This window comes from Phocoena phocoena, chromosome 8 (genome assembly GCF_963924675.1).
Source record: "Phocoena phocoena chromosome 8, mPhoPho1.1, whole genome shotgun sequence".
Lineage (NCBI taxonomy): Eukaryota > Metazoa > Chordata > Mammalia > Artiodactyla > Phocoenidae > Phocoena > Phocoena phocoena.
The window spans coordinates 19,330,256-19,402,344 of NC_089226.1; the positions used below are offsets into that span (position 1 = coordinate 19,330,256).

General features: G+C 45.4%; 1 protein-coding gene across 1 annotated transcript; it reads right to left on the reverse strand.

The window, feature by feature from the left end:
• Nucleotides 1-8,163: 8,163 nt before the first annotated feature.
• Nucleotides 8,164-54,847, reverse strand: TTC12 (tetratricopeptide repeat domain 12). Its single transcript, XM_065881896.1, has 21 exons — nt 54,790-54,847; nt 48,591-48,754; nt 48,022-48,043; nt 47,297-47,374; nt 46,346-46,467; nt 41,753-41,812; nt 37,399-37,470; nt 32,380-32,440; nt 31,762-31,950; nt 30,475-30,544; nt 29,643-29,731; nt 27,358-27,526; nt 23,063-23,155; nt 21,918-21,978; nt 20,992-21,129; nt 20,436-20,534; nt 19,895-19,963; nt 11,756-11,857; nt 10,326-10,425; nt 9,243-9,468; nt 8,164-8,239 (listed from the first exon to the last, which is right to left on the reverse strand). The coding sequence occupies exons 1-21, from the start codon at nt 54,845-54,847 to the stop codon at nt 8,164-8,166; spliced, it is 2,118 nt and encodes a 705-aa protein (XP_065737968.1).
• Nucleotides 54,848-72,089: the final 17,242 nt, after the last annotated feature.

Consider the following 72,089-nt stretch of genomic DNA (forward strand, 5'->3'; position numbering starts at 1 on the left):
TCTCTTTCCTTAGCTTCAAATGGGAAATAATAATACCTACCTGACAGGGGTATTGTACACATGAAATGAGAGCAGCGACATGAAAGCCCTTTAAAGAAGTTAAAAGTACTTCCCTGTGTGAGGCTATTATTTTCCTGCCACAGGAAACAGGCTGCAGGGCTGAAGCCTCTGCTTGAGACACCAGGACTGCTGGGTGGGACTTTTTTTTTTTTTTTTTTTGCGGTACGCGGGCCTCTCACTGTTGTGGCCTCTCCCATTGCGGAGCACAGGCTCCGCGGCCATGGCTCACGGGCCCAGCCGCTCCGCGGCACGTGGGATCTTCCCGGACCGGGGCACGAACCCGTGTCCGCTGCATCGGCAGGCGGACTCTCAACCACTGCGCCACCAGGGAAGCCCTGGGTGGAACTTTTGAATAAGGCTCTTTGGCTTACATTTGCCCAGAGCGTAACAGGGAAGAACATATCTGACTCCATATTGGATCTGTTCCTTTCAGTTTAACCTTTGTATTCTATTGCTTTTGAGACAAGTTAACCACTAAAGGGATGTTGCCAATAACTTAAAGTATACATAATCTCTGGGAACCCTGTCTCCCATGCCCAAGCATTGAGCTATAATACCTTTGTTTAGTTCACAGGAAACATCCTGACCAGGCCCACCCAGGAATGGCTGCAGGAAAGAAGAAATTAACACACCCCCACCAGAGTCTGACTGGAGCCAGGAAGCAATGGCAACAACTTATTGCCTTTAAAAATTTACTTCCTCACCTCCTCCTCTTTGTTCCATAAAAGAAACTAACATCCAAAGCTGGGAAAAATGGTTCTTTGGGACACTAGTCCACCGTCTTCTCAATCTGCTGGCTTTCTGAATAAAGTCCTTATTCCTTGCCCCAGCACCTCGTCTCTGAATTTATTGGCCTGTCACGTGGAGAGGAGTATGAGCTTGGACTTGGTGACAAGAGGAAACACAAAGGGGGCCCATCTCATTCCATGTCCTGTGGATATTACGACAAAGAAATGTGCAGTGGTCACATACTCCTCTGAGGAGTCGGGGACCCAGTGGCTTTGGATCCAGACAAGATAATGTCATGACTGAGAGGGAAGCCACTGTCACTGCTGGTGACTCACCCACATGCTCTTGAGGACAGAGCCAAGCACTTACTCAAGGATGTGCCCTCCAGATGACATAGCCTTTGAATAAGGTTATTAAACTCCTTCTGTTTATGCCTAACTCTCTTTTTCTTGTTCACAAGACTTCTCATGGGAGAAATCTTCCAGGTCCTCCAACTAGAATTTACATTCTAGTTGTAGAGAAAAAATAAAGACACAGAAAAGAATTTCACATCAAAGTATTTAAAAGTGCAGAACACTGAGACAGGAATTCAGAAGAAGGACAAAAAAGCGTGGGCTGGAAAAGGGCTTGGCGCAAATGTATGAGTGCCTGGAAGGACCCAGGGTGTTACCAGAATAAACTTGGGTCCACTCACCTGAGTGCGAATCTACTGACAATTGGATTGTAGTGAAGGAAAGTACAGACTTTATTGCAGGGCGCCAAGCAAGGAGAATGGGCAGCTCATGCTCAAAAACCCAAACTCCCCGATGGATTTCAGAGAAGGGGTTTTAAAGGAAGTGTGAGGGAGGGGGCTGCAGGGTGAGCGATCAGCTTGTGCACAATTCCCGGATTGTTTGGCGTCAAGGTGAAGTTTCAAGCATCACCGACCTTCTGGTTTCAACCAGTCTGGGGTCTATGTGCCTGCAGTCAGCAGTTTCCATCTGGTGGGGTCTGCTTCCTGTAAAAACAACTTAGGAACGTGTGTCAGGCCTTTGTCTGTATCTTTCAGGGAACTGGGAGTTCAGTGGTTCTGCTGTGTGGTGGATTTATAGTCTAAATTGTTACCAGTTTTCCAGCCCAACAGCTGCCCTTTGTTTCTACATCTTCACATTTCCTAATCATTAACTCTTGAGCCAGCCTTTTGGGACTCAAGGGAGGCCTGGGAGACTAAATCAAAAGCCTTTAACTTCAAAGGACAGGGACACAGGGGTTTGTTCGATCCCCCCTTTTCTTTGATACTCCTCAATCTTGAGGGGAACAGATTCAGGAAAAGAAAGGGAGTAAAGTTTTGGATAGAAAGGTTAATCATAAACTCAGCAGAGGAACTCAGACTTAGGGGGACTCAGTTTCAGGGACCGATCTTCCACAAGTTGCTTCACCCCTCCATGCCTTAGTTTCCTCCCTGTAAAGAGAGAATAATTATAGTGCCCACCTCATTAGCCAGGATCTGAAACCTAGTAAGCATTTAATGAAAGGTACCTGCCATTTTTATTACGTCAGGGCTTTGAGGATGTGTAAGCTTTAAGGAAAGGGAAGAAGGTCTTTTGAGTTGGGGGAACAGCAGAAGCAGAATCAAGAGGACGGGAACGAGCAGAATATATGCAGACAGAACACTTGGGGAGCTGGCCTAAGAGAAAAGAGGGCATGACGGGGCACTACCACTCAGCAAATCTTCCTCAGGCTTCCTGGAGGTGTTGGAGCACCATGATGAACCACAAAGACGTGGGAGCCAGGGTCAGTCCTGTAACCCAGCAGGACCCTGTGGGACCTTCCTGGGAAAGACCCCCCACCCATGTCCTCTGCCTGCCTCTTGTCTGTAGAAAAACTTTAGCCTCCTAGGCCTTCCCTGATTTCCAAAGAATAAATTTAATCAGAAAAGTGAGAAAATGCAGAAAAGAAAACAGTCAAGCAAGACAAAATAATAATAATTTAGCCATTAAACAAAGTTGAGGACCTTTAGTTCCTCCTCTGAGGCCATATTCTGAGCCATATCCTTTGAGCTGTTTTACAGAGGCTGAAATCCCTTCCAGGTGGAAGACGTTAACTGCATGCTGACCACAAGCAGGTAGACCCCAGACTGGTTGGAACCAGAAGGTTGATGATGTTGACTCCGATTACCTCACCACCAACCACTCAGAAGAATGTCCACGAGTTGATCATGAACCTCACAACCCTGCCCTCCCTCACCCTGTCTTTAAAAACCTTTGCCTGAAAACCACTGGGGAGTTTGGGTCTTTTGGGCATGAGCTGCCTGGACTCCTTGCTTGGCACCTGCAATAAACGCTGCACTTTCCTTCACCACAACCCAGTGTCAGCAGATTGGCTCTACTGTGCGCAGGCGAGTGGACCCAAGCTTGGTTTGGTAACAGTACCAGAATATGACCCTAAAACTAAGCCAACCCCAAGACTCAGTGAGATCACCCTGGATGGGTCATGTGCTAAGGCCGTGTGTAATTCTGGTAATATTTAAGGGGTAATGATAGATATGCTTATTTTAAATTATACCTAAAACTTATGAATCATGGCTCTTACTCATATCCAGTGTAAGGAATATATATAAATCTTACAGTAGTTTAAGTGAAATAATGTGAACGCTTTATCAGCAAAATTTCAGAAAATTGACAAAGCATTCTTCTTACCCCTTTATTCATATACACACAGGCACAGATAGGGGGCATCCACAGAGGCAGCTGACTCCAACATAATGACAACAAGAGTAGCTACCATTTCCCGAGGGCTTACTGTGTGCCCAGTGTGATGCTGAGAACTTCACAGAAATCATCTCATTTAATCCTTGCCATGAACCCATGAAATAGCTGTCATACCTCCCCCACTTTTTACAGACAAGGCAATTGAAGGTATGAAATTGTAAGAGGTGAAGCTGGGCTTTGAACCCAGGCATCAGGATGCGGGGCACTTGCACTCCAGCCGCTGCATTTACTGCTTCCCAGCGGCCCCCTTGGGTCCCTGCCCTTCTCTGCACCTTGGTTCAGAGGCCTCTCATACATGGAGGACGGCTCACCTGGCCTTTTGGAATCTTGATTTCCTTATTTGTAAAATGGGGCTGGGTGACACATTTTTGAGCAGTGAATTGTATTTAGCAATTGAAATCAGATGGCTTCCAATAAAGCTGATAGTGGAGTAGATGGTCCCTGAATTATTTTCAGCTTGGACATTCTAGGAGCCTTTGTCCTCATCACTCATTCCAACATTTCTCACTCTCTTGCCGTGCCTTTGATCTAGCCTAAATCCCCAATGCGTGTGAACTCATCCATTTTACATGGAAGTTCATCTCTCGGATGCAGACACGTGAAGTCTGCCTGTGTGTGCGTGCGTCTGGGTGGACTTGTGGCTTGGGGGGACGTGAGGGATCTAAATGAGCAGACAGAGCTGCTGAAGATTAAAAGTGCAGATGTGAAGCTGGAGACCAGCAGACATGTGACGGGGAGGGATGTTCAGGCTGAGTGCGATCAGGCACAGCTGGCGGACAGCCACACTCATGAGGGGATGGGAGTCCCTCTCCGGAGCTGGGCCGACCTGAGGCTGGGGTGGCTGTCAGGGCGCATCGGCAGTCACTGCTCCCACGCCCAGCTGGCGCCCAAGGCCCTCTCCCCGCCCCCGGCCAGAGCTGAGACCAGAGAGCTGCCAGAGAAGTGGCATCCTGGCCTCAGGGCTAAATCAGACCAAGGGGCAGACTGGCTCCAGGGGGGACCCATTCTTCATTTCCCCTACTTGAAATGGAGATCAAATTTGAGGTCTTGTTAAAATAGAATGTCATCCAGCAGGCTTCAGATCACAGAAACCCAGCTCTTCACTGGCACATGGTAGCAGCAACAAGAGGGGGAGCTGTCCCCTGTGGGTCCTTCTGTGACCCACACCTCCTTTCCAGGGCACTCAGGGCTTAGGCTTGAGGGAAAAAGAACTATCAATATCCTGATGAGTGGGTACTGCAGGCACAGTCCTTGGAATCAATAGGTTTTCTTGATTCTAAACTGAGGTCAAATAGCAAGTGACAGGGAGCATCTGTTTGGGGAGGGGACTTTGGGGCACTGATCCCAGCACCTATGGCCCTTCCTGCATAGGGCTCCCAGCCCCCTGTACACTGGGTCCTGCTGGCATAAATGCAGCTCGGCCCCAGGTCTTCGAAGGCCCCAGTCACACTGCTGCTGGCAAGGAGCACCGTTGAGCTGCGGTGATCTCTACTCAGAACCCCACCCTGCCCAGGCCTGGGGCTTTCAGACCTCCCTGCCTCCGAGGTAGTATAAGAAGGGAGGTCGGCAGCCGAGTCTGGAGGGATCCTCACGTTTGCCGTCAGGCATAGGAGAGGGAGAAGAGCAAACATAAGTGCCATACAGCTGCTTGCCTGCCTTGAGATGAGTACCTAGGAGGATGAGCAGATAGGTGAGGGTGGAAGGCGGCAGATAACGTGATCACGGTAATTTCAGGCTTCAAAATAATAGTCACTCTTAAGGAAACGCCTTTGCTCTTCCAGTCACCTGTGCGAGGCACTGCATATATGTTATATCCAAACCCAAGAACTCTGTAAGTAGGGACCGTTCCTCCCATTTGACAGAGAGGAAACTGAGGTTTGGAGAAACTAGGTAATTTTCCTTCAAACCACGTTGAGTAAGTGGAGGTATGTTTTTAATGTAGAAGGTGTTAAAAATCCAGGCTGGGGTCAAATTCTGGCTCCCTAACCTACCTGCTAGGTGATCCTGGGTAAGAAGTACTTACTGTCTTCACATTTTAGTTTCTTTACCCACGAAGTGGAGCTCATGCCCACCCCACTGGGTCTTCGTGAGGCTTATATGGGCTGGATCTTCAGGCACTTGTTACAGTGCCTGGTGCAGAACAGGCTGGCCAGTCGCCGCCCAGGAGGACCAAGAGCCTCTTGCCTTGGGAAAGGGAGTGACTTGTAAATGTTTTCCTCACCTCCAAATACTCTCTCCGCTTACTGGGCCCTCTGAAGAGCCCGCATTTTCAAGGCATTTAGAAAATGAGAACTTTTGCTGAAAAAAGTCATGGAGGAGTAAACGTCACCTGGCCTCAGGGTACTTCAGGTGGTACTCTCTTCTTTCGGTTCTCCAAGCCAGGAGGGTCTTGTCCTAACAGATCCTCAGGAAAGTGCCTACGATAGCATGTCCTACCGTTTCCTATCATTTCCTCCCAGTATCTCACCTCAACCCTGTCTTGCTGCCCTGTAGAAGAGCCGGTGTCACCTAATCTAGGACAGGTGTTCACCATCCGTGACCTGACACCTCTGCTGTGGCTTCAGGATGGTTATTAAGTTCCATGTCGGTCACATCTCTTTAGGATGGACAATCCCACCGCCCGTGGAACCGACAGACCGCCTTCTCGGAGTAAGCCACCATCCTGAGGGCGGCTAGGAGGTGCAGGGGCTCCAGTCATGAGGAGAGGAGCCCCTTCTTCAACACGTAGGTAGTTTCTTCCAGGCTGCCTGGGAGCCCTGTATGGTAGCATGTGTTAGAGGTGACGAGGCTAGGGCGGGTTGGCTCCGCAGCGAGACGGAGACACCAGTGTGTAAACATCTCTCTCCACCTGCGAGAGGAGGGCGCTCCTCAGGTGCAGCCAGACCCTCCTCCAAAGCAGAGGGATGGCTGCTCTTGGCAGGCTCTCCGAGGCAAAGATAATAATATAATTTGGCTTTCCCCACTCTTTGGGGAAGAGATTACATGTATAATAGCCATTTTCATGAGCCGCGGGGGAGGAGTGCAGCCAAAGAGAGGGAGAAGGAGGGGTCTGAACTTCAAATCGGGGGAGACAAGCCTGCTGGTTACGTACACAGGCAGGCTTTTCCATTTTTAAAGCTCCACTGAATCTCTCCAAAACCAGCAAATTTTGCAGCCTCTAATTTTCTTCTCTGTGCTCTATTTAGCACCAAGCCATCTCCCTCTGAAATTCAGTAGCCTCTTGAAGTGTGTTTGTTCGCATGATGGGACTGAGTGGGCAAGTCCCAGCCTCTCTAATGTGGCCTGTTACTTGCCTGCCACCCAGGGACCGTAGGGCACCAACACAGAGTACTCCAGTGAGCCTGATCCCAGAGTGAGACTCTCAGGGCTACTGATTTCCTTCCAGTCCCATAAAGTGACAATTCTCTCTCTTGGTTTCCAAGGGCTATCACACTTGCGAAGACCCATTTGTTTGGGTGTGTTGAAAAAAATCTCTCAGGAAGAGGATTTCCTTTCTTACGTGGTCCAAAAACATCCAGTTCTGATTCCTTAAAGGACGTGTGCTTACCTTTTCCCAGCCGCCTTAAATTTAACTCAGATGACATCAAAGTCAACCCCCTCAATCTCAAGATGGAGCCTAGAAATCTCTTATATTTGTGTAGCATTTTGCAGTTCCTCGTGGCTTTACCTCCAAAACTTCATTCAGTCTTCACAGTAATGTTGGAGATAGGTTGGACAGGTATTACTCTAGCTTTTCCAAAAGCAGCAACCAAAGCTCAGAGAGGTTGAGTGTCTTGCCCAAAGTCCACAGCTGCCAGGTAGCAGGGTAAGTAGGACCACAGGCCTTGGGAACTTTGGTCTGGGACACTTGGCATTCACTCTACCGTGCAGGTCCCGCCTCCTACCCTAAAACAGTCAAGTGATGGTACTGAGAAGTGGAAGAGTGGTGGCACTTATTGGACTTTTTGCTTAGGGACTTGGGGTCCAAAGGAGACCCTGTCAGTTTCAGAGTGGACTGAGGGCAACTGTAAGGGAGCAGTGCCTTTCGGGGGTGGGGTGGAAGAGCAAGGTGGGCTAGAGGAATAGATTATGTCTGTATTTGTGAGAGTTCAGGACAGAAACAGATCCCCCCCCTGCTCTGGCACTGGAAGCAGAAGACAATTTAAGGGAAGCGGGGGTCACAACATCCTTGCATGGGGCGGAGGAAGGCAGCGGGTGGTGCTTCCAGGACTGACTCCCCTGGACCTTACAGAACTCCCTGCTGGGGAGCCACACCCACCACTCAACCCACTGAATTCAAGACCGTGCGCCACAGCCAGGCCTGAGGAGGCTCACCATGCAGACGCCGCTGCAGCTGTGTCTTGGCACTTCAGAGCTGGAAAACAGAGGCCAAAACACCGCTCCTGAAAAACCTGACGCTTCTAGCGTGTTGCCAGCAGAAAACAGCAAGGGGGGCAGGTGCGGTGTTAGGCGGAACCTAGTTCCTATCTAGAACCGCTGCTTCCCAGAGAGTCTGGGGAAGTCTCGTGACCAGCGAAACCAACAGGCGAGCACCCTGAAGATCAGTATTCAGGTCTGGAGTGGATATTCAGAAAGTCTTTATTGGCACAGGAGCAAGCCAGAGCTCACACGGATGCCGCGTCTCTCAAGAATTGTCCATGTACTTCATGGTAGAGTTGAGAATCTCCATCCCGTGAAGCTCTCTCAGTACAGCAGCAAACCTGTCATAATCAGAACACAAACTCCAGGACATAAATGCCAGGGTGCAGACACCAGGCCCCCAGAGGCATCCCCCCCTCAGGCAGAAGCTGGCTGGGAAATCAGGACAGGGCAGCAGCTGTTGCCCTGGGGAGCCCTAAAGATCAAAGTGGGGAGACCCTCAGGAGGCCCACAAAACACGGCAACACTCGCCACGTGAGTGGCAGATGTGACAGGGACCTGCGGGACCTGCTCTTGGGAGCTCCCCAGCAGGTTGCCACAGCGAGCCCATCCTAGCTGATGTGCTTTGCTTTCTGTAGAAGAAAGATTTTATCCATTCCTTCCATTTGAACAGTCAGACAGAACTCGAAAAGACCGCAGACGTCATCCAGGCCCACCCTCTCGTTCTCCAGAGGAGGGGTGGGAGGGGGAGCCTGTGCGAGAAGGAAGCAGGCAGGCCAGAGGCCCTCCCCACCATGGAAGGCGCCCCCTCCTGTGCCAGGGCACCACGCTCAGCCACAGGTGGGCACCTTCCAGGAACTGAGGACCAGGCGTTCCAGCGCCTCATTTCGGGGCAGAGCGGGGCGGAAGCCTGGGCTGAGAGAGGCACGATACCCAGATCAAGCGCAGGCTCCTGTCTAAGCTTGTTGGGTGGTCTTAATCATGCCGCTCCCCAACCTCGTCTGTTTTCTCCAGCGCAAGAATTTACCCTACAGGACATTCTCCCATACGCTTAGGTCCCAAGCAAAAAAAAAAAAAAAAAAAAAGAAGTCGGGGAGGTCTGTTTCTGGAGAGCAGAGGAGAGAGAAGGGGAGATGGTGTGCGAGGGAGGAGGGGTGGAGAGAGGAGTGGCTGGAGGAGACTGCGGGAATGGAGCAGACAGAAGACGACGGCCGTCGGTGCCCGGAAAGATCCCTGTCCCATAACCGGGTTCCCCCTCCGGCTGCAGCCTGAGCTCTCCCCGGTGCCCTGGGGGTGGGGGGCATCCTCCACAGAAGCAGCTGGGCTCCCTGCCGCGCCGTGCACCTGGGCTCGGCCGTGCACAGCTTCCCCAGGGCGATGCCCGCGTTCAGCTGCATGGCCGTCTTCTGAGCATCGCCGCCCGCGAGCTTCAGCAAGACCGGCACGATGTCCGTGGTCAGCAGGGACGAGGCCACGTGTGGCACCTCCATGCAGTTCCCCAGGCAGAGGGTGGCGTTGCCCACCAGAATCTCATCCTCCGAGCCCAGCAGCTGCATCAGGACACCGAGCTCTACGGGGTGGAGGAGAACAAGCAGGAGGCTGGCAGTGGAACATGGGGGGCACAGGGAGGTGGCAGTGGATGGACATGTCACTTACTCGGCAAATCCCTATTGAGTGCTCTGAAGCTCTCTGGCTCCTGGCTGTGTCTCTGAGGGACCTCAGGAGCCCGGCGCAGAGCCTGGCAGGACTCAGTTGTCCCGGGAATGCAGGCTATGCATCAGGCAGGTCTGTTCTCTCTACGTCCCCAATCTGAAGCTCTCAGCTCCACCCGACAGCCCCCACCTGAGTGGGAGGCCGTGGGCTGGCACCCTGTACCTGCGGGGCCAGGAACAGGTTCTACAGGAAAGGTTCCTGCCCCCCACTCAGTGGGGACCCCCGTTCACGCCTGTGCGGCCCAGAGGAGGTGGGAAGGAGAGCGTTAGCAGGACCCCTGCCCCGCATGACAGGGCAGTGACTAGACTAGAGACAGGCTCAGCCTCTCCTATTCTGCTTGGTCACTAAGGTGTTTCCCCTGGGAAGGAAGAGGACCCGTGTTAGGTCAGTCTAAGCAGAATGCTTTACAAACAATCCCAGTTTACTTGGAGTGGGGCGGTAGCTCCCAGCTTTGATTCTGTTATCTTTGAGCTGTTTCCCAGCTGAGACTTCCAGCAAGGATGTGGCACCTGTGCGCGGCCGAATGCTAATTAGGAGCTTTCAGAGCTGGAGGTGAGGTGACGTCATCTTCATACACACTGCCTGAGTCCGGGGAGGGCGTGACGCATCCTCCTCAGTCTTTCCTCCCTCCTCACCGGCAGCTCCCTTTGCAGCTTCACGGCTTGATTAACCTCTGGGTTAATGTGGGCTCCACTTAAAGAAACTATCACTTACTTTTATCCAGTCTTATCAGCTCTTCTCGTGCTTCGTGATAACTATTAGTGCAGATGGCGAGGATCTTTACCGCATAACGTGACGCAGTCTGGCCTCCTGCCTAGATTTCAGAGTGAAATTAGGAAAAGAAAATCAATGCCGTGGTTGCTCTCGGCCAGAAACCACAGTGAGCAGCTGTGACTGTGCTCGTGGCTTCCTAGACTTCTGAGCCAGAGCTCTGCTGACAATAGCGTGTGCTTCCTGGCGAGTGGGCCTGGTCCCTGGTGGGATGCAGTGTCACTCACATCCTCCCTAACGTGGCCCTCACCCCCGCTATGAATGTAGGCCTGTCATGTACACCTGAGTAATTACCTGTGGAAGGCTTAGGAGTGAGTGGCTGAGAACAGAATGGTGCTGTCGACTGGCAGATGTACCAAAAAGGGAGGAAAAGGCCCTCCCATGTCAGTTCACCATTTGAGAATGAGGGTTGACTTGAGAAGGCTGTCAGGCTGACAGGCCTGCATGGAGAACATTACGAACCTAGATCATTTTAAGAGGTGACAACTGTCGAATCATAACCCTTAAAATCACCCTATGTGGGGTCTTTAAAATGCATGTGTGTGTGAAGGCATGCATAATGCACATGTGTGTGCATGCAACCAGCAGGCTCCGGTGGGTGTGCAAGAGTTATACAGAGTGAATGACGGTCATCATCCACGTGGCTGCCTAAACTCACACCCACCACCCTGTCCCTCAATATCGCCCCTGCCCCAGAAGCAGCCCCCCGACAGAGCACGCTTCCTGGTGCCACTCAGCCTGGGTTTTATGAGTAAGTCTCCCGTGGGGTCACCACAGTAACGTGGGGTAGTGAACCTCACTGGGCACATGCATCGCTGGCGGGACCCAGAGATGCGACCTAGTAACTCACCTCCCCCTTCAGGAGAATCTAGTTAACTCTCGTACTAACTCACATAGATTCACTGCACTCGTATTGCGGGGAAAATCTGAACATCCTTTTAAAAGCCACACGGTTACTCTGCAGGCTACATATCTCATAAATGGAGTTATCTCCAACCTTCCCCAGGTAACTGGATAAAGCGTCATGAGCAGGAAACCATGAACAAAACCAGGACCTGAGAAACCTTGTTGAAGCCACTCAGACCATCTTTTTCGAGGACAGAGGCCATACATTTTTAAAGTTAGGTTTAAGTGGTAAGCAGTTTTTATGGATGCATCTAATGAACAATTATTTGTTCAACAATCTTACACTGCTGGTCAGAGCAGAGTCTGGGTGGACAGGCAGAAGGGAATCTCCATTCGAGAAGGTTAGAAGCTAGCAGGGGGGAAATAGAAGAACCTTAACTGAACAAAGCCCTCCTTAGTTCTGTTCCCCAAATAAAATATGACACTCCCGGAAATTCAGGAGGTTGTAACCAATGAAGTTATTTTACCTTCAGGAATTTAACCATTTTCTTCACCACTCCCGCTCTGAGGGCCTCCTCAACAATTTTCGGAGAGGAAACAAGGGTGCGGCTAAGAACGCCAGCAGCTCTCTGAGTGAAGCAGAAAGAAAGGCTGATTAAACTTTCCTAAGTGGGGAGGGGCAAGAAAGGGGTAGGGGGTTAAGGCCACAAACTACCTTGTATACAATAAATTAGCTACAAGGATATACTGTACAGCATAGGGAATATAGCCAATATTTTCTCGTAACTATACATGGAGCATAACCTTTAAAATTTGTGAATCACTGTGTTGTACACCTGAAATATATAATATTGTACACGCACTATACCTCAATAGGAATTTTTCTCTTAAAATGCTGATGACCTTTTAAAGTCAACGAGTAGTTTGGTGAGGCAAAAACAATCATTAGTATTAGATGCAAAATAATACCTTGACTTTAAAAATACAATGGCCAAGGAATTGATAGCAAGTCAAGTACTGTCCTTTATAATAAAGCTGCTGGGTAGGCAATTCTAAGGGCCGCCAACATTGCCCCCGGGTGCACAGAGGCCCAGCTTATTCCAGCTTCACACAGGACCAGCGTTCAACCCTTGGCAAGAAAGTCCTGGCCTGTATCACCCGTGGGGCTCTGATACCTGTTCAGGGTCCTTATTAGATGGTGGACTTCCTGGATGGATCCTCTGGGACTTTTAGCTTTTCCTTTATCTTTTCTAAATCTTTGTCTTTTTATTCTATTTTCTGGGAGACTTCACTGATTTTATTTTCCAGTTCTAATTTTTTAAAAAATAGTTCTGTTACTATTTTATGGCCATAACACTATCTTTTTTTTTTTTGCGGTACGCGGGCCTCTCACTGTTGTGGCCTCCACCGTTGCGGAGCACAGGCTCCAGACGCGCAGGCTCAGCGGCCATGGCTCACGGGCCCAGCCGCTCTGCGGCATATGGGATCTTCCCGGACCGGGGAACGAACCCGCGTCCGCTGCATCGGCAGGTGGACTCTCAACCACTGCGCCACCAGGGAAGCCCCCATAACACTATCTTGAATCTTTCTGAAGACATGAGTGATAGTTATTAATTTTTTCTTCTGTTTTCTACTTCATCTCTATTTTTTGAGAGTCAAATGTTCTGCTTACCTTGCTTCGTCTATTTATTTGTATGGCTTTCCTGATATGCCTGGTGAGATCTACCCTTAACTCTCCAGTCACATTTATGAAAAAAGCAGTATGTTTGGGTACACTATGTTTATGGGAAGTTTATCCACTGACAGGTGGAGAGGTGGCACTCTCAAATACTAGAAAGCAAAACTTTTTCCTCTGGTCTTTCAATTCCTTTAGGAAAAAATGGCTCATTTTATGCCTGAGGAATAGATGCCTGGCTGCCAGATGCAGTCCCCCACCTCTTACTTCTGTCCTCTGCTGTAGCTGGCGGTTTGAATTCTCTATCTTCTCCATGGAGCTGCAAGACAGACCTGCTACCCCCCAGCTGGGCTCCCCTCGTCTGTCCTCTACACGAAGGCTTCTTTAGCCCTGCCGCATTAATTACCAGTCTGGCAGCTGTTCTCCATCTTCCAGAAACTAGCTAAAATAACTTACCCTTTGGTGACCTCTTGCCTGTTCACTTCGTCAGTGTGGGTTTCTGCCTTTTTTCCCCCTAATGTCTTTAGTCTCAATTTAATGAAGTCTCCAGAGCAAGAATGGACAAACCTGTGTATTATCATATCACCTATCTTGTTTCCCTAATCTGCTTCCTACAGGGGCTAGGATGTGACTACAGTTGACAGTACAGCTCTCTTTTCAGGCCCAAGGCAGTAGAAAGAGCACGGTATTAAAGGACCGGGTTCCCTGCTAAGGCTACTGCCCTACTCAACAAGCTGGTGAGCACCCACCTAGCTGTGGCCAAGCAGAGTCCTGGGGACATCTACCCCAGAGTCCTTGAAGGGCCAGTGTGGAACTAGTGCAGGCCCAGCTTTAGACCCACCAGCCAGAAAATCCCAAGTACCCAAGAACAGTGGTGCTTATCACTTTTGGGGTCGTGTATCATTTTTGAGGATCTGATGAAAGCTGTGGTGCTCTCCAGTCCCATGAAAATGCACATACACTCAGAGTTTTCTATACAATTGCTGGGGCTTCCAGGGAACCTGAAGACCTACCACAACTTCCTGGAGCCCAGGTTAAACAGCTTTGCCCTGTAAGTCTGGATTGACTTCAGAGAAGCTGTGGGCTTGCTGGCCACAAACAAGATATGCTGGATCTACTTGGAAGGTTTGTACAACCCTGGAACCAGTCCCCCGACAATGATCCTTTTTTTTTTTTTTTAAATTTTTTTAATACAGCAGGTTCTCATTAGTTATCTATTTTATACATATTAGTGTACATACGTCAATCCCAATTTCCCAGTTCAGCCCACCACCATCCCCCCTTCACGTCCCCCCCTTGGTGTCCATATGTTTGTTCTCTACATCTGTGTCTCAATTTCTGCCTTGCAAACCGGTTCACCTGTACCATTTTTCTAGATTCCACATATATGCATTAATATACGATATTTGTTTTTCTCTTTCTGACTTACTTCACTCTGTATGACAGTCTCTAGATCCACCCACGTCTCTACAAATGACCCAATTTCGTCCCGTTTTACGGCTGAGTAATATTCCACTGTATATATGTACAACATCTCCTTTATCCATTCGTCTGTCGATGGGCATTTAGGTTGCTTCCATGACCTGACTATTGTAAATAGTGCTGCAATGAACATTGGGGTGCACGTGTCTTTTTGAATTATGGTTTTCTCAGGGTATATGCCCAGTAGTGGGATTGCTGGGTCATATGGTAATTCTATTTTTAGTTTTTTAAGGAACCTCCATACTGTTCTCCATAGTGGCTGTATCAATTTACACACCCACCAACAGTGCAAGAGGGTTCCCTTTTCTCCATACCCTCTCCAGCATTTGTTGTTTGTAGATTTTCTGATGATGCCCATTCTAACCAGTGTGAGGTGATGCCTCGTAGTTTTGATTTGCATTTCCCTAATAATTAGTGATGTTGAGCAGCTTTTCATGTGCTTCTTGGCCATCTGTATGTCTTCTTTGGAGAAATGTCCATTTAGGTCTTCTGCCCATTTGTTGATTGGGTTGTTTGTTTAATATTGAGCTGCATGAGCTGTTGACTTTTTTTTTGAGATTAATCCTTTGTCTGTTGATTTGTTTGCAAATATTTTCTCCCATTCTGAGGGCTGTCTTTTCGTTTTGTTTATAGTTTCCTTTGATGTGCAAAAGCTTTTATTAGGTCCTATTAGGTCCCATTTGTTTATTTTTGTTTTTATTTCCATGACTCTAGGAGGTGGTTCAAAAAAGATCTTGCTGTGATTTAGGTCAAAGAGTGTTCTTCCTGTGTTTTCCTCTAAGAGTTTTATAGTGTCCGGTCTTACATTTACATCTTTAATCCATTTTAAGTTTATTTTTGTGTAGGGTGTTAGGGAGTCTTCTAATTTCCTTCTTTTATATGTTGCTGTCCAGTTCTGCCAACACCACTTATTGAAGAGACTGTCTTTTTTCCACTGTATATTCTTGCCTCCTTTGTCATAAATTAGGTGACCATAGGTACATGGGTTTATCTCTGGACTTCCTATCCTGTTCCATTGATCTATATTTCTGTTTCTGTGCCGGTACCATATTGTCTTGACTACTGTAGCTCTGTAGTATAATCTGAAGTCACGGAGTCTGATTCCTCCAGCTCCGTTTTTTTCCCTCAAGACTGCTTTGGCTACTCGGGGTCTTTTGTGTCTCCATACAAATTTTAAGATTTTTTGTTCTAGTTCTGTAAAAAAATGCCACTGGTAATTTGATAGGGATTGCATTGAATATGCAGATTGCTTTGGGTAGTATAGTCATTTTCAAAATATTTATTCTTCCAATCCAAGAATATGGTATATCTCTCCATCTGTTTGTGTCATCTTTGATTTATTTCATCAGTGTCTTATAGTGTTCTGAGTACAGGTCTTTTACCTCCTTAGGAAGGTTTATTGCTAGGTATTTTATTCTTTTTGTTGCAATTGTGAATGGGATTGTTTCCTTAATTTCTCTTTCAGATTTTTCATCATTAGTGTATAGGAATGCAAGAGATTTCTGTGCATTAATTTTGCATCCTGCAACTTTACCAAATTCATTGATTAGCTCTAGTAGTTTCCTGGTGGCATCTTTAGGATTCTTTATGTATAGTATCATGTCACCTGCAAACAGTGACAGTTTTTCTTCTTGTTTTCCAATTTGTATTCCTTTTATTTCTTTTTCTTCTCTGATTGCCGTGGCTAGGACTTCCAAAACTATGTTGAATAATAGTGGTGAGGGTGGACATCCTTGCCTTGTTCCTGATCTTAGAGGAAATGCTTTCACTTTTTCATCATTGAGAATGATGTTTGCTGTGGGTTTGTCTTATATGGCTTTTATTGTTTTGAGGTAGGTTCCCTCTATGCCCACTTTCTGGAGAGTTTTTATCATAAATGGGTGTTGAATTTTGTCAAAAGCTTTTTCTGAGATGATCATATGGTTTTTATTCTTCAGTTTGTTAATATGGTGTATCACATTGATTGATTTGCGTATATTGAAGAATCCTTGCATCCCTGGGATAAATCCCTCTTGATCATGGTGTTACGATCCTTTAAATGTGTTGTTAGATTCCGTTTGCCAGCATTTTGTTGAGGATTTTTGCATCTATATTCATCAGTGATACTGGTCTGTAATTTTCTTTTTACGTAGTATCTCTGTCTGGTTTTAGTATCAGGGTGATGGTGGCCTCGTAGAATGAGTTTGGGAGTGTTCCTCCCTCTACTATATTTTGGAAGAGTTTGAGAAGGATGGGTGTTAGCTCTTCTCTAAATGTTTGATAGAATTCACCTGTGAAGCCATCTGGTCCTGGACTTCTGTTTGTTGGAAGATTTTAAATCACAGTTTCAATTTCATTACTTGTGATTGGTCTGTTCATATTTACTATTTCTTCCTGGTTCAGTCTTGGAAGGTTATACCTTTCTAATAATTTGCCCATTTCTTCCAGGTTGTCCATTTTATTGGCATACAGTGGCTTGTAGTAGTCTCTTAGGATGCTTTGTATTTCTGCGGTGTCTGCTGTAATTTCTCCTGTTTTCATTTCTAATTTTATTGATTTGAGTCCTCTCCCTCTTTTTCTTGATGAGTCTGGCTAAAGGTTTATCAATTTTGTTTATCTTCTCAAAGAACCAGGTTTTAGTTTTATTGATCTTTGCTATTGTTTTCTTTGTTTCTATTTCATTTATTTCTGCTCTGATCTCTATGATTTCTTTCCTTCTACTAACTTTGAGTTTTGTTTGTTCTTCTTTCTCTAGTTCCTTTAGGTGTAAGGTTAGATTGTTTATTTGATACGTTTCTTGAGGTAGCATTGCATTGCTAAAAACTTCCCTCTTAGAACTGCTTTTGCTGCATCCCATAGGTTTTGGATTGTTGTGTTTTCATTGTAATTGGTCTCTAGATATTTTTTTATTTCCACTTTGATTTCTTCAGTGGTCTCTTGGTATGTAGTAACATATTTTTCAGCATCCATGTTTTTGTGTTTTTTATGTTTCTTTCGCTGTAACTGATTTCTAATCTCATAGCATTGTGGTTGGAAAAGATGCTTGATGTGATTTCAATTTTCTTAAATTTACCAAGGCTTGATTTGTGACCCAAGATGTGATCTATCTTGGAGAATGTTCTGTGTGCACTTGAGAAGAAAGTGTAATCTCCTGTTTTTGGATGGAATGTCCTATAAATATTAATTAAACATATCTGTTCTATTGTGTCATTTAAAACTGTGTTTCCTTATTAATTTTCTGTCTGGATGATCTGTCCATTGGTGTAAGTAGGGTGTTAATGTCCCCCACTGTTACTGTGTTACTGTCGATTTCCTCTTTTATAGCTGTTAGCAGTTGCTTTATGTATTGAGGTGCTCCTAAGTTGGGTGCATATATATTTATAATTGTTATATCTTCTTCTCGGATTGATCCCTTGATCATTATGTAGTGTCCTTCCTTGTCTCTTGTAACATTCTTTATTTGAAAGTCTATTTTATCTGATATGAGTATTGCTACTGCAGCTTTCTTTTGATTTCCATCTGCATGGAATATATTTTTCCATCCCCTCACTTTCAGTCTGTATGTGTCCCTAGGTCTGAAGTGGGTCTCTTGTAGACAGCATATATATGGCTCTTGTTTTTGTATCCATTCAGCGAGCTGTGTCTCATGGCTGGAGCATTTAATCCATTCACATTTAAGGTAATTATCTATATGTATGTTCCTATTACCATTTTCTTAATTGTTATGTGGTTTTTTTTGTAGGTCCTTTTTTTCTCTTGTGTTTCCCACTTAGAGAAGTTCCTTTAGCATTTGTTGTAGAGCTGGTTTGGCAGTGCTGAATTCTCGTAGCTTTTGCTTGTCTGTGAAGCTTTTGATTTCTCCATGAAATCTGAATGAGATCCTTGCCGGGTAATCTTGGTTCTACGTTCTTCCTTTTCATCACTTTAAGTATATCATGCCACTCCCTTCTGGCTGTAGAGTTTCTGCTGAGAAATCAGCTGTTAATCTTATGGGAGTTCCCTTGTATGTTATTTGTCATTTTTCCCTTGTTGCTTTCAATAGTTTCTCTTTGCCTTTAATTTTTGTCAATTTGATTACTATGTGTCTCGATGTGTTTCTCCTTGGGTTTATCTTGTATGGGACTCTCTGCGCTTCCTGGACTTGGGTGGCTATTTCCTTTCCCATGTTAGGGAAGTTTTCAACTATAATCTCTTCAAATATTTTCTCGGGTCCCTTCTCTCTCTCTTCTCCTTCTGGGACCCCTATAATGCGAATGTTGGTGCATTGAATGTTGTCCCAGAGGTCTCTTAGGCTGTCTTCATTTCTTTTCATTCTTTTTCCTTTATTTTGTTCCATGGCAGTGAATTCCACCATTCTGTCTTCCAGCTCACATATTCGTTCTTCTGCCTCAGTTATTCTGCTATTGATTCCTTCTAGTGTAGTTTTCATTTCAGTTATTGTATTGTTCATCTCTGTTTGTTCTTTAATTCTTCTGGTGTTTGTTCCTTAATTCTTCTAGGTCTTTGTTTAACATTTCTTGCATCTTCTTGATCTTTGCCTCCATTCTTTTTGCAAGGTCCTGGATCATCCTCACTATCATCATTCTGAATTCGTTTTCTGGAAGGTTGCCTATCTCCACTACATTTTGTTGTTTTTCTGGGGTTTCATTTCGCTCCTTCATCTGGTACATAGTCCTCTGACTTTTCATTTTGTTTATCTTTCTGTGAATGTGGTTTTCATTCCACAGGCTGCAGAACTGTAGTTCTTCTTGCTTCTGCTGTCTGCCCTCTGGTGGATGAGGCTGTCTAAGAGGCTTGTGCCGAGGCTGTGATCCTTGAAGGGCTGGTTTCCCAGACCTGCCCTGGATGTGACACCAATTGTTTCTCTAGGTTTAGGGCCCTGACTTAATAGGCATAAAAGTTGGGGTGATTCCTAATGCAAGTGAAGAACACATCCCAGGATAATGGCAAACAGCCTCTTGAATCATATCAACATTCTCCTCCTGATACACTGTGCTAACCATAGGCCTTCTTAATTTTCTTAGCCAAATGTCAGAAACAGAAGAAAGCCATTCCAGCATATATCTCCAAGGGGGCTAAAACCATTATGCATAAACAACCTCCAGAATCACTGGCTTCAAAATATGTGTCTGGCTTTTTTGACTATGGAAGAAAGATTCCAAATAAAATCATTTGGCCTGTCCAATTTGCACAGAGATGGCTTGATATAGGACAAATCAGACAGATTACCTTGGATAAGCTGTTAAGGGCCACAGTTTACAGAAAACAGATTCTTAACTGGGGTTCCTGGACTCTAGGGCCTCCACAGATGGGCACTGGTGGGGGGTGTCACCAAATCCCCTGAAACCATAGGCAAATTCAGTATTTATGTGCTATGGGCATTGTTTTGAGGAGTATATAATCTGCCTCATATCTCAGAGAATCAGTAGAATCTGAAATGTGTGGTGACTTCAAAATAAAACAAAACAAAACAAAACAAAAGGAGAACAACAAAGGAAGCTGTTTCTGGATTTCCCTGGGAGAAGCTTACTGTGAGGATTCCTCCATCCTGGCTGTTCAGTAAAGACAGGCACTTGCGGCTCACCTCCGTGGCCCAAACCTACAACAACAAGGAGCGGGAGAAGGAGTTTGCCTATCCTGGTCGTGGTCCTCTGCCTCTTCCTTCTGAGCGCTCAAGGAGAACTGACCACTCTCCACTCCCTCCCTCTCGCCACCACCACGTCTGTCCACATTTCCTTCACATCTTCTTCTATCACTCTCATTTCTTCCCACGTCCAACTCCCCTAACTACAGGGTGACACCTTGAGAGCAGGGACCACATCGTATTTGACTTTGTAAACGCAGAACCTAGCACCGTGCTCAGCGCCCTGGATGCTCAACTGGTTTTCAGAATCAATACCTGACAGAGCGACTCATCCATCCCTCGGCCGCTCAGGGACAGAGCGTCCGCCCAGCATTCCCCATTCCCATTGCCAGTGTAGAAGCACTGCTGTGCTTCTATCCTCTTTGCAGAAATGAGAACAGTTCTTTGCAACAGAACGGGTTAAGGTAGGGAGAAAAGAATGCGGTACCTCAGAGACAAAGGGGGACTGAAGACACAAGTTCATCATGAGTCCCAGGAGGGTATACATGACCTCTCTGAACAAGTCCACATCCTCCTCACACTTGGCCTTTGGAAATAAAACAAGGTGATCAATGATCTTCCTGCAGCTTGTCATGGTCATCTGTTCCCCTTGGCGATGGTCTCAGGATCACTCACACTCCCTAAAATTGTCAGTGTCATGAACCTAAGTGATGTGGGAAGGTCTGAGCCCAGTTTACAGCACAGAGTGTGTGGCGCCTCATGTCATATGTTGTATGCCCTGGGTTCAGACTGCAGATGGAGCTGTTGAAATGGGTGCTCAAGCCAGCTCCACAGAAAACCCTTCGAACATCTCCGGAGTGGAAGAGACTTGATCTGGAGGACTCTGTAAGGCCAGCTGCCCATCAAACCTACTGTTACAGAAGGGGTAAGCCACTGGCCCCAGCACCCTCAAACAGAATTTCTGGAAAAGCCAGATAATGAAGAAGAAGCCAATGCCCTCAAAGCAGGTAAAAGACCAACTTTGACTAGAAAAGCTGAAATACCATGAGGCCCAAGCAGGCATCCCTGAATTCTTCAGAGGCAGACATCTGTCTTCGGGTGGCAGCCTCAGCGCTGAGGTTTCCCATAATGGCAATACACTGGCAGAGAGCTGAGGTGTTGGTGACCTTGGGATCTCTCCTCTAAAAGGGGATGAAGAGAAAGCGAATCTGCAGAGAGCAGACAAATGATGCCAGAATAATCTCTAGGGGCATCCCTCACTCACCAAAATGTCTGGGAACCAGATAGCGTTATGCCACATGGGGACATCGGTGGGGTCATGCTGGCAGAAAGGAAGGAGGCACACAGAGCGGGAGACCCCAAATCACCTTGGCCTGGAATAGGGAGGCCTGAGGCTTAATCCCAGTCGCTCCATCAACTAGCTGGGGGCACTGGGACAAGTCCTGTCCCTTCTCAGACTTTCCATTTCCACATCTGTGAAAAACTGGCGTGTCAGTATGCCCTCTAAGGTCCCCTGACACTTCTATGGCTCACTGGGGACAGGTCTAGTCACAGCACGGTCTCCTGGAGGACTCCCAGCCTGGCAATTTTCTCCCTCATCAGCTCCAACCACCACACCTGCCCTCCTGACCGAGATGACTGCCATTCAGGGGACAGGGTTGCACGTGGTACTTATGACGGGACTTGGCTCAGAAGAAGACTGATGGAGACCAACAAACTCTCCACCTTCGTCTACTGCAGCCCCCAGGCAGGCTTTCCTCCCCTGTAACCAGCTCTGCCCGTATGCCATCTCCAGCTGCCCCCACTGCAGCTGTTTCAACAACCAAGACTTGTATAAATTCCAGCTGTGAATAAATGATTAATCAACCTGAGAGGCAACAGGAGTTCTGGGGTGTAAACTGTGTTGAAACAGCCCCACTCATGCTCCCAAAAGGGTCTGTCACAGGTGATAAAATGAGGGCTTACTCACCAGCACACCCGTCAGTGCCAGGAGAACATCTGGAAGGCTGGCCTGGAACCAGACTTGGAATCTGTCGAGAGAACATCAGCCATGATTTATTTCTACCCCGTGCAAACTAAAACATAAATACAGCATCTTGGGTGATGGAGCAGACCGTCCAACCCTGGGCCCGTGTGATTTGCCCCTGCATGGATGATTCATTCGGAACCAAAAAAGGTCGTCACTGGGCAGGTAATGTGGCTTTACTTTTTCTCAGCCTGGAGACTTGCCTTTGACGTTAAACAACAGATCTCAGAGGGTGGCTCTCTCATGCAGAAGCTGCTGGAATCCCTAGGTTTCTGCCGAACTGACTTAGCGCCACCCCTGCCCTCCCCTTGCTTTGAGTCTACACGCTGTGCGCCGTGCAAACAGGAGACACGGTGTAAGCATGTTTACGTGTCACAGCCGTGAGGAGGGCCCCGAGGCACACACACCTCCACCAGCTAGAGAGGCGAGTACACCCTCCCAGCCCATGCTGATGGCCGGCTGCCAGCACAAACAGCTCTCTCTCGTTGTATGACGGTTCTTAAGTAAGACGCCCTAAAGTTGATGAGGAAATTAAAAACAAAACAAGATGCAGTTTTTAAAAAACTGAAAAGTTATGAAAATCTAAGACCTTTACTGTCTTCCCCAGCAGCAGCTAAACAAAGAAAAAAATTAAAAAAGCACGGGGGATGGTTACCCATACTGCCACTGGCGGCCCGGGAGGGCTCTACTTTGTTACTGTGTTTCTCCTCCCTCCCCCTCCCTCTCTCCCTCTTTCCCTCTCTCCCTCTCTTTCTCTCTCATTTAATCAGCACATGTCTGCCAGGCAGTTCCTATTAGGCACTGATTAGGGGAAGAAGCCTCACCGCATAGCAGACTTGCTTGCTGGGGGAGTTACCCTTCTAAGTATGTTACAGCTTCCAAGCTCATTGACGGCCGGGTCGCCCCCTGCACCTAGAGGGACTGGAACAGGAGTGGCTGACCACGGCCCCTGAAGACATCAGCCGTCCTACGCAGTGAATCTTGTGATGCTCAGTTGGTCTAGCCTCCCGTGTGCCTCACGTTTTAGAAGATCAGACAGTTCAACAAAGGTTGAAGAAGAAATGTCAATTTCTGGAAACAAAAATTACCTTTCTTCCAGAGCCAAGTCTGTGAGCAGTCCCATGGCTGAGTTGGCCTTCTTATCTGAGAAATCAAGAAACAACACGAGGGCTTCCAACAACCTGCAAAAATCCATAACACCCTCAGGGTGGGCTGACCTCCAGCTGACAGCATCCCCAACAAGGAGGCTTCGCATGGAGGCCAGGAAGGAGTCAGCACCTGACTGAAATAAGCTGAAAGGGCCTTACCATGCCCACCAGGAAGCCCAGCCCCTGCGCATCCCAATGAGGCAGACACTCCCCCGTGGGAATGGCTCTACCACTTAACGTGAGGGCCCAGGGGAATTAACAGTTTTAACCAAAGTTCACTGATTATCAGATGCTGACTTGGAAAGAATCTCTGGTGCCTCTGCCCTGGGACTCTGGCTTGGCCAAGTTGAATCACACAAATGACATCTAAATGGCACCCTTACTAATCTGCTGATGACTAAGTGGGAAGGCCCCCTAATGAAGTGGGGGATGGAATCAAGATTTAACAAGATTTTGACAGGTTGCTGAATCTATCAGATGAAATTTCAGAGAGTTAAACTCAAAGTCTTTCACTTAGAGCTGGAAATTCTGTTTAAGTAACAGAATTGGGAGACCTGGTTTATACCCGACTCATGTGAAAAAAACGTACAAATTTTTAGCCAGTGGCAAACCTGGTATATGAGCAAACAGTCCGGTGCAGCTGCCGAAAAGCTAATGCAGTCTCAGGCTGCCTTAACAGACTGACCGGCGCCAGGACAATGAGAGAAGAAGGCATTTGTCCATCCAGCAAACCCACACCAAGCACCCACAGCGTGCTGAGTGTCGTGCTCAGCGCTGGGACACGGTACTGAGCTCCTGTCTCGTACAGGGACGGGTGTCAGATGATAGGTCAGAAACAGACACATGTCAAGTGGGCACAGAGTCCCCCTGGCAAGAGCTGTGGGAGGATGGAGATGAGGATGACATTTCCGCATCATTGAAAGTGCAGCATTGGCTACTTGCCCCTTTGTCCATTCAGTCAACAACACTTACTGGCATTATGTGCTAGGTGATGTGGTAGGTTCTGGAGCCACAGGGATGAAACAAGACAAGGCCCCAGCTCCAAGGAGCTTGTAGGCCAGCGTCAGGCACGTGGGGACGGGAGCAGAGCATCTGAGGCAGAGCACACAGCCGTCTCAAAGACGATGAGGCATACATCGCAGAGGCACACTTGGGGACTGCTAGCGGTTCCTCACAGCTAGTGCTTAGGGAGCGGGGAGGACAGAGAGCTGCGAGGCTGGGGAGCTGGGCAGAGCCAGCCTGGGTCACGGGGGGCCTTCTGGAATGTGTGTACTTTCTCCTGTTAGCCTGTGTCCCGAGTGTGGGCAGTGGACGACTTGCTTGGTGGGGGTGTATGGGGAGGGCTGAAGGCTCTTGAACCCCTCTCAGTCTCTGGACTGAGCTGAGACGGGGCACAGTAAGACGGACAGTTGAGAAGAAAGAGGCCTCACAATGACCTAGAAGTAATGATGGGAGACGGTGCAGGAGAGCCAGAGGAAATGAATCCAGGAGATGCGGAGGAGACAGGACTGACAAGTACCATTTTCTCAGGGATGTGGGCAGGAGCCAACCAGGGAGCTCTCAGGATTCTGGCCTAGGCAACAGGGTGGATGGAAATGCTATCTATGAAGACAGAAAATTCAGCTAGAGGCTCTGGTTTGAAGAACCGCTTTTGAAACACTAAGTTTATGATACTTGTGACATTGTGATGAAGGTGCCCAGTTGCAGAAGGACGTTTCCTTGTAACATTTGAGAGAGACTTAGACATGATAATTAGGTCCATGGACAAGAAGAGGGCCAAGGGTAGGATCTTGCGGTCCCTGACGTGGAAACATGACAGCATAAAGGAGGCTTGCAAAGGGAGCCGAGAAGGAAGAGCAGGGAGTGGGAGTAGGGCCAGGAAGAATGATATCATTAGGACCAGATGCCATCAGGCTATAACAGGAGATAAAGACAGAAAAGAGCCCATCAAACTGGGCTCTTAGATTCAGGAGTACGGCCTCCAGTCACCCACATTTATGGTACTGGGTTTATTTAGCAGCTTGTTCTGGGAGGGGTCTGGAAGTCGAACCACCTGAGGAACGGTTGAGGAAACCAGGATGCTTGACCTGGAAAACATCAATGTCTTCAGACACGTCAAACACTGGGATGCGGGAGGGTTGCGTTCTATCCTGCCTGCCTCTACCACAGAAGCTGGAACCATCTTCCCCCCCAGGGTGGCATGTGACACAATTCTGACCAAAGAGAAACAAAAGCAGTAGCTCCTCTTGATAAAAGGGACAGACCCAGTTGGTGCTAACCTGTCTTAAAGAGGGATGTGATGCTTGGAGTTGCAGCAGCCTTGTGTGACCATGAGGGAAAGGTCAAGAGAAGGACAGAGACCGTGACCCTGCCATCATTAAACCACCAAACCAGCTGTTACCATCTTTAGTCTTTTTGTTACATGAGAAAAACAAGACCAGTTCTCTTGGCCAAGTAATCTGTCAAATGCAGCAGAAAAAATTTTACCTAGCATACGGGTATCATGTCTCTGAAGCTTCACCATAAGTCTGTGATACGGATGAGATACCAGGCACTTCAAGGCTTAGCAGCTTTCCTGGGTCACACAAGTAGAAAGAGACAAGCAGAGGACGTGGGCTCCTGACTGCTTGAATCTAAAACCCCAGAGCTTTTCACAAAGGGATACTGGCCCTCACTCGGCTCCTGTCCATGCACATTTGTCCCTTCACTTTCTCATTTGGGGAGGAATGTGAGGGTCATGGAACCTGTGTGCAGCCCTGTCCTGTTTCAGACTATCTCATTTCATTTCAGAGAACATGTTCCATCTCTTTCCGGTTTAACTGGAGATGGACATTAACGAGAAGGGTGGGCACACAGGTAACAAACTGAGGTTTCTTTGACTGTCTAAGGAAAGTAGGCAGGACTACACAAGATGATCACAAATGCCAAGACACTGGAGAAGTTCAAATGAAACTCAAGCGATTCAAAGATAGCTGGGGAGAAAGCTTATGATAACTATAGCTACATTTACTCAAAGAGACCAAAACCAAATGAAAAAACATATGATGAAGGTATTGAGGAAATGATTGAAGAGTCATTTGAAATGTGAAATGTGCTTTTGAGGATTTAACTCTGCTAACGATTCGTTTGCCTGTGTAGGTTGAGCTTCGGGGGCTGCCAAGGCCTTTCCTGTGAGCCATGGGGCTGCTGAGCTGGGCTGAGAAGGGGAGAGTCACAGCCAAGGCTTATCCTGTCCTCAGCGCACATGGACTTCCTCACTGACACGGGACCAGCCCCAGAGGTCTCGCTGTGGTCCAAGAAGGTCTGACACAGCTTCATATTTGATTGCTTTCCTTTTGGGGAACAGAGAGTAGGAGAGAGGCTCCAAGGCCTGGGAGACAGCTGGCTGAGATGCCCCGGGTCACTAGCTGCACTTTCTCCTGCCCCACCTGGGAAATGGGGTAATGACACTTATCTTGCCTCCCTCCCCATGACATGGTAGTGAACAGAATCGGAAGCCAACTTCTGTTTTTAGGTTACATAGGCAGCATTTATAAAGCAAAGGTAAATCATTGCTACTATTTCTTTTCGGTTGAACCACATGCAGCCTATTGTGACATAAAAAGTGGCAATTTCACACATTCGAACGAATAATCTTTCGAAGGAAAAGCACTGGGCAGACTCACTGTGCTTCAGCCATTTTTAAAAAAAGTTTACTTAGGAAAGAGGAGCATTCCATTCCTATCACCTTAAGCCTTGGAAAGACCTACATGTAACAGTATTTGAAATGTGTTTTATTTACTTATACCCTACCTTGCTCCAGAAAGGGTTTAAGGATATGCAAAATCGGATAGTATTACCTAAAACAGGAATAAGTGAAGAAGAGTAAGGACAGGAACAGGGTAGAGCCAGGACTGAGGCTAAAAGGGCAGAAACAAATAGCCTATTTTACAGTTGGGTTCCCAATTGCTGGTTTTGGAAGTGCTGCCATATTTACAAGGTCTGCAATGTCTGTGAGATGGAAACAGGCTCAGGAGAAGTGACACTGTCCATGGTACCAAGTTCAGACAGGAGTGTCCTGAAGGTCCTCATGAGGGAGTGTTCTTCTCAAAGCCGCTTTCTGTTTCTGAACCTTAATCTGGTAGGCTGGCACCTCTCACATCAGAGATGTGAGACAGGAGCCAGGCAGGTGTTAATGTGGCAGGTAAGGCCTGAGATGCTGCCGGGAAGCTCCCACCCACAGCGCAGAGCCTTACCCGGTCAGGTCAAGGTGGCCCATGATCAGGCTCCGTCCATTCTCCGTCTGGGCGAGCTGCAGCAGCAGGGCCAGGGTCTGCTGCCGGATGTTCGGGACCCTGGAGGCCAAGAGGGAGGGCAGCAGCTGGCCCGTGTCGGGGCGCAGCACAAGTAGGCGCTGGTTCTCCTCTGCAAAACACAGGGCACGTCCGTCTAGCGCAGACCGTGACAGCAGTCACACCAGTCCTGTCTCCCCACATCTCAACGGGAAACCCAGCTCTTCCCCATGCATTTGAGAGGCAGGATAATGAAGGGTAAGAGCACGGATTCTAGGACCAGACTGCGGGGTCTGAATGACCAAGAAATGACCTTAGCCGGGTCATCAACCCCTGTGCTCCTTATCAGTGGGACGAGGAAGGCGACCAACATAACAGAGTTGTCGTGAGGATCAAGTGAGTTAATACGTGATGGTGCGGAGAACAGGGGCTGGCACACATACATCAGCTATTATCACTATTCTGGCCGGAGGCCTCTCGGCGTACGGTGTTCAGAAATGTGAGGAAAGGAAAAGAAATCAGCTAAATGGTGGAAGAGCTTTAGACCATCGATTTTCATATAATGGCCAGAGCAACTATTTGAGTTTTTTCTAGAAAACTAGAACGATCACATGAGAACATTAATTAATAAAGAATGCTCCCCTTCCTAGACCATGAGCTATTTCCAGGGTGGTGGCATCAGATTTGCCCGCACCCTGCTTTTGCCGGGTGCATTTTCTAACGAGGTACGTGAATTTGAGAGCAGGCGGAGGTACAGGCTGGGGTATGAGGCTAAGCTATGAAAGAGCAGAGTTTGTTTAGTTTACATAAAAATGAAAAGTAGCTCAGTGCAAACAATTCAAATAACACAACGTGTATACAGCTGAAAATGAAAGTCCTCTTCTCTCGTCCGTATCCCCTCCAGGTAAGCCCTTTCCGTAAGGTGGCTGGTATTCACCCTTCTTATGAACAATGTTAAAATATGATATATCCTACCCTGAAACTGGCTTTTCTCTCTCAGTCAGCACTATATCACAGACATATTTCCACGTCTTTACTTTTAAGCATTCCTTTGTCCTTTTTTAAAAACTGCTCTGTATTTATTGAATTGGATATACCAAGATTTCATTGATCTGAGATACAGCATGTACGTCACAGGCTGTGTCCGACAGTATTTTTCCAGATACTAAAGAAAGATGTGACCCCAAGGTTCACAGAAACCAAAGTGGGCTGCAGGGTGAGGAAGTTGGGCTGCACGGAGGGAAGCATGTCCAGTTCCTACTGAGGAAATGCCCGGTCACCAAGCCTGCCTCCCTAACCCTTGGGCAGGGCGATTTGCAAAAACACTGCTCGGAGCCGGTGCAGTGTTCTACAAGTAGCAGGGCACCCTGATTAGGATAATTAGTCTGAACGTAATTCCCTGCAGGGAAGAGTCCCCCTGATTCTCTAGAACTTAAGAATTCTAGAATTTAACATGATTCCTCCACCCTACTAAATCAGGAAAAAAATCATATTACCTCACATTCAGCATTTAATCGTTTACAAGCTGCATTTACAAGCTCTCTCGACAGCTCCCCACAGAAGCCTGTGCATGGCATACACAGCTATCACTCTTCCCATTTTCACTGTTTCGTGTCCAAAGTCAAACATTTTCCCCTCATTAAAAAAAAAATACAATTGTTTTAAAAAATGAGGGAAATACCTAAAATTTTTATTGAGGTCACTAAAGTGATAAGACTGTACAAAAACTCAGTGAACCCCGGAAGAGGCTAATATGCAAAAAAGGAAGAGTTACAGTAAATAACTCCCCATAGCATGTTACTGTCCCAATATTATGCATTAATCAATCAGTGTCACAAGAGGCCAGCAGGGATGGTTGTAAATCTCATGACGCCGAAACTGGTACTGTGGTCAGCAAAAAGGGAGCACTATTCTTCAGCAGACAGAAAAGGAAAAACTCTGCCTTCCTCGCCGCCAGTGCACGAGCTGAAATCACTAGTCTGCGAAGAGCCGGGGCAAGTGCCCAGGTGATGAGACCACGCGTGATGCTGACCGTGACCTTGCCCACTGCGGAGGCGGCTGCGAGGTTGCCGGAGACACGACTGCAGCGCAGGTCTCGCTTCTGATCCATATGCTTTTCCAGGGGAGTGTCTAGACCGCCATCTCCAGGGCCTGTCCTAGAGGAACAATCCTGCCCGCCCACACCCCCACCCCATAGCCCTCCCATTACCAGCGCATTAACGATGATCGATGGTTATTCCCTGGCTTACCATTCTCACTGCACACCGCTTGCCAGAGCCTGAGAACAGACATGCATACTGTCTCTTCCACTGCATCTTTTCCTGCTGTGGAAAAGCACCTACGATGGACAAGGTAGAGCAATATTAAAACTGCAAATCAGTCTTGATCTTCCTTTCAATTGGTTTTATTTCACCTCCAGACTCCTCAAATATGGGTTTAAGAAAGTCACTTCTTAATTCAGAGCCGCAGGTCACCAGGACCAAAAGGGACTGCTAGGACCTCAACTGAGAGCTCCAGGACAAGGATGCAGCCGAGGAAGCTGGGTCTGCACAGAGGGAGGGTGGTGAGCCGGGGGCCAGGGCGTTGGCTGCAGCAGGACCAACGAACTGTGGTGGGCCAGCAGACCACTTAGGGTTCGTGAGCCTCATCACACACACAAACGTGTGCCGGTGACTCCAACCCACACCAGTGTCCTAAGCCATGGGAACTGCACCAGAACAACTGAAATACAAAATAAATTTAGCAAAACTACCTCCTGCCATAGGGGTCTTTCTTCAGATACAACGATAGATGAGATCAGCCAGGAACCAGCTGATCTCATTTCCTGTTATGATCAGCAAAGTCCCAAAGAGGACAAGAACAAAGAGCAATCTTGCAAAAACTGGTGGGAAACCAGCAAGAGTGGCCATTTCTCTGACTCTGAAGTGCGTGGAGGAACCCTGGGAAGTTTTCCTAACCCAGTATTGACTGAAGGTAGTACCATCCAGTGATCACGCTGCCTGTGTGATGAGTGTCTGATTTCATGAGAACTGGTTGTCTTTCCTTGCTTTGATGCCAGGATGTCTTTACAAACATCCCTACCTTCTTATGACCTCATTCTCACTGATGATACTGAATCCATTGTGTGTTCTGAATAAAGTTCGTTCCGTGCCTGAAACAAGTTCAGAGAAAACCGTGTCGTCAGACTCCTGAACTGTCTGGCTGATGTCTAACTGTCACAGAGCCAGATGATAATAGAAACCCAATAGGGAATGTCTAGATCACCAAATCCACAGTTTGGGCAGAAACAAATACCTCCAATTCTGAAACCTAAGGCTGTCATCAGCCACTTGGTGCCACCGTGAGAGGGACGCCCTGTTCAGAGGAGAGCTGAGCCCGGGGGGCCCCAAGAGTGATCTGACAACTCATCATTCTGTAATCTCTAGAGAGTCTCCAGGAGCCGCTTAACCTCCTAGAAGAACTGGCATATCCATCTGTTCTTAATAAATGTTTATTTCAAAGCTGTTTCCAGGCTCTAGAGAGGAACCTATAATCTCCAAGAAACTACTGCAGGGATGTTTGAGCACCCTCCACAGTACACTAGAGGAAATCAGACTCCATCCGTTTGTACAAGCATCATTCTGTCACTGAGTAACAACACTGGTTTCAGCCCTGGGATCAGTAATTACAGAAACTACTAAAACAGAGCACTGTGGCTCTCGTTAGCAGAGGACAGCTGATGTTTGCTCTGAAACTATTTCCACATCCTAAGCCGCCATTAAGTGTAACTGGGATGAACATTACAGTTTATCCTACAAAACTCTGTCTTCCATTCCTCTACGGTTGGGGGGAAATCTGTGGGGCTGGTGCAGGGTGTTGGGGGTGTATACGGGGTCTGTGTGGGGTATGCAAAGGGTGTGTGGGTATGTGCAGCACGTGGGGAACACCCGTGAGGGGTGAATGTGTGTGGTGTGCTTGTATGTGATATAAGCATATGTGGTATATTTGTTCCACACGCGTGGGGTGTGTGTGTGTGTGTGTGTGATGTATGTGATGTAAGTATACATGATAGTGAGCACATGCTGTGTGTGTGTGTGTGTGTGTGTGTTGTGAGTATATATGGAGTGCATGCCGTCTGTGTGTCTTGTGTCATATTGTGTAGTGTTTACAGCCTGTGTGTCATGTGTCAGCATGCTCTGAGGAGGGGATGGAGCTGGGATGGGTTACGTTTCTTAAGCACCCTCTCTAGCACCTACATTATAGTAGACCTTCAATCAATATTGGTGGAAGGAAGGGAGGAACGGATTCTTTGCCTCATGAGGACAGACCTCTAAACTCTGTCCCCTTATACTGACAATATTCATGAGATCACACACATCGCTGGCTTACAATCCTTCATCATGTCAGTCAGGATTTCAATCCCCCCTGCATAGAACAAGGGGATCTGATCAGGCTTGGAAAGAATCTCCAGAAGATTCTTGGTCGTCACGGCTGTATTCGTGCCTGAATCCAGTGCTTCCTGGGCTTCCTTCTCTTGAAGGTCTGCTTTCTCCCGAAGATCTACCTGATTCAGGTAGTCTAGCAAAACAAGAAGGAAAACACAACAAAACCCTAACAATCAACATGTCCACACATGGAGCAACCTGTTTTTAAGGAAGGGGGGCTGAAAGGCAGAAAGCATTAAAATAATTCAGACTCATCTTCAGCAAGGAGAATTTTAGGAGGCGTGTACAGTTTCTACCAGGAATCTTAAAACATCTTGGGAATTATTCAAGGACAACACTGTTCCTTGTCTAGAAGGCTTGGAGGGAGGATGGTGGAGAAAAGGAGGAAGGCCAAGAACAGAGGAAGAGGAGCAAGGCTGGGCTGTTATGAGAGGATGTGATTGTGAAGGGCTGGGCGTGGCTGTGCATGCGGCCAAGTGCAGAGAAGGCATGGAGGACACCCCAGGACCGGGGCACAGAGGGGAGGTGCAATTTGAACAAGGACATCGGCAGGAAGTCTCACCTTTCACCTGTGTCTGCAGCTGGGGGTTTATTTCTAAGATCTTCTGATAACACTCTCTAGACTGGAAGAAAGAAACAAGGTCTTGAAGAGTGGTTAGGGGCGAACGGTGATTATAAGAAAGGCACAGGGTATCATCATCTCCTCCCAGCCTCCCCCGCTACCTGCGTCGGAGGCGGGTGTGGGGAACGCAGCATGCGTTTGACATTTTGTTTAGGCTTCTTTGGTTCTGTGGGGCAACAGGTACTATTTCAAATTTTATTTTAAAAAATAGTGTTGTCAGATACAGCCTGTGATGGAAAATATCCAGTCCTAAATTCTCGTGGCTCATGTCTGGCTGGGATAAGAATAATCATAAGGTAAATGCAAAATTCAGATATGATATTTGCACTGAGAAAGAACAGGAGGCTACCTGTCAGATGTGCTCACGGGGAATAAGGAAATAAATGAAGCTAGAAACACTGTTGACAGAGACTTGGGAACAGGAAGCGAGAACTGCCTATTTAAACGTACAGGCTGCAAAGAGCTGGTAAGGGGTCTGTTCACTGGCCGTGGAAGAGTCAACTAGAACACTTGAGCGTGAGAGGCTCGCTGAGGACACTGTCAGATAGAAAGTTTCTGGAAAAGAAAGATTCTTGTTAATGGGGCATGATGATGGGTTTAGGGCAGTACAGTCCTCAGGGCTATCAGTGCGACCAGTCACTGAAAGAAAAGGCTCAGATAAAAAACCCCAAAAAACAAAAAACGAAAAACAAAGAAACATTCTGAGATGTCTTAAAAGCTCAAGGCTCATCTAGAAGATTAGGATTAAGAAATGAACTGAAGAAAAAGCATCACATTAAGACAGAGAATAGTGTTGCAGGATGTCAAACATGGTGACTGTAACAGACTGAATGTTTGCATCCCCCCAAAATTCAGAGGTTGAAAGCTAACCCCCAATGTGATGTATCTGGAGGTGGGGCCTTTGGGAGGTGACCAAGTCATGAGGGTAGAGCCCTCATGAGTTGATTAGTGCCCTATTAAAGAGACCCCAGAGAGCTCCCTCACCCCTGCTGGCTGTCTATGAACTAGGAAGCAGGTCCTCACCAGACACTGAATTTGCTGGCATCCTGATCTTGGATTTCCTAGCCTCCAGAACTGGGAGAAATAAACCTTTGTTGTATAAACCACCCGATCTATGGTATTATGTTATAGCAGCCCAAAAGGTCTAAGAGAGTAACCCTGTATCCAACTTCTTTTTAACCCTAGCTCTAATCTGTCAGCAATTCTTGTTGGCTTCACTGTCAGTATATAAGCAGAACTCCAGGACTTCTCACCACCTTCATCATCACCAACGTGGTCCAAGCCATCATCATCTCTCACTTGGATAATTTGTTGCAATAGCCTTCTGACTGGTTCTCTCTTCTTACATGTCAAGATATATTCTCAATACAGCAGAGTGATCCTTTAAAACACGAGTCAGATCATTTCTCTCCTTTACTCAAAACCCTCTGATGGCTCCCAGCTCACTCAAAATAAAAGCCAAGGTCCTTCCAAAAACCTGTAGGGCCCTAGGGGATCAGTCCCCCACGTATCCCCCCCAACCTGCTCACCTCATCTCCTCTCACTCCCCTCCTTGCTCACTCCATTCTAGCTAGCCCTCTATCTGGACCACTCTTCCACTGTATAATATATCCACATGGCTTGCTCACTTCACTCCTTCCCTTCCTCCAGAGAAGCCCTCCCTGACCACTCTCTGTAAAACCAATCTCACCTTCACCACTTCCTGATTTAGTTTTCTCAGTAACACTTACTGCTACCTAACATACTACACATCTACTTATTTGGCTTCTATCTTGGGACAAGTCGCCCCTACCACAAGAACGTGAGTTCCCTTAAGTCAAGGATTTTGTCTTGTTTGCTACTGTATTCCTGTTGCCTAGGACAGTGCTTGGAACATAGAAGCATGCATTAAATATGTGCTGGGTGAATTAATTAACTGAATGAATGAATAAGTAAATGGAACTTGGTGGAGGGGGGAGATTAAGATTTTCCTTTTTACTTCTCTGTTATTTCACCTTATTACAATAAGTCTGTATTACTTTTAGAATTAAAATCCAACAAAGAATAATTTTTTAAAATGTACAATGGGGGCAATTTCTTTTTAAAAATAATATATCTTGTAAATGGAAAGATATCTCACGTTCATGGACTGGAAGCCTTACTATTGTTAAGATGGCAATAATCCCCAGGTTGATCTACAGGTTCAATGCAATCTCCATCAAAATTCCATCTGGCTGAGTAATATTCCATTGTATAAATGTACCACATCTTCTTTATCCATTCATCTGTCAATGGACATTTAGGTTGCTTCCATGTGTTGGCTATGGTAAATAGTGCTGCAATGAACAATGGGGTGCATGTATCTTTTTGAATTAGAGTTTTCTCTGGATATATACCTAGGGGAGGGATTGCTGGAGCATATGGTAGCTCCATTTTTAGTTTTTTTAAGGAGCCTCCATACTGTTGTCCAATTTACATCCAACAGTGTAGGACGGTTCCTTTTTTCTCCACACCCTCTCCAGCATTTATTATTTATATTACTCAGCCATAAAAAAGAATGAAATAATTCCATTTGCAGCAACATGGATGGACCTAGAGATTATCATACTAAGTGAAGTAAGCCAGACAGAGAAAGACAAATATCATATGATATTGCTTATACGTAAAATCTAAAAAAAATGATACAAATGAACTTATATGCAAAACAGAAATAGATCCAAAGACACAGAAAACAAACTTATGGTTACCAAAGGGGAAAGGGGGAAGAAGGGATACATTAGGAGTTTGGGATTAACATATACTCACTACTATATATAAAATGGATAACCAACAAGGACCTACTGTATAGCACAGGGAACTATTCAATATTTTGTAACAACCTATAAGGGAAAAGAATCTGAAAAAATAGGTATATATATATATATATATATATATATATATATATATGTATAACTGAATCACTTAGCTGTACACCTGAAACTAACACAACATTGTAAATCGACTATACCTCAATTAAAAAAAAATTCCACCTGGCTTCTTTGCAGAAATTGACAAAGCAGATCCTGAAATCTGTATGGTAATTCCAGTAACCCAGAATAGCTAAAACAATCTTGAAAAAGCAGAACAAAGTTAGAAGACTCACACTTCCCAATTTCAAAATTTACTACAAGCTGTAAGAATCAAGACAATGTGGCATAGGTATAAGAGTAGACATAAACAAATGGAATAAAATTGAGAGTCCAGAAATAAACCTATGCATTTATGATCAATTGATCTTTGACAAGGGTGCCAAAATCATTCAATTGGAGACAAGACAGTCTTCTCAACAAATGGTGCCGGGACAACTGGATCTCCACATGCAAAAGAATGAAGCTGGATCCCTTCCTCACACTATATACAAAAATTAACTCAAAGTGGATCAGAGATCTAAATGAAAGAGCTAAAGCCATAAAACTCTTGAATCTTGGATTAGGCAATGGTTTCTTAGATTTGATATCAAAAGCATAAGCGACCAAAGAAAAAAACAGGTAATTTAGACTCCATCAAAATTAAAAACTTTTGTGCTATGATGTGAAAAGACAACACAGAGAATGGCAGAGAATGGGAGAAAATATTTTCAAATCATTTATTTGATAAGGGACTTGTATCCAGAATTTATATTGAATATTATATTACACTATATAATATTTATATTACTTTATATTGAATATTTATATAAATATTCAATTTATATTATATTGAATATATTTATACTCAATATAAAAAGACAAATAACCTAATAAACAAATGGACAAAGGATCTGAAGAGACATTTCTCCTAAGAAGATACACAAATGGCCAATTAGCACATGAAAAGATGCTCAACATTATTAGCCATCAGAGAAATGCAAGTCAAAATTATGAAATACCACTTCATACTCATCAGGATGGGTATAATAGAAAAGAAAAATAAATAACCAGTATTGTTCACGATGTGGAGAAACTGGAACCATACACTACTGGCAGGAATGTCAAATGGAGCAGCCACTTTGGAAAACAAGATGGAAGTTCTTCCAAAGGTTAAACATAGAGTTATCACGACTCAGGAGTTCCACTCCTAGGTGTATAGCCAAGTGGACTGTAAACATGTGTCCACACAAAAACTTGTACATGGATGTTCATAATAAGCAAAAGTGGAAACAACCTGAATGTTCATCAACTGACAAATGGATAAATCACATGTGGTATATCCATACAATAGAATGTTGTTCAGCAATAGAAAAAAAAGAAGTACCGCACATACTACAACATGGATGAAACTTGCAAACACTGTGCTAAGTGAATGAAGCCGGTCACTAAAGACCACATATTGTATAATTCTATTTATATGAATGGTCTAGAATAGGCGAATGTATAGAGACAGAAGTAGATCAGTAGTTGTCTAGGGTTGAGGGCGGGGTGGAGGGGAGGGCAGTGACTGCTAATGGGTGTAGGTGTTTTTGACGAAGTGACAAAAATGTTCTAAAGTTGATTGTGGTGACGGTTGTGCAACCCTGTGAATACACTAAAAACCACTGAATTGTATACTTTCCATAGGGGAATTGTTTGATACGTGAACTATATCTCAATAAAGCTGCTATTAACAATATCCAATATCTTAGTGTGTATATCTCTCTGCATGGTCACTTTCAGGAGAGGAGATTACAAGTGAGTTTTGTTTTTTCATCTTTTTGCTTATGTCTTTTCTCTCCAGAGATGCTCATCCCGGGACTGGACGGACACTGGTAGAAGATACTGCAGAAGAGATTCCTACAGCAGGTGGGGCTATTATCAGATGACACCTAACATGCTTCCCAGCTCTAAGATCTTAAGATTTACCCTGGAAAATACTAAGAAGTGGATTAATATCTCATCAACTTGGAGGAATGTGGTTCTTCTCTGAGACAATCTGAAGCACTGCTCCGAGATCAAACATGCCACTTAAGGTTCCTCTAGCACTTACCACACTGTAGTTCTTTAGGGCCAGGTGGGCTTTTCCCATGTGGAAATACGCTTTTGTGCATTTTTCATCACACTGCATAACAGAGAATCACTGATCAGATGTTCCGGAAGATTTGACGTTATCAGCCCCTCCCCCAACTGCCCAGCTAATAGGGATAGGGCAGTGCTTTGATTCTCAGGACAGCCACCAGAGTTGACAATTCAGACTTTTCTGTGCGTCTGTAACCAAACTAATTGATGCCTGCAAGGAGCCTGGATGCACAAGTAAGCTCTCTATTAAATTAATTACGATACTTGCCAGTTTTCATTTCCATTTAATGAGACAACCAGGAAACAAACCAGAAACCTTTAGTTTGGAAGAGCTCTTGACCTTGTCTGAACATTAGAATCACCCAGGTGCCTGTAAAAGTCTTGATGGCCCAGCTGAAACTCACATCAATTAAATTATACTAGCGGGTAGGACCGACGCATCAATAATGTTTTAAACTCTCCAGGCGATATAAATGTGCAACCAAGTTTGAGAACCACTGGTTTATTAAAAGGGAGGAAAATTTACGCTGGGTAAACAGCTGAGGTTACTATTATATATTTATGTTCCTTCCTTGAAATAAACCACGACATATATACTAAGAACTTGCGTTCCTATCACTTACGACCAGGAGGGATGCCCCCTTCAAAACTTATGAAACTTATGGCTGAAACGATACCGCTTGCACAGGGGGCCCTGCACCTGCCTGCTTCGAATTATTATAACTCCAGAGGGGATGATGTGGCACAAAGACATAGACTATAATTTAAAGCATCCAGTTGATTCACTGAATCCCTTTTATGTGCCAGGCATTGTGCCTGGTTGGATGTCACCAGGGGTATAGATGTAAAGAGGTTAAGGGTCCAAGCTCAGGCGTCTAGAAAGTCCTGGGTGAAGCCCTGTCTGCCTCTCACCAGAAGTGGCACGCTGGCCAGGCCACCCAGCTTTTCTGAGGCTCATTTTCCTCATGTGCAAAGTGGAGATCATAATAGTGTCTCTCTTGGGCTATTGTGAGGAGGGAACGTGTGTAAAACACTGTGGTACCAGGTAATAGAGGACTAGCTGCTGTTGTTGCAGTTATAGCAAAAGCAATCCATTTCAGGGCAAAAAGGAAAATTTAAAGAAAAGCTAAAGAATAATAGAAGGGGTAACAATAATTGTTATATTTGGAGAGGCCTTTATAGATGCGTTTTCGTGAATATCGTTTCCTGATTCATTGCTAAGTGAATGACAGTAATAATATTAGTGTGTTATTGTTCAGTCCTGACCATACGGCTCATATGAATTATCTCATGTAAACTTTATAACAACTCCATGAAGTAGAGATAATTATTAACCCCATTTCACATATGAGGAAGCTAGGGGTTGGAGAGGTTCAAGGTCACATAGATAACTAAGTGGAAGAGCTGGGATTAAGATCTAGCCATTTGACTCCAGGACCCAAAGGCTTAAAAATTACACCAGATCTCCCTCAGAAAAGTGCTATAGCAGTTGAGTAGAAGGAAATCCACTCTGAAGACATACAGTCTAACAAAGACATACGGTGTTTCAGAGGATGCAAAGACAATCACATGGAAACCTGCGGGGTGGGGGGCAGCTGAAATACAGATGTGAGAGCCATTTGCAAGAATGACAGTTGACAGAGGAGACGAGAGCTTTGAGGGAGAAACTGTAGGAGGAAGAAAGGCAGGGAGCTGTGGAGTGAACCCTGGAGAACTCACAGAGGATGGAACTGAGGAAGCAGGAAGGGAACTGTCAAAGGGAACGGAAACTCTGGCACCGCAGCTCGCAGAAGCCACCTGTTCACAGCACCTTCACGGGCAGGGCGGCAGGGTTCCAACAGGGGAAAAGGAGCCCCAGATCGCGTCCACGTCCCACTGTGCCATCGTGAGGGGTGCATCGTGACCACATTTACTCAGACACTAACACAAAGGGCCACTAATGGATTTTCTCACTAATAGGCCCTTTCTCCTTCGATGAGGTACCAGCCCTCACCAGGATTCTCTCAGTTGAACCCCAGGTCCCCTCAAAAGGAATCCCGCCTTCAGAGGAAGGTGCAGGAAGAGTTCTGCCGAGAAAGAAATGATTCTTATCCTAACTAAAACCAGCTTCGCCGCCTTATCTTCCCTGACTAGGAAGATCAGTCTTGAAATGTCATCACATGGGCTTGTCTCTGCCAATTCACAAGTGTCAAAAATATTAAACCGGCATGAAAGTACTAATACTACGAATAATGGAGTGCCACTGACATTCACTGCTAATATTTAAAAGGAGTGAAACTTTTTCTTTTAATTCACAGCTTCCACGTAGAGCCAATGATTGTTAGTCTTTAGAATTCCTTATACATTTTTTTCCCATCCCTCCAAGTGTTTACCCAATCGTCTTCAACGGGAGCCTCGCTGGACGTTTAACAAGGCTGGCTGCTGGGTGTCAGCATTTTTTAATGTCAGCTGTGCTGGGCCTGCTTTGCCTCAGTTTCACCGTTAATAACATGCTGTTTCAGTGAACATTTGGGAATGGGCCAGTGTGTCGTCCTGGATCAGCGCGAGGCTGTGACTACCTCTTTGGTCCTTTTCAGGTCAGAAAAGATGCTCCTGGAAGCCCCACGAGGAGATCTTGTTTCTGCCACAGAAGGAATGAAAGCCACACCCGGGGATGATGGGGTTTCCTGGATTCTGTGGAGAAGCTGTTTATAGTCAACAATTCAGGGCACCAGCCTACAGTTAGGCCAACGTTAGCTGTGTGATCCCGCACAGTTTGCTTAGTTAATCTCTGAGGCTCTGTTTCCTTGTCAGAAAGATAAGGATAACTGTGGAATTGACCAGAACAGAAAAGAAGGCTGTGAGGCTCCAATGAGACAGCTCACGGCCAGCGTGCAGCGAATGGCAGCTTTTGCCGTTGTTGCTGAAACACCAGAGGAAAACGCCCTTGCCTCTTTCTTCTCTTACAGATGATAGTAGAAAAAAGTCATGATCATATAAGGTGACAAAGCAGGCTAATGGATCTCCACCGGAGCTGTGGAGAACCTAATGGCGCCAGTCTGGGGCAGCTCTCATCACTCAAAGACTGTCACGATGCAATGGGACAAGGTGTCCCCCACACCGTATCTTCTAGGGGGTGAAGAAATCAGGCACTCCAGATATCCATTTTGGTGGGATGCTCGTGTTTTATAAACCGTTGTTAGTAAAGGTGAGCTTCGAATTCCCCTGTTTTCTTGCATACCCTTTCAACAAAATGTAAGGAAGCAGGTGTGGCCAGTGTGCTGCTGTTGCGATGTGCTCTTGTCTGGGGGCCACGCTCATGCAGCTGGGGTAGGCAGTGCTGGACCAGGGGAAGCTATGCCATAGGATAAACCTGGCACGTTCTCCCGGCACTTCAACTTTACTTGATTATAAATTATTTAAAATAACATGGCTATATTAAGACAAATAGATAACATTTTATGGCATGCAGTGCAAAATTTGCAAGGATTTTTAAGATAAAACGTGTGTCTAAAAAGAAATTTCATGCTCTCTGCTTCTAGACCCTCCAGGGGCTCATGTTTATTCTGTTAGCACTTCAGCAAGGAAGGCTGAGAAGCACTGTTTTTGGTTGTTTAGCTAAGCCCCTGTGACAGAGTAACTTGGGGGAATGTGGATTAAGGGTTATTTAAATATTTAGTCATCTGAAATAATGTTCCTATGAAGTGATCATGACATTTCTCTTTTAAAACCCTTCTAATATTTCTACCAACAGTCCTTCGTTCTCTCCACCTTTGATTATCTATTCTGTCAGGTTTCAGAGGAAATACCACGCACAGTATTAGGCTCTCAGCCTGAGGCCTGACTGGTATCCAAGCTGAACGACAGGAACTCTTTCTTCTGATTATTCCTCTACAAGGAGGGGGTGCTATGATACATTTCCAAATTATCAGAACCGGAGAGGAAAAGCCCGAACTGATGAGGAAGAATGGCAACACTGTGGAAAGAAGCCCCCGAGGTCAGCTCTGGAAAGAGAAGGAGGCGTCTCCACTGCCACGTGGAGCAAAGCACCTGATAACACAGCAGTGAAGGGTGAGCCGTTGTGATAAAACCCTGAAAAACCAGTATTAACAGCAGCTTCTCCAGAGTACTTCCCACGGGCAAGGCACCGAGCGCATTATCATAACCCTCACGACAATTCTACTCGTTCCCATTTTACAGATGAGGAAACTGAGACTCTGGCTGCAGAGCCTACACCCTTTCCTGCCATGATACACTGGCAGCTCCCCTCTCTTCACTTCAGGACTGAGACATCTGGCCCCAGCAAGCCCAGCTCCATCATGTGGAAGAGGAGACAATCTTCTTACCTTTAGAGCCCAGTCACAATCCACCAGTGCCTTCCGGTAGTCCCCAAGTTTGATATAAGCCTGTAAGGACACAAACAGCTGCTATTCATACACAGCTCTGTAGCCGGCAGTCTTCCATCAACACAGAAAGAGTAGTCGGGCAGGAGAGTGGTGATGAGAAGTAACTCGTCCCTACCTGTACCAGTCAGGGTCCCAGCGGGAAACAGGTGCCACTCACACGGGGTAACCGGGGAGAGTTTAATAAAGGGACTATTCACAGCGTGAGGGCAGGGTGGAGGGAGACCAGCAGTGGATAGCCATCACCACTGCCAGACCTGAAGAGGCAGAGGGAGGAGCAATGAACAAAACGGGAGAGGGTCGCTTTGTGAAGAGCGCCGCTCAACAGGAGGTGAGGCCTTTGGTAGAGCAGAAGCTGGGAGAATAAAGCCGCAGTTCACTTTCCTCCTTCCTTCTCAGCTCGTTGGCTGAACCCAAATGGCAGTTAGAAAGCTGGGAAGCCAAGAGGGCAGTCCACAGAGGTCAGTCCCCCAGTGCACAGAGCAGGGCAGAGAAGGATCTGGAGGGGCAAACAGACAGTACCCAGCACACTGACCACCCCTACAAAGGAAGAGCTAGCTTCTGGAGGCTACCCTGCTGTGAATGTTCCAGAAGGAAGCCAGATGAGAAAGGGAATCAAAGAGACAGGTAATAACAAGTGTTGGTGAGAATGCAGGAAATCAGAACACTCATACATTGCTGGTGGGAATGTGAAATGGTGCAGCGATTTGGAAGGACAGTCCGACACTTCCTGGAAAGGTAAAACACAGAGGTACCATAGGATCCAGCAATTTCACTCCTGGGCAAATAGCCAAGAGGACTATAAACATATGCCCAGTTACACACCAGTGTTCATAGCAGAATTATTTATAAGAGCCAAAAAGCAGGAACGACTCAAATGGCCATCAATTTTTGAATGGATAGACAAAATGTGGTAGATCTAGGCAACGAAACATCATTTGGCAATAAACAGGAATGAAGTGAGGATGCATCTACAACGTGGATGGACCCCGGAAACACTGTTAAGTGGAAGCAGCCAGACACATAAGGATAAACATTATATGATGTCATTTATATGAAAAGTCCTGAATAGGCAGATGTATAGAGACAGAAAGTAGATTAGTGGTGGCCTAGGGCTGGGGAGGGTGAGGGGAGGAGGACTGGGGAGTGACTGCTTAAAGGGTACGGGCTTCTCTGGGGGATGATGAAACTGTTCTAAAATTGGCCATGGCGAGGGGTCCACAACCCTGTGAATACACCAAAAACCACTGAATTGTACATTTTCAATGGGTGATTGTAGGTTATATCAATTGTATCTCAATAAAGCTGATATGGAAATATGCTTAAGAAAAAGTTCCCCTTCTTTCCTCATGAGTGCAGCAAGAAGGAAGAGAAATAGGAAATGAGCTGACATTTAAGAGTCAGACCACCCCCAGGAGCCCTCGGTTTCAAATGCCTTGGGGCTCTCTTCCGGGATCTCCTAGAATTGGGGAAAATCTTGAAAATCAAGAATTAACTCAGAATTCTGTGATCCACTCAAACTAAACCGAATTAAGAATCTAGTTCATTTATAGTTTCAGAGGTGTGATCTATAAACAAATGAAGTCATTTAACAGCAAGCACCATGGCTACTATATCCTCTGTATTTAATTACTGGACATGAAAGGTGCTTAATAAATTCTTATCAAGTTGCACAAAGTAGACTTTAAGGGCTCTTCTTTTGGAAAGTTCCCTAAGAAGCAGCAATGATCACCCTGTTGGAAGAAAGGAAAACCAGGCACCAGGGTCCCATCAGTCACCAATAATAGACCCAATACTCCATGGAGGTTTGCCCGCGATCAAAACTGTACCAGGGCACTGTGACACTCTGAACAATAAATCTGATGAGATATTTACATGGACAGGCCAAATATGAGGTTAGTGTTATAATTCATGAGAAACCTAAGCATTCAACCAAAGTGAGGAGTGAGCAGACAACAGCCAGCTAATGGGATTTCTGCCGGGCAGCTCTTCGCACCAATACATAGGAAGCTGCTATGCAGTGCTTTCATTAACAGGGCTTCAGTACTAATTGAAGGCAACGCCTCTTTGAGCCCTCTGTTCTATAATGCACCACCCTTTCCTCCGGGTGTGGGGTTTCATTAGAAAGTCAGAGGATGTGAGGAAGAAACGAACATCCTTCTAGACAACCGTAGTCAGAATTTCACGACACTGTTATTCAGGATACAGACTCTGAAAAATTCTATATGGGCTTCAACAATTTTTCTACAGAGCCTTTCACTTTTCTTTCTTTTTCTTTTTTTAAAGCTTGGGCCCAACACCCTATAAATTCCCTGTTCTCTTTTGTTTTTCCACATTTTAAAAAGAATGACTTTTCCAAACGGCAATTAAACTCCTGATTTATCTAAATTACACCAGCAATTTATTGATCATAACATTAGCTCCAGGAGAAAAACACGGCGATGAAAGGGTAGGTTTTCTCTCCAGCAAGCGGCGACTCTCAGTTCACAGGGTCCTTATTAAGTGTTTTCTAACACTGCGTGCAAACAGGGAGGCATTTTTTTTTTTTTTTTTTTTTTTTACTTTTTTTTTTTTTTTTTTTTTTGCGGTACTTGGGCCTCTCGCAGTTGTGGCCTCTCCCGTTGCGGAGAACAGGCTCCAGACGCGCAGGCTCAGCGGCCATGGCTCACGGGCCCAGTCACTCCGCGGCATGTGGGATCTTCCCGGACCGGGGCACGAACCCGTGTCCCCTGCATCGGCAGGCGGACTCTCAACCACTGCGCCACCAGGGAAGCCCAGGGAGGCATTTTAAAAATAGTCAACGGTTCAAATGATTCTCAACACCAGGCAGCACATTTTGCATTTATTTGTCTCTGAATAAGCTTTCTCTTTGGGAAAAGTGGGATGAATTGCCTTCCCAAAGCTTTTCATTGCATTTACTTATTTTTATCCACAGTCATTCTTAATGTGATTCTCCAGAACTAATCAAAGTGCTGCTTCAACTTGAGTACAGTAAAAATGTAACTAGTTTAGATGAATCTGGGTATAGACCATCTGAATTAGTATAAGTCTGAATTATGTAACATTTTAAAGGCAATTCAATTTTACAGCTTTCAAATAACGTCAGAGTAACAAGACTGAAGAAGCATCAGTAGGTAAATGTTCTGGAGACCAAATCTGGTGATAAATAAAAAGGAACTATGATTATTCTATTAATTGCTTGCATTTAAATGTTCCTTTTGATGTGTCAACAGAAACGCCATTCCCTTAAACGGACTTATTGTGCCTCCACCCAGTGTTATGTAACTTAACAAGGATTTATTGAACATCTGTTATAAGTAAAGCATTAGGGGGAAAAGTATATGGCAGTTTTCACCTTCAAAAAGTTTATAATCTTGTTAGGGGGATAAGAAGTACATGGCGAAATCAACCTCTGGCCATTTTGTTTACTGATTCTCTTCTTTATTACAATTTTTCTCCACAAATGGGGCTAGGTAAATGACACCTCAACTCGAGTCCGACTTATCCAAACTGCTGAACTAATGAGTTTATGTTGTGCTTGGATTTATTTATCATTAAATCACTGTCGCTGCCCAGCCTTTCTGGACTGCTAACGTCCTGTTTCTTGCACTCTCCCTCAACATGCCACAGCAGGATCTTCTTAATCTTGAGTTATAGAAATTGGAGCTGATGAATCTCTCCCTCTTGTAAATGACATGGTGTCAAGTTCGTCTCACCCAGGTCCTGCTGACATATCCTGATCATTGGATAGTCGTGTCCACGAATCTGCCAATTTTTCAGGCCTGAGCGGCAGAGAGCTCTTCCATACACAAACTCAAGTACTTTTCAAAGATAAGGTCACAGGTGACATTTTTGTTTCAACTGAGAACTATTAATTTTGCCCTTCATTAAGTAGTAGATAATAAACATCTGGGTGATGGTTTTTACCTGGTGTTCCAGGAATCTGAGCTCGTCTGTGATATGAAACGGAGGTATGAGGGATTTCAGAAACTCAAAATTTCTGAGAAGTTGGCTCTAGGCCCATTAGCTCTCCAGTATACCCCAGTCACAGAAGCTTAATCAAGGAGGGATTGAAACGATGGGTAAGAAATTAACAGGAGAGTAACCCTCAGGAGTGTAGACTGGCATCAAAAAAAGAAGCTGAACAACTTCAGTGGTGGCAGAATTCCAAGGTCTCATAGACTGTCTCATTCCACTAGATTTCTTACGAGGGAAAGTACCTGGTTACCATCAGTGATGTGCTGGAGCTGACTTCTACTACGGAGAGAACTGGTTATGTGTAGCTGTTCCCAAGTTCTCCTTCAATGATTCCAACTTGGTAGCTTGAAATTGAACCACAGTGTAAGTATCTACACCATGGAAATTGGCAAATGCTCCATACAAATCAGCCCCCACCCCCAACCCGACCAGAGCCAGCCATTACACAGTTACGAGCACAACACTGGCGCCGTCTGGTCTCATCTTTCTCTGCTTTCACAAGGTTAGTGGCTACTGTTCCCTGAGGAAAGCCCGTGGACACATCCTTGGATCACTCACCTGGGCTCGGTTGGTGTACAGTACTTTCATGTCCTTCAGCTTCTCCAAACCCTCACTGTAGCACAGGATGGCTGTTTCATAATCACCTTTGACAAATGCTTCATTCCCCTTTTCTTTTAGGGCTGTGAGAATAGAAGTTATACAGGTGAGCTCTCCCCACACACTGGAAAATTCTTTCAGACTTCACTGTCCTGATTTTCCAACTCTACTTTGAAGGTCAGAGCTTCCATGCATCCAAAGGGGGCCTGTCACTGACTTCTCTCTGCAGATAATTCCAGGTCGGTTTCTGTTCTCTCAATCTACCCGAAGTCTTCTAAGCAGCTTCTCAGAACAAGTAAATGTTTCTGCCTCAAGGCTCAGAACACCCCAAACTTGCCACAAAGGGCAAGTCTACACATTCAAACGTCTCATAAAGAGATTCAAACAACTAATTTTCTAGCAAATACGGAATCGTTCAGATCTGCAGCACACATACCACCGAGTGGTATAAAATGAGTGCTGAAAGCATTCTTCTGTCATGTGTATCTTCCTCACCACACACACAACCCCAGTTCTTTCTTTTCCTTTATTTCCCCTCTCCCTTCTCCCAGCTTTGTCTGCTTGTTTCATTTTTCTTTTTCATTCCTTCATCTGTGCCTCAGGCTGGACAGTAGTACCTCACTCCCATCCCTCCCTACGTTCCAAGCATCACTTAGTGCAGCTAAGTCCATCCATGTGCTTTAGAAAGGTCTGACTATGGAGGCTGACTCACGGCTGTGTCTGACTCCCTGCTTGCTCCTGTGGGAACAGGAGACAGACTAGTTTCTGCCTGGCCACGTCCCACTGCCTCAGGCCCATCATGAACCCACCCACTGGGAATCTTGATGTCCTCAGACATTAGCGTAGAGACTTCCTTGCTCTTTCTAGCACAAATCACCCTGGCTATTGAAAAGTGAAAAGACTGACAATTACCATCTGCTAAGACTTTGTTTTCCCTTCTTCTTTTGGCACGTTCTTTTGCATCCTTCTCCACAGATGCCAAGAAGGCCTCTGACAACAGCGTAATTTCAAATATTAAAAAGAAAAATCCAAATACTATAATCAGTTCTTTAGCTCAAATTCAGAAAAAAGCTACTTTAGAGTTTTAGAGCCACACTTTTCATGCATTCACATGTAGGCACATGTACGCGTGCACGCACACACACACACACACACACACACACACACACACACAGATTTGGAGACAACTAAAATGACATTTTCTTAATTTGACAGTAAATGGTGATCTGTGTGATGTATTATTATACATGGTGACTATGTCTGTGCTTCAAATTTGAATTATGCCTTTTAAAAGAGTTTTTCTTTGAAGACAGACTTTTTTGTTCCATTTAGCATAATGAGCTTCTGGGCTGAGCAACTGAGAAACTCTCTGGATCCCTTTAAGCAGCTAAGAGTAAATTGGATGAAACAGAATAACTGAATTCAGTTTCCAAAAAGACTGGCCAGGAGAAGGTAGGAAAAACCCTCTGAGTACTGTCCCCTCTGACTACTAGTAACAGAATTGAATGATCAGTAGGTTTTTGTTCATGGGTTGTTTGTAAACCCTGAGGCTATAATTTAAGTGTCCGGAAGCTACAATCAATAAACACTGATCCTAAAGGAATAATACACATTGGAAAGAGAGATGCTGTCCTTACCTGTGTTTATTTCATCTGTATTCTGCAGGGCACAGGTTATCATAAAAACAAAGACACAAATTTCAAAAACCACTCCCTCATTTATACATATACAAAGCAAGAAGGCAGATCAATTACAAGTAGGGAGTAGGGTCATTTCCTTTAACCATCGATACTGAAAGGCTCAAAATTCAGGGGGCTTGCTGTAAATCAGGAAGCACAATTGTTATGGGGCTACATCTGCAGAAACAAGGGCGAGCAGGTCAAGGGACCGCCGCTGTGGCTGTATGAGCTGGAAATATGAATTAGTAGAATATATTACCTTAGCGGCTTAAAAATGGTCACAAGTTCAGTGGGTAGAGAGGCCAAATTAAAACAAACCCAAAGGGCTGTTTAAGGATGACCCAGAAAGATCAAGAAAAGAAATCAGAGTTTATACTTCCTTGTGGACAATAAACGTAAGTGAATCTAAAAATCAAAAGGCTATTTCAGCCTCACCAGGCAGTTGAGATTAAACCACTACTTCCTCTGCTTTATGCAGACCTTCTCACTCTGTCTACTTAGATAACTCCACCATAGGGAAAGGGCACCTTTGTGGGAGCTTGTGGAGGACTGATCATGGTCTTGTTCACGGTGGTCCTGCACTCGTCCTCCTCTTGGTCTTCCTCTGTAAACTTCAGTCTCTTTTCTGTCTCGAGAACAGCTTTCTCTTGTACGACTGGGTCATCAGAATTCATCTCCTGAATTAAATTGGCTAGAGGAGAAATCAGGTGAATCATTCAAGGAAGGTCTTCAAAAAGAAAGACTCCATTTGCTTAAAAGGTGGTGTAGAAAATTTCATGGGGAAGGACTTTTATTTTTCCAGCTTTACCGAGATATAATTGACACATGACATTGTGTAAGTTTAAGATGTACAACATGGTGATTTGATACACGTATACACTGAGAAATGATCCCCACACCAAGGTTAGTTAACACACCCATATCCTCATATAATTGCATTTTGTGTGTGTGGTGAGCACATTTAAGATCTACTTTCTCAGCAACTTTAAAGTGTATAGTGCAGTACTGTTAACAATAGTCACCATGCTGTATATTAGATCCCCAGAACCTATTCACCCACTAGAGAATTTGCGTATATGTGTGTATTTAAACAAATGGTTTTTACAAAACGTGCATTCTTTTGCAACCTAGTTTTTTCTCCTAATATGCTTTAGAGATTTGTTCTTGATACTAATGGTTGCAGTTGATTTATTTCAATCACTATATATACGATAGGTAATCCATTCCCTTATTGATGGACATCCAGGTGTTTTTAAATTTTTTGCTAGTGAATAAATGACGAATCGAATATCTGTGTACATATTTCCCCATGCACACACGTGACATTTTCCTCAGGTTACGGCTGTATCAAGGTTTATTCCTATAAGCTGTGACAAGAGTTCCCATGCCTCCACATCCTAGTTAACGCTTGTTGTCAAACTTCTAAGTTGTTGCCACTATAATGCATTTATCTCCTCAATGTTTTCATTTGCATTTTCCTGAACATGATTGGGATCGGGCATCTTTTCATTGGTTTGTAGGCCATTTGGATTTCCTTTTATGTCAACTGCCTGCTCCTATCCTTGGCCGATTTTCTATTGGGTTGTTTGTCTTTTTCTTATGATTTCTGTATATATTCTGGACTGATATGTATTTGTGAACATCTCCTTGTGTATGGTTTGTCTTTTTATCTGTTTTTATGGAAGCTTTTGTTGAAGAAATTTTCTATGTGTTAAATGTACCAATATTTCCCGTTATGCTTTATGCCTTTTGTGTATATTAGGTTTACAAATATACTCTTATATGTCTTCTGTATGTTTTAACGCTCTGTTTTTCTCATTAGGGTATTTAATCCACCTGGAGCTGACTTTTTTTTTTTTTGCCGCACAGCCTGGCATGGGGGATCTTAATTCCCAGACCAGGGATTGCAACCGTGCCCCCTGCAGTGGAAGTGCAGTCTTAAACACTGGACCACCAGGGAAGACCCCTGGAGCTGACTTTGCATAGGGCACGAGCACCATTTGTTGACGAGTCCCTGCCTTCCCACCGATGTGTTGTGCCATCCCTGTTACATGCGTGAACCTGCTCTAGGCTCTTTATTCCATTCTACTGGATGAAATCTTTTTCAGCACCAAACCTTCCATGCATAATTACTACAGCTTTATAATGAGTCTTGAACATCTGATAGGGAGATCCCACCTTCTTATTTTCCTGCAAAATTTTCTGGATTAATTCTTGGCCCTTTGCTCTTCTGTGTGAACTCTGGAATCAGCTTGTTGAACTCTAAACAAAACATTTTTGGGATTTTGATCTAAATTGTGTTGAACGAAGAGGATAATTTGAGAAGAAAAGATTTCCTTACCAAATGTGTCTTCCCATCCATGATAAAATGTCTCCACTTATTTAGATATTTTATGTCTTTTAATTAAAATTTTTATTCACTAAACTCTGAACTTTATTCTAATTTCATTAATATCTCTGTAATATCCTTTTTCCACTCCAGGATACCATCTAGGATATCACATTACATTTAGTCATGTCTCCTTATAATTCTCTGAGCCCTGACAATTTCTCAGACCTTCCTTGTTTTCCTTGACAGTTTTGAGAATTACTGGTCAGGTATTTTTTTGTAGAATAGTTTTCAGTTTGGGTTTACCTGATGTTACTGTCACAGTCAGACTGAGGTTCTCAAGATTTTGGGAGGAAGACCACAGCACATATTAAGGGTACACGTTATCAATGTGATTTATCATGCTGTTAACTTTGACCACCTAAGGAAGAGTTTGTCAGCTTTTTCTATCTTAAAGTTACCTTTTCCCCTCTTTTCCTGTACTGTACGCTTTGGAAGCAAGTCAGTAAATGTATCTCACTTTCAGGGGTGGAGAGTTATGCTCTACCTTCTAAAGGCAGGAATATCTACATAAATTGTTTGAAATTCTTCTGTATGGGAGATTTGCCTTACATATTTATTTACTTATTTATCTATTCATCGTTTATTTATATCCATATAGACTCATGGATATTTATTCTATACTTCGGGCTATAATCCAATACTGTTTGCTTTCTTGCTCAAATTGTTCTAGTTTTGACCACTGGGAGCTCTTTCAATTAAATTTTATAACCTTCCCCATAAAGGTCTTGCATATATTTTGAGGGATTCATTTTGGTATTGTAAATGAAGTGTTGCTGGTATATAGGAAGTATATAAGAATGCAACTGAATTTTATACATTAATCTCGTATCCAAAAACCTTGCTCGATTTCCTTCTTTACTTTAATAATTTATTTATAGATTTTTTTGAGTTTTTCTCTGTAGACTCTCTGCCCGAGTCCTCTTCTCTTTTTCTACACCTTTCCCAGGAATTCCTGTTCCCTCCTACGGCTCCAAATACCATGCAGATGCCACTGCTTCCTAAGTTGACCTCCCCAGCCCACTCTCTCTCTCTCTCTCTTAGGCTCAGACTTACAAAGCCAACTGCCTTCTGAACAGCTTCACTGGGATGCCTTACCTATCTGCCTATCCTCTTTCTCCCCAGACTGTTCCTCCTTCAAATGCCCCTATCTCAGCAGATGGTCCAACCATCCACTTGTCATTCAATCAAGACTCTCAGGCTCATCCTTAAGCCTTCGTTCTCCCTCCACCTTCACAGCCATCAACACTAAAGCCTGTCAAGTAAGCTCTGAATTATGTCTCCAATCTGTCTACTTGTGTCCTCTCCAGCCAGTCTCTTCTCCCTGGAGCACTGTAACAGCCTCCTAGCTGGCTCTCAGCACCTGTTTGCTTCTCCCCTCCAGTGTACCACTGCCAGAGTGACTTTTCTAAGGTGTAAATCTGACCATGTTTCTGCTCTGAGTAAACCCTCCAAAGGATTCCCATTGCTCTCAGGATAAACACGAATTCCTTACTGTGGCTTCCAAGGTCTTTCCTGATCTGGCCTTTCTGGACTCGGATGGGACCCTTCTCTCCTTGATCTCTTCTCTCCAGCTGTACTGAGCTTTTTAATCTTTCCGTTTCTCAAAAGCACCACACTTGCTCTTAACTTCCATCTTTCCTATGTACTTTCTCCCCATTTAGAATACTCCCCTACCCTCTCCCCAGTGGCCAACTCCTACTCAGACTTCAGATTTGTGCTTAAATCTCATCCTTTAGGGAAGCCTTTATTTGTGGGCTGAATTGTGCCCCTCTTCCCCAATTCATATGTTGGAGCCCTAATCCCCTCAGTGTGACTGTATTTGGAGACAGAGCTTTTAAAGAGGTCATGAAGGATAAATGAGGTCATAAGGGTGGGGCCCTAAACCAATTGGATTGATGTCCGTATAAGAGGAGGAAGAAACACCAGGGATGTGCACACACAGAAAAAAGACCATGTGAGGACACAGTAAGAAGGGGGTTGTCTGCAAGCCAGGGAGAGAGGACTCAGGAGAAACTAAACCTAATACCTTGATCTTGGACTTCTGATCTCCAGAACTGTGACAAAAATTAATTTCTGTTGCCTAAACCCCCCAGTCTGTGATATTTCGTTACAGCAGCCCATCAGACAACTCCCTAAGAGTCTCTTGCATTTTACCAATCTCTCTTTGTAGCATACATCACCCTTGAAATCACTTGTTTAATATCTGTTTTCCCCACCGGACTGTAGGTACCATGAAGGAAAGTAATTCTTATTCATTGTTACTGTATTCTCCAGGGTCTAGCAATGCTCAGTACACAGCAAGAGCCCAAGAAATGAATGTATAGAATCTATACATATGTGGCTATATAAATTTAAATTCCTTATAAACGAAATAGAGAAATTCACTTCTTTAGTAGCACTAGCCACATTTCAAACTCTCGAGAGCCACTTGTGGTCACTGGTTACCACAGTGGACAGTGCAGATTATAGAACATTTCTATCATCACAGAAAGCTCTATCAGACGGCACTGATATAAATGATATGGAAATGAACTTGGGGTATGAATGAATGTTAGCCAGGTAAAGAAAGACCGGGAGGCAGAGGGAAGGACAAAGGCAGCAGGCAGAGAATGAAGGGTCAGGGGGTATGTGGGGAACCGGAAACAGTCTGTAGCTCAAGTGTGAGGTAGGGGGAGGTGAGAGGTAAGGCCTAGGTCACGGGAGGACTTAGGTCCTGATGAGAGCATGAAATTTATTGGGACTGCGGGGAGAAGGCAAGCAGAGAAATGGCTGGGTCAGATTTGCATTTTAGATACATTACCCTGTGGGGAGTGTAAGCCTGAAGGCCGGGGAAAACAATCAGGGGGTTGTTGAAATCGTCTGGATAAGAGAACCAGAACAAAGGGAGGTTGCAGAGGTGGGAGCTGGAGGGAGAAGGCAAACCTGAGGGCTCATTAAATTAAGGGCTGAGAGGTGAGAGGAGGCCAATGTGACTTGTAAATCTGGGGACAGCAGTGCCACCAAGTGAGACTAGAACGAATGGGAGAGTAGGAGAAGAAGGTTTTATTTGGCACTGGGAGGGGACAGAGAAAGAGATGATCAACTAACCTTCGGACATATTAAGTTCATGGTGCTTGAGGGATACAATGGGTGTGACAGTTGGCATAGAGGCTGAGGCTCAAAAAAAGTGGCTGGTGGGCTTCCCTGGTGGCGCAGTGGTTGGGAGTCTGCCTGCCGATGCAGGGGACACGGGTTTGTGCCCCGGTCCGGGAGGATCCCACATGCTGCGGAGCGGCTGGGCCCGTGAGCCATGGCCGCTGAGCCTGCGCATCCGGAGCCTGTGCTCCGCAGCGGGAGAGGCCACAGCAGTGAGAGGCCCGCGTACCGCAAAAAAAAAAAAAAAAAAAGTGGCTGGTAGCAATTAAGATGTGGGGTCATCACAAGGGTGGTAGCTAAAACCACATGCTTGGGCTCGATCACCTGAAGAGAAAGGCGAGCAGTGGGCCAGGCCAGAACAACATTTGGGGGATGGGCCAAGGAGAAGCAGCCCATGACAAACCCAAAGAACACCCTAAGGATGTACCATCTATGAAGTTGCCTGAACTATTTTTAAAACCATTTTATTCTTTAGACCCATACAGCCTGTGAGAAGCAGCAACTTCAATATATTTCTATTTGATATGTAAGGTTTGTTTCACTGCTGATATTCTTGTCTCTATCCTCAAACAAGCTCCCTGAAGTCTGAGCAGGGACTGAGTGCTTTGGAGTCTCCTGTGTGTGATCTGTGTGGTCAGAGTATGTCCTTTGAGATTCCACCTGTCTAAGTTGAAGAAGGGTCTTCCTGCCTAGAGGAAGAGAGACAGGAGTATGACAACCAGCAGCCATCTATGTAATGTGATGGACCCTGAGGGAAAGCCTTCTGACTTTGCCTCTGCAGCTCAAAACCAGGAACGGCTCTCCCCTAAAACAAGAGGGATTTCAGACCGATCAGTGGGGCTCCTGAGTGATCTTCTCCAAGGGGACAGTAGGCTCATTGGTGATGGGGAAATAGAAGCTCCTTTTGACCTGACTCTACACAGAAGGGGAGAAAATACAAGGAAGAGCTGTCAGCCTGAATTCAATCAGAATGTTAGCAGCTTCTCTGATACCAATTAACAGCCAAAAAATATTACCCCCAGGCTCCAATATTACTTGCTTCTCAATACCCCTTCTGTTTAATCTCAAGAACGTTTTTTTCCTTAAGAGTCATAAACCTGTCAGGCAACCCATGAACTAACTTAGAGTAATCATCTCTCTTTAACAACTCCACCTCCCTAAAGTAAAATTTAATTAGTATATGATTTACTGGTACTTACTGATTTCATCTACATTTTTAAGAAATTTCTGCAAGTCCTCCTCTTGATAGTCAGCCATTGTGGACCAGAATCCCTGAGAGAGGCAGCATAAATGATGAAAATTAATAATAATAAAACTAAACAGAATTTGTCAGGCTGATTAGCCTTCTAAAACTAGGAGCCAGGTAATTACTTTCAAGATGGATTTGTGTTTATAAAAGTCATGAATAACAAGCAGGGTGATCTATTATACTCTGACTGCTGTTAAGGCCAAGGGACCCTCATTATGTGTGGCGATATTTCTGGAAAGTTGCCAGCCTCCCTCCAATGGGGAAAGTGCTCTGCAAAATGTCCCTACAAAGCCAACATCAGCTGCTGTGAGTCAGGGACCCGGCTTGAAGGCGGCCAGGTGGAGAGCAGTTGACAGGCCACCAGAGACGGAGAAGGACACTAACGCTTGACTTTGATCATGACAGGCTGGCCCAGCCAGAAGCTTTGGACCTGGCTGTGTGACAGGTAACCAAAAATGGGCCAATTTACATCTAAATGTCCAAACTATTCAAAATATAAGCCTCTGGCTTATTCCTGAGGAGTGAAGAGAAGCTACAAATTGCATGGAGGGATTCGAACTTGACAGCCCTGCACGCCCCTCTCTTCTCCTCCCCAAGTCCTTTAGCTGGATCACCACTCTGTTGTTTTTGAGTGAAAGGCCTCATGCTACAGCCAGTGGTTCTCAAAGGTCCATCCACAGACCATAAGAATCATCCAAAAACTGGTTTAGCCTAAGATTCTTCAGCCTTAGCCCAGAGCCCCTCAGTTAGTAAGCCTGAGAGAGTACCCTGGAATGTATAGTTTTAAACACCCTCCAGGTGATTCTGATTTACAGCTAGGTTTAATAACAGTGTAGCCAAATAAGGCACCTTTAACTGGAAATTTGAAATCTGCCAGGAACAAGCTGTGAGTTATTTGATCTGAGATTCCACCAGTTATAAGCTGTGCTACCTCAGCTAAAGTCACAACCTCTCTGACCCTCAGACGCCTCATTCGTTCTATGGAAACTATAATACAAACAGAGGGCTGGGACTTCCCTGGTGGCGCAGTGGTTGAGAATCTGCCTGCGAATGCAGGGGACGCGGGTTTGAGGCCTGGTCTGGGAGGATCCCACATGCCGCGGAGCAACTGGGCCCCTGAGCCACAATTACTGAGCCTACGCGTTTGGAGCTTGTGCTCCGCAACAAGAGAGGCCGCGACAGTAAGAGGCCCGTGCACCGCGATGAAGAGTGGCCCCCACTTGCCACAACTGGAGAAAGCCCTCGCACGGAAACGAAGACCCAACACAGCCAAAAATAAATAAATAAATAAATTTTAAAAAACAGAGGGCTATCTGGGGATTAATTTAAAGCACCAGGTTGGCAATGAGTGGTTACTGCAAGACATCCTTATCTATAAAACAGGGCTGGGGACCTCTGGCTTAACTAAATGATCGCTAGGTTTCTTTCCAGCTCTTAACAATTCAGGCTCCCGTGGAACTGAGGCCTAGTAAAGTGAGTTGACTTGCCCAAGGTTAGGAGAGGCAGAAGGCAGGCTCAGAACTCCAGCGGGCAGGCGCCAAGCCCTCTGCTCCCAGGCCAGGGTCTACGGGCGCGCCATGCCCGGGCAGCGAACCCACGACGGGACGAGAAGGCCAGGGCACGGTGATGCCCAAGGCGTCCGACGGTATCCACTTCACCGGGAAGGAGCCTGCGCCCCGCCTGCAGCCAGAAGACCCGCTCGCCCCAAATGCCCCCTCCCCGGCCGGCGCAGAGGGGCGGGGCCGGCGGCACCGTTGCCCGGGCAACCGCTCCAGAGCGTCCACCGGCTGAGTGCCCGCCGTGGAGGTCCCCGCGGCCCTCAGCTGATACCGTCCCATCCACCGGGGCCCAAACCAGCGTCCTCTGCTTGGCTCTGACGGCCAGATCAGGACCAGCACCAGGGCAGACCCCGGCCACCCCGCTACACTGACCTGACGCGCCCAGAGCTGGACAGGAAATGGCGGTTGTGGGCGGGCGGTGACCGACCTAGGCTGAGGAGGGGCGGCGCCAAAGGGCCAGGGGCGGACTTGGCCCCGTGCTCTGACGCGCGCTGCGTTCTAGTTCCGGAGCGCGCAGCCAAGTTCAAGGCCGAGCTGGGGCGTGGGAAGCCCGCAGGGGACCGGGGAAGCTGAGGGGAGCAAAAGAAGCCCGAGTGACCTGCGCTGATCCCTAAATCAGCGCCAGGTTTTGGCTTCTTTGTTTTCTGGGGTTGGAGGGTGTGTCACTTGCATTAGCTTAATATCCCTGGCCCGGAAGAGGGAAGGTCTGCAGCGTACTTGGGAGAGGCAGGCTTGGGTGTGAATCCGATTTTACTTATTAGTGTACGCGAGACCTTCGGAGAGGAGAGTTATGTGATCTCTCCGATCTTCAGAGTTCTCCTTTATATAAAAAATGGAGAAATGGCACTTTCTCATAAGATTTACGGTTAAGGTTCCAGGCACCTAGTCAGTAGGGGTAAGTGATGGTTATTATCCAGGGAATCATAGCATTTAGAGCAGAATGAGACAATGGACACATTCACAGAGAGAGAGAGAGAGAGAGAGAGAGAGAGAGATTGATTTATTGTAAGGAGTTGGCTCACATGATTATGGAGGCTGAGAAGTGCACCAGCTGCAGTTGGCAAGCTGGAGACCCAAGGAGCCAATGGTGTGAGTTCCAGTCCAAGGGCCTGAGAACCAGGAGAGCTGATGATGGTGTAAGTTCCAGTCCAAGTCTGAGTGCAAAAGCAGGAGACCAATGTTCCTGCTACTACAGTCAGGCAGAGAGAAAGAATTCTATTCGGGCCTTCACCTGATTGGATGAGGCCCACCCACAGTGGGGAGAGAGATGTGCTTTACTCAGGCTATGGATTCAAATGTTAACCTCATCCAGACACACAGACAAACCCAGAATAATATTTAAACAAATATCTGAGCACCCTTTGGGCCAGTGATCCATAAAATTAACCATCACGAATATCCAGTCACCAGACCCAAAGAGCTTGTCACGTAAGGGGATTAAAGGTCAATAAATAATCAAATTCTCACTGTGGTAAGTGCTCTAAGAAGTAAAGGGTGAAAAACAAAAGTAGCAAAGGGTACCATGAAAGCTGAGTCTCAAACCTTGGAGATATTCCCTGAGGACGTGACGTTTACACTGAGACTTAAGGGATGAGTGGGCATTGACCAGCTGGAGAGGGAAGTGGAAGCAGAGGGGGCAGGATGGGCAGTCAGGAAGGAGCCTGGCAAGGACAAGGAACCAACAGGAAGCCAAGCTTGGCTGCGGCTTAGAGAGCAAAAGTAAGTAGTGCAAGATGAAGCCGGGCCCAGATCACACAGGGCCTTTGAGAAGTTCTGGGTCTCTCTCCTAAGTGCCACAGGCAGCTTTTGAGGGGTTCTAGGAGAGGGGTGACATGCTCAGAGTTTTCTTTTTAGAAAATCATTCTGGCTGCAATGTGGAGAATGATCTGGAACGAGGCCAGGGGGACACTGGGAGACAAGTTAGAGATTGTTGACAGCGTGTATTGGTAGAGGGAATAGAGAGGATTAGATGAATGTGCCATGTATTTTGGAGAGGGATTTGACAGCAGGGAAATATTAACAATGACATTAGGTTTCTGGCTTGAGCCAGAATAGGGCTCTCTGTTGGCTGAGATGGAGAATATTGGAGGAGAATCAGGTGTGGAGAAAGGTGATGAGTTCAGATTTATATTCAGTTCAAGATGCCTGTGAGTTATTCAAGTGGAGATGTTGAATAAATTAATTGTTCTTTAATAGTTACTCTCCTCTTCATCAGATTTTCCAAGTTTTAGCAAAGCACAGGCACCTAGAATAGACTGTATTTCCCAGCTTTCCTTACACATGACAGTCCAATTAAATATAAGCAGAAGTGGTGGGTGCTACTTCTAGGAAGTGTCCTAAAAAAGGATTCCCTTCTTCTTACCTTTATTTCTTGTTTGTTGGAATGTGGACACAATGGCTGGAGCTGGCTCAGCCATTTTGGACCATGAAGTAGAAGCAGTATATTGAGGATGGAAAGCCACAGGTAGAAGGAGCCTGTGTTCTACTGATCATGGAGTTACCATACTGGATTTTGGACTACCTAACTCCATATTTCTGTATAGGAAAGCTGTTTAACCCCAACAATACATCAGGTTCTGGGAATCTAAAGACTTCTGTCTTGTTAGAATCACTGCTATGTTGGGTTTTCGGTCACTCCCAGCCAAACCTAACGTTAACTGATATGGAAGACGCTATTCATTTATTCAACTAACTGCTTTTAAAGTTGATATCAATTTTTTTGGTGATAAGTCCTTCCAAATAGTCCAAATGATGTTATGCATAAAAATAGAAATATTGATATTTTAAAATAAACATGTCAATTGTAAATAACTTTTGTCCGAAGGACTCTAAACACCAGAGAAATTTGACACTGAGATCACACAATTAAAAAGCACATGAATAATGTTTTATGTCAGAAGTTATTTTTGGAGTTAGAAGTTATTTTTTTCTCTTCAGTCATATTTCCATTTTATAGCCCCCCCCCCCACACCCACACTCAGAATACTATCCTAATATAGGACGTTTTTATGCCTGAATGTCTTTCGCTGATCATCTCACCATAATTCTCTGCCACAGTAATATCAACAAATATTGTTGGAGTATTTGCTTTAACCAGATACCATACTATAAGTCAGGGGCCCAGCCCCAGTCCTCACACAGCCCAGTGAGGAAGATAGATGCATAAACAAATTCTTCTTTTTTCTATATTTTTTAATTGAAGTATAGTTGATTTACGATGTTGTGTTAATTTCTGCTGCATAGCAAAGTCATTCAGTTATATATACATTCTTTTTTTTTTTTTTTTTGCGGTACGCGGGCCTCTCACTGTTGTGGCCTCTCCCGTTGCGGAGCACAGGCTCGGAACGCGCAGGCCCAGCGGCCGTGGCTCACAGGCCCCGCCACTCCGCGGCATGTGGGATCTTCCCGGCGGACCGGGGCACAAACCCGTGTCCCCTGCATCAGCAGGCGGACTCTCAACCACTGCGCCACCAGGGAAGCCCTATATTCTTTTTTTTTTATATGCTCTTTTCCATTATGGTTTATCATAGGATATTGAATGTAGTTCTCTGTGATATGCAGTAGGACCTTGTTGTTTATCTATAAACAAATTCTTATAGAACCGTGTGATAAGGACAGTGACAGTCTAGCACTTAAGGAAGAAGTAAGGAGGAGGAAGTGGTGTCAGGCAAGTTCCCTTAGAAATAGGAATTGGCACAGTTAATGTGGAAGCTGGGAGTGTGCACAGTGCTCCAGGCACAAGCAACAGACTGAGCAGAAGTTTGGAGTCAGGAAACACTGTGCTGTGTGTGAGAAAATAGAAAAGTTCAAGGCGGGAGTGGTAAGAAATGAGCCCAGAGGTGTGGGCAGGGCACAGGGTATCAAGGAGGGAAGCCACAGGAAGAGTATGAAGCAGGGAAGAGACAAGGGAAGAGCCCAGGAAGAGCCCAGGCTCAGGGCGAGATACCTGAGCAGGAGGGATACAAGAGAGGGGGCAGATGTGTGTGCTCTAAGGTGAGGCTGGAATAACAGGACTCAGCAGACACAGGCACTCGTGGCATCTTCGAAGTCACTTCCATCCTAATGACTCCTACATGGATGTCTGTCAAGCCCACATTTCACTCTAAGCCCCATCCTGATAAATCCAACAGGATAACTAGACTATGAATCTCTTGAGAGAAGGGATTTTTTTTTTTTATCTTGTCTTAATTTCCCCAGCACCTGGCACTTAGTTGGAGCCTAAAAGAAAAGATGTGTTGTGGAAGTGAGTTAATCTCTTGCCCTGCATGGAGGAAGGTTCAAATCTAAGTTATTCTAGATGGAAAAGGATTACAAGTGCTTATAGTTTCCCTACCCCAGGCTTCCCGGAGAAGTCCACCCAGAGGACAAACATTGCGGCAGTCACAAAATACAACTTAGGGTAAACTTCATACTTGACAGATTGATCACTTTAAAGTCAGAAGTCCTAGGAAGGCTGGGTGGTGATAAACTGTCCATGAAGATGCCAGTTTTCCTCCTTTCAGGCGCACAGTAGGGTCTCACCTCCCTGTGGCCAGGTGACTTGCTTTGTTCAGTGCCATGGTGGGAAGAAATGAAATGGGCAGAAGCCTTTAGGGGCCAGAGTGTGACTCACCATACATAGCCAGCCCTTTCCCCTGCCCCGCAACTAGAGGGTGGAGTCTGTGTCTGGTGGAGTCTGTGTCTGCCTGAGTCCCTGAGTGAAAGGACATGGACCATAGTTGCCCATCTACCTTTGATGGACATGCAGCTCAAGTGAGCAATAGACTTTTCTTGTGATTGGCAAACATTTTGGACCTGCTTGTTACACAGCATAACATAGCCCTTCATGTCTAATAGGCCCACTCAGACCATTGTTCTTCACTTGATACAATGACAAAATCTAGGGACCTTGTGCATGAACATACATAGATTATGATCACTGTGATTTATATTTTAAGTGTCAATGTCTGCCAATATTCAGGAAAACAGACTTAAAATGTGTGTGACACATTTCAAATATATTCCCCCTAGGGAACCTGCTATTTTCATCCTACCTGAATCCCTCGTGTGGTACTTAAATTTTACTTTTTCTTTATGTCCTCAGTAAAAAGTTGGAGAACATTTAGTCACTTTCCACTGTATAATAAACCTGGACTTGGAGATCATTTAAGCTGGTTCTCCTCTCTTTTACTCTGCTCTCCTTTTGTGTAAATAATTCTAGCTGTTTGCCTTTTCTCATCAATCATAATTTATAAACTTAGGAGAAATAAGGAAGAAAAAAAATTCTTTTCCTGAGGACAAATGCGTGAGGAATAAAAGGAACTGTACATTTGCCAGCTGGATAGAAAAGTTGCAGACAAGGTCAGCCTGGAGCCAGGAGCCAGACAGACCACAAAGATGTCTGTTGGGCAACCCCATCACCATGGGTGCTGGGACTACAATTCACTTGGTTACTTTGGCTTCAAGTAACCAATTCACTTGGTTACTTTGTCTCTTCCCTCCCTAAAGAGAATTCAAAAATCACATTTGATTTTTTTCCCTCAAACTTATGTCCTTTATTTGAAAAGCAGCTAAAATTCTTGCCTCTTGGACACGCTTTGCTCTCTCAGTTCCCACCTTACTATAGATGAAGAAATCATTTCAGGATCTAGTCATAGATTTAGTCTGTGTGCCCATAGGGAGCAAGAGTCTTCTTTGGGATTTCTATGCACAATTAATGACATCACAGTTACAACAGCAATTACAACAGTGACGATAATAGCTAACACTCGCTGAGCTGCAATGTGCCAGGCATCTCACTCAATCCTTTGTAGGCATTATCGAACTTCAATCTCTCAATAGCCATACAATTCCTATTTCCATTTCACAGACAAGAAATGCAGCCAGGGAGGTTGTGTGGTTTGCCAGAGGCTGAGCCAAGATGTGAAACCTGGTCTGAGTGGCCCCCTAGCTCATACTATCCTGTCTCACTACACTCCCACGTGTCAGCCTCCCCTGGAGAGCTGTTTTCTGGGGGGTTTTTTGGCGGCGCTATGCTGCTTGCAGGCTCTTAGTTCCCTGACCAGAGACTGAACCCATACCCCCAGCAGTGGAAGCACAGAGTCCTAACCACTGGACCCCCAGGGACGTCCCTGGAGAGCTGTTTTAAACTTGTATCATCAAGGACCACCCCTGAAGCCTCAGGCCCTAGCTCTGTCTCATGGATGTATAAACCTCGGGACAGGGTACTCCAGGTGCTTCACAGGCTGGTCCAACCCTCCACAGGTGATGGATGCATGTTTTCTGTAGCCAGAGGGCCATGTCTCCCACTCCGTTAAGAAAGAGAGGGTGACTCCAACAGTGTCCTTCTTTGGAGCCTTTTCTGTGGCTCGTGGGACATCTCTGCCTGAAAAGGGAAGGGGAATTGAGTGCCAGATGGAAGCCCGTCTCTACCTAGTGTGGAGCGGCACTGCCACCGTGTGGACAGACTGGCTGCGCCTGGACAAACGCAGTGGTAGAGAAAGCAGAGGAACTCCTGGGCAGTCAGCCCCTGTTCAGGCATTTATCTGATGTTTGTTGAGCACCTAATATTGCCACGAATTCGGCTAGGCTCCTTCTATTGCTGCTACCGCTCCTGCCGTGGGGAGGTTCCTTCTCTGGGTAGGAAATTAAATGATGTCAACGATTTAGGCTGTAGTGAATGTTTAACATTTATTCGTCATTTATTTGGGGTACTTTCATCTAGGGCTGATTTGCACCACTTAGAAATTATAGATACACCCAATTTGTGCAGGGCGATTTTCTTTGCCTCCAAGGTTTTGGAAACAAGAGGATGCAGAGAAATATAGGGCTCCAGAGTGACTTACTCTATGTTGATTGTTATGAAAGGCGAATATGTATTTCTAGCAAACACTGTTGCTTCTTTTTGTCTTAACAATTTAATAGCATATTAAAAGCACACCATAGAAACAGAAAGTAGAGAAAAACAGAAAATCATTCATGATCTCTTTATCCTGACAGCATCACTATTAACATTTTGATATATTTCCTTTTTAATTTTTTTCTGCACTTTTGGGCATCGATGTAACCATGTTGCATATGATGATGTATTTCACTTTTCTGACATAGCACAATATCATCATCATAATAGCTGATACATTCTGCTCACCCATGATGTCCTAAGCCCTTTATTAGGGGCTTTAAGTGTCATCTCATGAACCCATATAACAACCTTAGGAGATGGTATTATTATCCCCCTTTTAATAGAAAAGACAACTGAGGCTCAGAGGGGATCGATATAGCTCTTGCCTCTCATAAGGCTGTCCCATGTCATGCATCGTTTTAGTAACGATCATTTAATCTCTGCAGTGCGTTCCACTTATCCACGCACTGCACTTCGCCTACCTACTTGCCATCATTTTAGATCTTTGCTTGCTGCTAATATCGTTGGCTGATGTAAACTTTGCTGCAACACGCGTCCCTAACTCATCTTTTTACATAGCTAGGATGAATTTCCTAGGGTAGCTTCTCAGAAGTGGGTTTCTCAATCAAGATGTTGAGTCTTCTCATGGCTGTTGGTATTTACAAATTGCTTCTCAGTGGGGTTGGGCAAACTTGTGCACATTAGTCCCACCATCGGTAATGTAGGAGAGTGCCAGTTTTGCAGCATCCTCACCAGCACTGAGTGTTAATTTTTTCCAACCTAAAAGATGGTAAATGGTTTGATAAATAAATCTGTGACAAATGGATTGTTTTGCCTGTCATTTATTACCAGAGAAGGTGAAGTCACTTACTTTTTACCACCTGCACAGGTATTTTCTACCTCGTTTTGCACAGTCCAAGAAATCTCTGAGGTCTGGGACCCTCCTAAACCAGGAGTTTTAAACCTAGGGTCCGGGGTCCATGGATAGAATTCTGGGACCTGTGAACTTGGTTGGGAAATAATTAGACCTTTGTTTTTACACACCTGTCACTGAAGTAGTACCCCTTTCATTGTTAATATAGGCAGCAAATCTCAGTGGTATTAGCAGTAGTGTGTCATCATTTATGCTCAGCAACAATTTGAAATTAGTTATTAGACATGCTGCTAGAACTTGTGTTTTGATGTGTTAATAAACAAACACATTTATTAACATACCACACATTCATTTACAAAATATTTTGGTAGTTGTATTTCAGTATAATTCTTTTCCTTTGTAATGTTGTATGTTTTATTTTATTTTTATTTATTATTTATTTATTTTTTTGTGGTACGCGGGCCTCTCACCGCCGTGGCCTCTCCCGCTGCGGAACACAGGCTCCGGACGCGCAGGCCCAGCGGCCATGGCCCACGGGCCCAGCCACTCTGTGGCACGCGGGACCCTCCCGGACGAGCCCGTGTCCCCTGCATCGGCCGGCGGACTCCCAACCACTGCACCACCAGGGAAGCCCTGTATGTTTTATTTTTAAAATAAAAAAGTTAAATTTAAAAATGCTATTCTGAGAAGGAGTCTGTAGGCTTCACTTGACTAACAGTGGTGTCATAGCAAAAATAAAGTTTAAAATTCCTGTCCTACAAATCTTCATTATAGAAGAATTCCAAATAATAAATGTAAATACTACCCCTCCAGATGTAGAACTCAATTCCTTTCCCCTTGAGTATCCACTGGACTAAGTGATTCACTTCTAAAGAACAGCACCAGGAAAGGGAAAATAGTGACTCCACAGTGGAGAAGCCTGTAGACACCACCTTACCCAACTGACAAATGTCAACACGACCAGTAGATAAGTCAGATGTTGTGCACTCCTGATGCGATGAGAAAGTCACTTTACCTCTGTGACATTCTTCGCCCCAAATCCATAACCCTGGTCTAACCATGAGGAAACAACAGACAACCCAAATTCAGGGACATTCTACAAAATAACCAAAAGGTACTTTTCAAATGTCAAGGTTATGAAAAATAAGGAAAGACTGAGAAACTGCCCAGACTGGAGGAGACTATGGAGATATAATGGCTAAGTGTAAGGTGGTCCCTGGATGAGATCCTAGTGCTGAAAAAGGATGTTGGTAGAAAAACCGGTGTAATCTAAATGAAGCCTGTTTCTGTCTTGGCATGACAAAGAATGTTTCAATGTACATCCTCATTTGTGGGCCTTTATATGAGAATTCTTTGGGATTAAGAACCAGGAGTGGAACTGATATCTGTATTTATAATTTGACTAAATTTCCTGTCCAAAAAAACAAAACAAAACAAAACAAAAACCAAACAAACAAAAATGAAGCCTGTAGTTCAGTTAGTAGCATCATACTGATGCTAATTCTCTAGTTTTGGTAAACCTATTCTGTTTTACAGGAATTCTCTGTACTATCTTTGCAATTGTTCTGTAAATCTAATTTATAGAACTAGCCCAAACCCGTCTCTCCTCCCAATTTCCAGCTCACCCATCCATTCATTCATCCATTCAACAAACGCACACTGAACAGCCTCTCTGGCATGGGGATCGGGCAGCGGTGTGAAGACAGACAGCGATGAGAGGACAGGAGCTTGTAGTCTTTTGCACAAACCTCCGAGACACCTGCAGGCAGTTAAGCTGCAGTGGGACGGATGACTCAGTGGAGATTTGCACAGTGTGCAACACGAGCGCAGGGGAGGAAAGAGAAGCAGAAATGTGCCAGGTGAACCAGGCCCTGTGGGCAGAGTGGAGAGCAGGTGTGAAGGGCGGACGTGTGAGAGTACGGCATCGCGCGGAAACCACGAGCACGTCAGTCTTGCAGGAGCGTGCAGTGCAAGGGTGGGTCGTTCTCTGTGAAGGCAGAGAGGGAAGCCAGATGCAACCAGTCTAAGGACTTAGCTTTTATCCTGTAGGTGGAGGGGAACAACTGGCCTGTTCTGAGCAAGTCAGTCCCAGGTCTGCGCTGGAGAAAGATAGTTGTTACCGTGCAGGAAGGATCGGACCGAGGTGCGGCTCCCTCACTGTGGGCAGAGAAATGACCCAGGCTCTTCAGCCCTGGGTTCTTCCTCCTGAGTCTATCCTCCGGCTGGCTCTGGGCCTCATGGCCTGCACACCCTCACTGTCCTTCTCTGCCTTGCTACCTCAGAGCATATCCAGAGCCTCGGCTTGGGCGCTTTCCCGTGGAGATGACTCCGTAGACACACACTCATGTCCTTTACTCAACTCTCACCTCCCGACTTAGTCCTGCAGCCGGTGCTGAGCCTCCAGGCCTTTGCTTGTGGGGAAGGAAGTACATACAATTGCAGAAACATATTCGGGAGGTGACGAGGGCCTAACTAGGTCTATGGTTGTATGGACGGAGAGGAGGAAATGCATACAAGAGATGTTTAGTAGGGCAAATCAGTAGAGAACATTGACTCATTGGAAGTAGGAAGGGAGAGGAGGAAGGATTTGGGGATGATGCCAGCTATGGAGTTTAGGGAAGCGAGTGGATGACTATGTCCTCCTCTGCAAGTGGGAACAGAGGAAGAGGAAGAGGAGGAGAGATGAAGGAAGGTATAACAAGGAGCTTTGATGGGTTGAGTTCAGGGTGCTGGGGAAAAGAGCTGTCTATTCACATGTGGGCTCTGGAAGAAAAGTTTGGGATGGAGATAAAGATGCGAGATTATTAGCGTACTTTCAGCATCCTGTATCAATAGGTTACATGTAGGTATCCATATACATATGTATGACTGTTTTCATTTTTTTTAATTTTATTTTTTAATTTTTTATACAGCAGTTTCTTATTAGTTACCTATTTTATACATATCAGTGTATACATGTCAATCCCAATCTCCCAATTCATCACACCACCCGCTCCCACCACTTTCCCCTCTTGGTGTCCATATGTTTGTTCTCTACATCTGTGTCTCTATTTCTGCCCTGCAAACCAGTTCACCTGTACCATTTTTCTAGATTCTACATATATGCGTTAATAGATGATATCTGTTCTTCTCTTTCTGACTTACTTAACTCTGTATGACAGTCTCTAGATCCATCCACATCTCTACAAATGACCCAACTTCGTTCCTTTTTATGGCCGAGTAATATTCCATTGTATATATGTACCACATCTCCTTTATCCATTCATCTGTCGATGGGCGTTTAGGTTGCTTCCATGACCTGGCTAATGTAAATAGTGCTGCAATGAACATTGGGGTGCATGTGTCTTTTTGAATTATGGTTTTCTCAGGGTATATGCCCAGTAGTGGGATTGCTGGGTCATATGGTAGTTCTATTTTTAGTTTTTTAAGGAACCTCCATACTGTTCTCCATAGTGGCTGTATCAATCTACATCCCCACATGACTGTTTCTCTTAAGCAGTTTTAATCGTGAGAAGTAAAGAGCACTGGAATTAGAGTCAAATGGATCTGGATTCAAGTTCCAGTTCTGCCATTCACCATCTGTATCAGGGCTCTCCAGAGAAATAGAACCAATAAGAGATAGGTATAGATATAAATATAGATATGATTACAGATTAGATAGATAGATAGGTATTGCTTTAAGGAATTGGTTCACACAACTGGGGGTTTGCAAGTTCACGTCCAGGCCAGCAGGCTGCAAATTCATGTAGGAGTGGATGTTACCATTTGGGGGGCAGAAATTTTTCTTCTTCAGGAAACTTCTATTTTTGCTCAAAGGCCTTTCAACTGATGGGATGAAGGGACTTTCCTTTTCTAAAAGCCAACTGAATATAGATGTTAACCACATCTACAAAATACCTTCACAGCCACACCTAGATTAGCATTAGGTTAACCGGGCACTGTGGCCCAGCCACGTTGACACGTAAGACTAACCATCACATCATCTATGTGACCTGTGGCAAATACTCAGCTTCTCTGGGTCTCAGTTTCCTCATCTGTAAAATACTATAAAAATTGCTCCCCAAAGAATTTGCCTTAGGACTCTTTTAATGAAAGTAACAGAAATCCATTTAGAACTCAAATTAAATAAGGAATTTACTGGCTCATAAATGAAAACTCTGTCTTTGGTCATGATAAGATTCTAGGTCTCAAATGACACCATTAAGGCTTAGGTTATGTTCCCATTTTGGCCCTGCTTTTCTCTGTTGGCATCATTCCAGAAAAACAAAACAAAACCCAGAATTGTCTCTCAGTGGCTTGACTGGGTAACTTGTCCACACCTGAATAATCATGAGGTCAGGAATGGAATATGCTGACTGGCCAGGCCAGGGTTACATGGCCGTCCCCAGAGCCACGGTCCGCCCTACCCAATCCATACAGACAGAAAGTGAGGAAGGGCGAATTCCCCCAAAAGAAACCAGGGTGTTGTTATGATAAGAAAGGGAAACAGATGCTGAGCAGGAAAAACAATCCCACTAGAGTTCATCATTTGTCTACCCAGCACTCTACACGTCTTTCTTCCCAAGTAGTAATTTTAAAAATGCTCCCCCTTATACCACTAGACACCAACTCATTCACTTCTGCTCAAAGGAAGATGGTCCAAAGCCAACTACTTCTGGGTTTAGCCCCAGGTCAGGGCTCTCTGAGTGATGTATGCACCCTTTGGTCAGGTCCAGGTGTGAGTCCTCATGGTCACACAACCTGTAGCTAAATAATAAATGTCATCAGCCCTGGGTGCCTGGTGTGTCACAATGATCGGAAAGTCATCGGGTAACTGCAACTGAAAATCCTCATTGATAAGGTGTGACCCCACTGTGGTCGCTGGTCCACACACTATACCCTACCCTGCAGTTCGGGACTGTGACGTCATCCCTTCCCGGGGAATGGAGTACATTCCTCAACAAGCCCCCAGTCACACCTCGTGGAAAGCTACCCCTTGTCAACTCTGCACCTTGACCTCATCTGGGAAGGGCATCAGAGGACTTTTCCTTCCTGGGGTCCGTGCACATTAGTAGCTCATTTGCCATTGGTACGGTGGGGCAGGGCTGGGACCGGGGCTGGGAAATCTAGAATTGGCCTAGGGCTTCAGCAATCACAAGCCTTTATTTTTTCTGGACTTGAAATTTCTCTAGCAAAGCAGCATTCTGGAAACTTCCAAAGGGCTTTTACCCTTTACCCTCCCTTCCTGAACACTTCATTGCTGAAGCCATTAGAGGTAGACCCACTGCAGTGGCTCAGAGAAAGGTGTCTGAGCCCCAGCAGTTGTGAGGAAGGCATTCCTGGGAAGAAGCAGCCAGAAGTAGGGAATCAGCCTTCGAATGAAGAAGGTATGGCACCAGTGGCACGCAAAGGGCATCCACCCCAGGTTGGGGGATCACCTGACAGTGTGAGAGCAGAAGTCGGATGGAGAAGTAGGGTCCCTGCTGCTTGCGGGAAGTGGCCTGGCCTGGGGTGTCAGAGCCTAAGTGAGGTCAAGGGCATCTGGCAGAGGAATGGGCCAGTGCAGGGTATCAGAGCTTGTGCTGAGTGAAGAGGGTGTGGTGGGGATCGGTGTGGCCTGGTGAGGGACGTTACATTCCAAGCAGGGTAAGGAGGACGTCCACATGCGGAGGTGGCACTGGAGAAGTGAGAGGAAGGCATCTGTGTGCGTGTGTGTACGCGAGCATGCACGTGTATCCACTGAGAAGGCCTGGGAACAGCAGCACCTCTTGCCTACAGACCTTGGAACCAGGGTTCCTTGGAGAAATGGCTGCTTCCCATTCTCAGGTGGAGAAAGTACAAGATAATCCCGGAACGTTTTTTTCCAGAAAGCAATGAGGTACTCAAAAAATGATGGGATCTTGTAAAAACTGATGCAGAAGCTAGCTTGAATGTGCTCCCAGACAAGGGAGCATCAGAATAAATAATGAGAGCAACAATTTGCTGAAAAAAAAAGAAAAAAGGAAAGCCATTAGTCTACATGGATACAGATAAAGGATAAACCTATAGAAAGCTCGATGGGGCATGGGATATTTACAAATGTTTAAAGCACCTCTCCACACATTAAGCCCTCAATTAATGATATTTGCCACAAGGATGAGCAGATGCTTATCAATTACAAAGGGGAGAAGAGGAACTTTGCAGTGGAGAATCCTGGCAGACACCCTCTGAATCCAGTGATCAAAGTGGATACCATCAGATACAGGAGGATGGAAATAGCGTGTCACCTTATAGTGTACAATGAGAAAACCAATTACCTCCTCTGTGATGTCCCTGTCAGAGGGACTGCCTGAATTTAATTGTGAGAAAATTTCAGACAAACCAAAATCAGGAGACATTCTGCAAGAGAAATGGACTGTACTCTTCAAAAATGTCAAGATCAGACTTCCCTGGTGGTGCAGTGGTTAAGAATCCACCTGCCAATGCAGGGGACACAGGTTCGAGCCCTGGTCCAGAAAGATCCCACATGCCACAGAGCAATTAAGCCCGTGAGCGACAACTACTGAGCCTGCGTGCTGAAACTACTGAAGCCCGCGTGCCTAGAGCCCATGCTCCGCAACAAGAGAAGCCACCGCAATGAGAAGCCCGCGCACTGCAACAAAGAGTAGCCCCCGCTTGCTGCAACTAGAGGAAGCCCGCGTACAGCAATGAGGTCCCAACACAGCCATCAATCAATGAATAAATTTATATTTTAAAAAATGTCAAGATCATGGCAAACAATAAAGGTTGAATATTCCGGATTGAAGGAGACTAGAGAAGCAGGAAACTAAATGAGATGTGTGTTTCTGGAGTGAATGGTAGACACACCAAAATTATTATTATTTTTTTTGCCATAAAGATCATTATTGAAACAACTGGGGAAATTTGAATAAAGACTGCAGATTAAATAATAGTATTGTATAAATATTCGTTTCTTGATTCCTGTTTTGATTGTGGCAAGGTAAGGGAGGGAAAGTCCTTGATTGTAGGAAATAGTAAAATATGTGCGGATAGTGGGGCATGAGTCAGAAGCTTATCTTCAAATGCTACAGTAAAGAGAAAGTTCTTTGTAACTTCTGTGTAAGTTTGTGATTGTGATTGGGAGAATCTGCAGCCATTTTTTTCAATCAAATAAAATATCATGGCTGTTTTTTTTTTCAGTGTACCACAATGTCCAAAATAGAACTCTTATTTCCTTAGATATGCTCCCTCCTATCTCAGAAAACGGCCCCAAACATCCACCCTCTTGCTTAAGGCACAAGCCTAGGAGTCATCCTGATTCCTCTCTTTCTCTCCGCCAGAAAGTCCTAGCAAGTCCACCTCTGGAGCAGATGTTAAACCCGTTCACTTTCCATTACTGCTACCACCTCTCTAATACAAGCCACCACGTCTGTGGGTCTGTGAAGGAGGTGTTCATAGAGAGGTCAAAGGGAGGCTATTACCTTTGTGTATTCTACAGCCAAGTGTCAGGCAATGGGCTTGAGGCTGTGGTTGATCAGAAGGACACCGACGGTCAGCTGGACTTGACTGGAGAAGAGCAAAGACGTGATGAACTCGCCCAGCCTCTCTGCATTTGCCCATCCCTGCATCTGATGGCAAAAAGTCCTCAATAAAGCAATGAGCACTGCATCACTTCTGCCTTCAAATCTCATACAAGTTCTTCTTTTGGCCAACTCTAATTGGAACTATATATAGAAGGGAGTTCTGCGAAACAGTAACCAAGTGGACAGAAAGCATTTCCATCACGACATCCTCTGACCATCCAATCTAAAGTTCTCACCTGGTCCTACTCTGTCATATCACCCCATTATAGTTCTCTGGGTGGCATGTATTACCAGCTGCTGTTGTCTAATTTGTTTATTGTGGAGTTCCCCACTAGAAAGTTGGCTCAGGAGAGCATGGCTCTTATCTGTCCCGGTGCCTACTTGATATCCAGGACC

Bases quoted from the DNA above. Each gene is read 5' to 3' on its own strand.
- TTC12 (XM_065881896.1), bottom strand. From the start codon at position 54,847: ATGGCTGACTATCAAGAGGAGGACTTGCAGAAATTTCTTAAAAATGTA. The intron at 48,755-54,789 runs GTAAGTACCAGT...TTTCTCCTCTAG, and splicing joins TAAAAATGTAGATGAAATCA to CCAATTTAATTCAGGAGATG. The intron at 47,375-48,021 runs GTAAGGACAGCA...CGCTGTTGTCAG, and splicing joins TACAGATGAAATAAACACAG to AGGCCTTCTTGGCATCTGTG.